Raw genomic sequence first — 66,659 nt, 5'->3', positions numbered from 1 at the left:
AAAGTTGGAAAGAATGAAATAAAATAGATGTATGCAGAAAGAATAGGAGTATCTATGTAGAAAGGTAAAAAATACAGTTATATAATTGAATTAGTAAATAAGGTTATTTAGCAAAGGTTCTGCTCCATGGTCAACACACAAAAACTGATTGTATTTCTATGTACAAGCAAGCAGAAAATGAAATTTTAAAAGATCCCATTTGTAAGTCATTAAAAAAAAAAAACCAGTAAATGCCAAGGAATAAATCTAACAAAAGATGTGCAGAACTCTGTACATAAATCTATAAAATATTACTGACAGGAATTAAAGAAATGGAGCATGTAGGCCACAGAACTGGAAGACTCACCATTATAATTTGCCCCAAAATGATCCAGCATAAGAAAATCCCAGGGATGGGGCGCCTGGGTGGCTCAGTGGTTTAAGCCTCTGCCTTCAGCTCAGGTCATGATCTCAGGATCCTGGGATCGAGCCCTGCATTGGGCTCTCTGCTCAGCAGGGAGCCTGCTTCCCCCTCTCTCTGCCTGCCTTTGTGCCTACTTGTGATCTCTCTCTCTCTGTCAAATAAATAAATAAAATCTTAAAAAAAAAAAAAAAGAAAAGAAAATCCCAGGGTGTTTGGGGAGCTCAACAATCATGAAAATACAGAGGGCTAACAGTAGTCCTTTTGGAAAAGAAATATTGTGTGGGATATGCTTACCACATATGAAAACTTATTAGAAAGCTACTACAATGAAAACAGTGAGGTACTGGTGCCAAGATAGACATAAAGACCTAGGAATGGATTAGGACCAGAAACAGGCTCACACATATAGAGAAAAATATGGAAAGGAGGCAATGCATAGAAATGAGAAAAAGTTTTTTCAGTGAATATTTTTGGGTTAGGTATCTAGATGGAAATAAAATTAAACTCAGGTTCCTCTTCAAACCACACATAAAAATCAGTTGGACATGGGTTGTAGGCAAAATACAAATACTTCCAAAAGATAATTTAGTAGAGTATCTTCATCATTAGGGGCGTAGGAATGACTCCTTAAATAGGTACATACAGTATTAATCATAAGGGAATGATGAACTAGACTATATTAAAATTAAGACTTCTATTCATCAATAAACACCCATGAAGAGTGATAAGGCAAACTGCAGAATGGGACAGGATAACTGTAGTAACACATATAACTTAAAAAGGATTATATCCAGTATATATCCAAAGAACTCCAAAATTAGTAAGAAAAAGATAATCCAATAGTAAAAATGGGCAGGAGACTTGAATAGGCACTTTATAGAAGAGTATTTTCAAATAGCCAGTAGAATCATGAAAAGGTCAGTCCCATTAGTGATTTAGTGATTAGGGAAATGCAAAGTAAAACCAATGACTTAACATTACACATACAGTTGGGGGGAAATGCCACAAGACAGCAGAGAGATGAAATAAAGTGAATTCTCACATGGATTAAGTAAACTGATATTCTTGGTGAAGGGAGTATCAACCGAAAAAATTGGAAGCAGTCTGGTATTATCTGCTAAAGGTTATGGATATACATACTTTACAATCAAACAGTTCTACTTATGTTTCCAACCTAAATCTGCACACAAGCATAAGAGGCATTTGCAAGATTATTCATAGCATTATTTGCAGGACTCAGGCACTGGTTATTAGGTGGTTCACAAACCTTGTCTGTCTTTTCTTCCCACCACGGGTACAGGGTGGAAGTGTACGTTCTTACCAACTATGAAGTTATACATGGCAAGGAGACTTGTTCTGATTAATTACATAGGGACAAAAAAGACGTGTGTTACTTTTGGGCTGAAACTTTTGGTTCTAGGGAGTGATCTGCCCTGTTCCCTTTTCCTTCCTTTTGGAAGCATGTACTGCGTTAGCTAAGAAAGCATGTACTATATTAGCTAGAGTGAAGATTAGTAGTCCCTGCCTCTAGCAATAGTAAGAAATTATCTTCTGGGCTGCTTGGGTGGCTTAGTGGGTTAAGACTCTGCCTTTGGCTCAGGTCATGATCTCAGGGTCCTGGGATTAAGCCCTACATCATGCTCTCTGCTCAGCAGAGAGTCTGCTTCCCCCTCTCTGCCAAATAAATAAAATCTTAAAAAAAAACAAAAAAACAGGATACTTCTACAGTAATAACAGTGAAAGAAATTCATTTGTACTCAACACTATGGATGAATCCCATAAACTTAATGTTGAGTAAAAGAAGCCAGACACATGGAAATATATACTACTTAGGTGTAGATACTTAAAAAGGAGGTCTGAGCACCCAGTTCTACTATGCGGGTGGGGGGGGGTCCCCATACCAGTAAGTAATGCTGAGATACCAGCAGAGTGTCCTACAACTCACCTTAATTCTGACACTATCTGCCTAGAGACAGCATCAGATTCCACAGATTAAGGGCTCAGTCCTACAAGATTGCCCTGCTCCCTCACTTCAGATGCTAGTTGCAAAGCCAGGTTGCCAACTGGTGCTCCTGACTGGCTACATACTGGATGTCCCAATGACCGCCCCACTCCTGGGGTTCAATTAATTTCTTAGAATGGCTCACAGAACTCAGAAGTTTACTTACATTTACTGGTTTATTATAAAAGAATAAAGAATGCAGATGAATAACCAGGTGGAAAAGATGCTGAAGACAAAGCATGTGGGAAGGCAAGCGCTCCATCCATGGTGTCATGGGGCATTACAAAAGTCATCTCATTAACATAATAGAAGTCAGTTTCCCAGCTCACATCTCGTAGGGAATTCCAATGATTTTAGAAGCTCTGTGTTAGGAATGGGAAGAAGACCAAATACGTATTTTTTAAATTACAAATCACAGTATCACAATGTTTAATTAGTAAGACTATAAAGAAAAGCAGGAAAATTAACGCCATGAGAGTCAGTATGGTGGTTAACTTTATATGGTTGAGATAAGAAAGTGGTTGATGTTTGGGAGGTAGGATAAAAGGCTTTCGGGTGCTGAGGCTTTCTCAATTTGGATGGTAGTTACAATGGGTGCTGGCCTATGATAAATCATGGGCCAAACATTTTTGTTGCATTTACTTTTTTTTTTTTTTTTTAAAGATTATTTATTTATTTGACAGACAGAGATCACAAGCAGGCAGAGGCAGGCAGAGAGGAGGAATCAGGCTCCCTGCTGAGCAGAGAGCCTGATGTGGGGCTCTATCCTAGGACCCCAGGATCATGACCCGAGCTGAAGGCAGAGGCTTTAATCCACTGAGCCACCCAGGTGCCCCTGCATTTACTTTTCTAAATGGATGTGTGTTTTATTTACTTTTCTGATGTGTTCAACTAAAAGGGATTTGAAAAAATCAGCAACAATAGTTGCTGTAACAATAAATCTTGAAGTATGTAATGGTTCAACCATAAAGAAAATGGTTTCTCACTAATGTGAAGTCCAAAACAGTTGTTCCTAATGATGCGAGAAAAAAAGGCAGAAGAAAAATTAAATTTCCTTACTACCTAACAGTCCACTGACAAAATCTGGAAACAGGCAGAGTGACATTCCTCTAGGAATGTCCTCAGCTGCCTTAATGTTAATAGTCTGCTAAGGGCAAAAGTCAATCTTAGCCTGACCCTGAGGATCCTGTAAGTCAACTTTAACATTTAAAAACTACTTTGGAAACTTCCTTTATCTCTAAATTCCCCCAAGCTATATGTTAGCAATCATCCTCCAAGCACATGGCCCACTGATATACATCTGAAGGGTCTCATGACTGAGTTTTTACTAAACAGTAATAAATGACTTTTTCCTAACAATAGGTAGCCTCCTGAAAGCCCTAGAAACATTGTTTCCAAAATACCTCAAAGCCCATACTAGCCCTAACTGCTCCCAACTGGAAAGTATATAATCTGGCCACTCCTTAGGATCCCAGTGCAGTTCTTTCTGTCCACAGGTCCTGTCCCTGTGCATTAAGAAAACCATCTTTTTGCACCAAAGACAAGAATTCTTTATTGGCTGTCAGCTCTGAACCCCAACCATTTCCTACATCACTAGTTGGTGGGTGGCTCTTCTCTAAGTGATGTTTCAGGAATCTAGGCTCCCTCCATCTTTTGGTTCCATCATCTTACAAGGTCACATGTGCAAATGCATGAAACTGGCCACAGTGGATAATAGGGGACTATGCATAGGAAAATTTAAGGACCCAAATCTGCAAGTAGCACACACTAGTTCCATTACCATCCAATTGGTTAGACTCAATCCTGTGGCCACACTTAAGTATAAGGGAAGCTGGGAAACAGGGTCCAGCTGATTTCCCAGGAAGAAGAAAATGGGTATGAGGAACAGCTGGCAAGTCTCTACCACATTACACACACACACACACACACACGCACGCACACACACACACACACACACACACACACGCACACCCCCCCACCAAAACCATACATTTGGACAAAGATACATATGTATCTAGAGACATACAACAAACACATTTTGGGGGTGAGGAAGAGAAGAGCAAGAATAAAGGAAACAACCAGAGAGGGGGCTTTTATGGGCCAATCCTAAAATAGGCCCATAAATTTTGGAGACTTACCTCAATTCTTAGCATCAATCTGTGTAGCAATTAGAGAGACAAGTCCAGGAGCCACGGTGCCAGCAGTGTCATCCTAACTGGACTGACTCTGAAGTGTGACCTTAAGTCTTTCACAGTTGCCATCCCCTCCTGGTCCAGGTCTGTTTTCTGAGCCTCACGCCTTGGACTTCTCATGAGTTCTGTGAATTACTTATTGAGATCTTCCCAGTACGTTCTCTTCTTAACCATACTTTGTTATTGCCAAACTCGAAGTGTCACAAAGTAGATGGGATTTCACCTACTGAACCTCTGTCCCACATGGAAGTTCAGCCGTACAGTAAGTATCCCTACTTCTTCCTTGGTGTCAGTGGGAATATGGCTGCAAAGAGCCACACATCTAGATAAACTTTCTTTCCAGCAGCAACAACAAAGCAGCAGGAAGATGACCCTTGCCTCCCACATCTTGTGAGTGCATCTAATTGGTAGAACATAATTTTTTAAAAAAGATTTTATTTATTTATTTGTCAGAGAGAGAGAGAGAGAGAGAGAGAGAGCGCGAGCGAGCACGCAGACAAGCAGGCAGAGCGGCAGGCAGAGGCAGAGAGAGAAGCAGGCTCCCTGCTGAGCAAGGAGCCCAATTCGGGACTCAATCCCAGGACCCTGGGATCATGACCTGAGCCAATGGCAGCGGCTTACCCAACTGAGTCGCCCAGGCGTCCCTAGAACATAATTTTTGTTAAGAACCTAGCTCCAAGGATTTTAATTTCTCCAGGTGGCAAAGAATTTGAAGCAACCAGGTGAATGGATACATTTACTATGGTGGATGCATACCCGGGAACACTGCAGCTGACAGAAGCAATAAAGTTACAAGAAACTACATGGATTACATCCCTTACCTACATATTTTACTTACCTACCCAGGGCTCTTAGCCACCACATTATCTCTCTCCACAAGACAACCCCTCACTCCACCCCTACCACCACCCCCTTACACATACTCTGGTTGTGTTGCAGCAGCTGAGATTCTGCAAACTCTAATTTCCCAGAATCTAGTGCCAGCTGGTTCCATGAGGTCCTATCAGTGGGACATCCCAAAGGGAAACTGGAAGTGAAAGACAGGAGGAAGGCCGTCCATCCCTGTTTTCCAGCTGCTGTCACCCTGCTTCAGCGGAAGGCAGCTGTCTCCAGCTACTAGCTGCTTCTGCATTTAGCAGCAGCTCTGCCACACTTGTTAGAGATTTTAGCAACAGACGGGCAGTCATGCCCTTCCTCAGAGGTCCAAGACTAGGTACGCAGGAGCTTCTCCCACAAAGTTCCGAGTCTCATCAAAAGGGCCCCTTCTCTGAGCTAAGTTTCCTGTGATTATGCCATTTCTTCCTGTTTTCCCAGCACCTGGGATGTTCTCTGATATCTCCAGTTACTAATTTCTGAATTACATCAGCAGCTTCTTCCTACTCCTTCAGCCTTCCAACACTCACAATCAGTTCTCTGTATTAAATGCCGTTACTTGAAATACTTACCACTTAGTGTGGCTTGCATTTTCCTGACAGGGCCCTGGGTGATAGCTAAGTGGATAGTAAAACACAGCTGAATGAAGGAGGGGGAGGGAAAGTGAGAATACACTGTGTTACTCTATAAATAGAGCTTACGAACCCAAACAATTCACGCTTTCTAGGAATATGTACATAAGAGGATGTTAAATGAGTTTTTCAGTTGTCTAAGATCTTTAGATAATGCATCAAAACCGAATACAACTGGTAACAGGTACTGAAACATCTAAATGAAGCTGCTGGATATATCCACATAGGATTTATTCTAAGGTTAAATAAAGCTGATCCAGAGCCTCCCAAATTTCTACTGTATAAGAAGTGAGAATGAAAGATGCATTGATGGGAATTTTTAGGAATAGAAAACTTTTTCTCCTTGAAAGGCAAAGGAGCAGTGCTGTTCCCTCAATCCTAAATCAAGCAAGAAGAGCTCCAAGAGAACCATTTATAGTCACTTTGTGTTCCCACACGGGGCAGGCTTTATAGTCATTCAGATTACAGTCTCTAGCTAGAGATCTGTCACACTCACGAACTTAACAGAGCCATCTCCTTATGACCACTTAAGTGGAGCCTGGGCAGAACCTGAATCACTTACGAGGGTATGGAATCCTACAAACATAGAGATTGGTGCTTATTTCTCACATGGAGAAATCAGTTGGCCTGGCAAGGGCAAGCAGAGGGACAGGAATCAGGGGCTGGCTGGGGTGCACTTTTAGTGTCTGGTGGGACAAATATGCATTAGTTTCTGGTGGACTTCTTGAAAGGGAACCAGTCTTGAGGTATTTGTTGGGACCTCTCCCAAGAGGGCTGCCTGGGGGAGGGATGTTAGCATTAGGAGGCTGTGGATTCATGGACAGGGGCAGGAGATGAAGGGGAGCACGGATTGTTTATCATAAGGAAGGAAGCAAAGCCAGTCAGTGCACAAGTCCCCAGGGGGCCTCCAGAGAGAACCCCAATACCTCACACGAGAGCCAGCATTTAAATGCCTGCCTTAGAGGAGTACACTGATAGTTTAGGTTTTTCTCCTCCAATGTGCCTTCCCCATCCCAAATCCAAGTAATAGAGAAGGTAAAGAATGAGTGAAAGAAACAGACCATGCTTCCCCACCCCCACTGAACTGGAGGAAGAACAACTCTGAATTGTTTAAGTTGCCCAGAGGTCACTGAGGTGTGGGAAGGAGTGAGGGAGACAAATATATTTAAAATGCTAATATTTTAGATTGGCCTCAGTTATGCTGTACAGAATAATGAAACATATTTACACCACAGTATTAACAATAATGAAAGACTCTTGAAGTCAGGTCAAATAGGTAGGGGCTGTAGCAATCAGCAAGACTCCTAAGAAGTAAAACAGTAAGGTGTCCTTGCCTAATCAAGAACGTATCACCTTGTGATCATCAGAACCAAGAGACCAAGAGTGACCATGACCTAACGGTTAACACCCTTGAGTTCCCAAACCAATGCCAACAGCCACCTACCTTCAGGTCTCTAGTAATATTAGAATAAAAATACAATTTATTTAGGACATTCTCCATTGGGATATTTTCTTCTGGTCACAATCAAAATGCAACTGATAAAATGACTATCTCAACTTGCTCATGTGAGTATTTTTTCTCTTAAGAATCAAAGTTATGGGACAGGTAGGAGTGTTGACTGGCACCTGGTAAAATGGTATGTTTGAAGCACCCTGAAGAAAGAAAAAGGCTTTTGTGATCTAGAGTAAGGTGGAAAAGATATGCTAGCCAAGGTATATAATGCTAACTTCTACAACCTTCCCAAAGCTCCGTAACTTAAAGTAATAAAGATTTCTTTTTGTTTAAAAGCCCAATGTGGATGCTCTTGGTCAAACAGCTTTCCTCCAAGCAGTGACTCTGACTCTACATTCTGACTCCACTGTCTTCACAACAGTCAAAATCTCAATGTGCTTGAGATTACTGAAGCAGGCGGGAGGGGGTGGGGGAGTGTGGAGAACACTCGTCCACTCTGTAGTTGCCTTGGTCTGGTAGCAAAACATCACTTCTACTTACTTTCCATTAGTGAGGACTATTCACAGAGCCCTACCTTGATGCAAGGGGATAGGAAATGGAGTGTAACTGTGTGTCCATGAAAAGGACATTTTGGTGAGCATCTAGCCAGTTTTTTCTACAGAAGAAACGGAGATACTGGTGTGAAGATCTGGAAGATGATCACGCAAAGCTCATCAAGCAAAGTATTGAAGAAAGACAGAGCAGTATGTATAAAGAGCCAGCAGGAGCAGCTTGGAATGCTTAAAGAAAGAAAAGAAAGCCCATGTGGCTGCAGCCTCAGGAGGAAGGAGTGGTTAAGATGCAGCTGAAGAGCAAGGCCTGGGCAGGATCACACAGGGCCTGGGAATGAGTCTATGTCTTTTGTTCTCAGAGCACTGAGAACCCATTGAAGGATTTTAAAAAGAGAAATGACATATCTGATTTACATTTTAAAAACATCACTTGGCTATGTGGAGAAATGAATGGCTTTGGGGGCAGGAATGGAAGCAATTAGACTGGTAAGACAGTGGTTAACGTCCTAGAACCAGGTGGCCAATCTGAGAAGTCACCTGGGAAGAGGTCGACCTGTGCATAGAAGGCTCTAACTGCAGGTCTGTGTCTGTGAAAAGCTGTGAAGGGCTTTGTGCAATGATGTAAATGGCTGAGTGTTTAGAGCTGGACTGTGTCTCTGCCAAGATCATGCTGTTTCCTTTGGAACTGTGTTCCTGCGGGACTGTGTTACAGAAACAAAAGCTGGAGCCCACCAAAAGCTGCAGCGGCAAGAAACCTCTCAAAGCATGCTGAACAAGCACAAGGCACAGGCTGCCATCCAAACCCAACTACATATTCTTGACTCTTACCACCCTTCCTTTTTCATTTGGGGGCACTGTTCCCTGATGTGGAGAGAAACTGCAGCAAGCCTGTGACTTTTCAGCTCATTCTTAATTAACAGTCTTATGATTTCAAGCAATCAGAATGTCTAAACCTACATAATAACAATAAATAATCTGTACCTACTGTAGCTTTAACTACTTTGCCCCTCCCAGCCCTGGCCCACTTACGTCTAGTCTCAAGGAGCCTCAGCTGGGGAGGGGGAAGAATAGTCTGTATGCTCTCTGCTCTTCTTACCTCCAATCTACCTAACAGATGCTGACTGCTCTGGGCCCAGCGGCACAGAAATAAAGGGATAAGAAAGGAAAGAAGGTTCTTGCTGGACTGGGCAGTTCTGTGCCCTATGGGGCTGGCAGATATTTAAAGGGGACATCCCAACTGTGCCCTTGACCCTGGCAGATGCAACTTTAGTGGGTGGTCTCCTGCAACTCCCTCCTCAGTCCACATGGCACACTCCTAGCTGCTTTGTGCTGAGGTCTCCTTGCTTCCTCAAATGGTCCTACTGGAAAGGAACCAAGAGCACCGCATGCTTCCCTCTCTCCTGCAAGATGACAGGATACACACATGCCTCACTTGCCACGGCAAATTCGGGGAACGCAGGCCAATGCAAAAGCAGTGGCACTCGCCCAGCTCCACCACTGAAAGTTAGTGAGCCTCTGCTTGCCCTCTACATTCCCAAGGCAGGAGTCAGACTCCAGGCTCATCATTCCTCGGCCGTAGGAATATAAATACCTCAAGCTTCCTGAATGGTCCCAGTGGAGTCCGCAGTTAAGAGTTGAGGTCAGGGGGGTGGGCCCTCACAGACCAGCTGTGCTGTCTCAAAACAGCAAGCTCTCTACAGAGATCCTACACGATCTCTTCCCATGCATCCTCTTTCTGACCTTCAACCTCAAGCACGTTATTAATACCACCAGCAATCCATTTCCTTCATTTGTTCATTACACTCTCCTTGCCTCAAAACTCCAACCCCTTCCCTGCTACTCTCTCAACCCTGCTTCCTGCTTCACTGTGAAAAACCAAAGCAACCAGAACAGAACTTCTCAAACCCTATCCTGATCTCCTCAATCAGAAACTGGGGGAGGGCTTGGTAACCACTAGGTGATTGTCATGCACTGCCTTGCACAGTACAGCGGCCCCCTTCCACTTACCTCTTACTACTCTTGCCCTTCCTTCAATCTCTTCTCAAACTGTTCCTTAAATTGTTGGTTCTTTGAATAGCTGCCATGCTGTTATTTCTTAAAGAAATACACTGTTCCCTCTCCAGCCTCGGCTCTCAGCCTTAAACACTGATTCCAGGGACTTGGGCTTGCCTAAGAGTTTGTCCTGAAGCTGAAGATGGAGCCAAGAGGCCCCCGATCAAGATCAGGGGAGTCCTGATTTCAGAATCAGAGCAACTGATGGAGACATTACTGGGGCTGGACTGAGTTACAGGGAATCCAAGGCCTGAGTCAAACCCAGAGATACTTACTTGGGTGGAGAGAGCCAGAATAGGCAAAGGAAGAATCTAAATTATAAGTAAGGAGGACAAGAAAAGGAAAAAAGCAGACCCCAGCTGTTCTGCTGAGAAAAACAAAACAAAACAAAACAAAAAACAGGGAAAATTAACCAAGACCTAGGAATATAAACATTTGCAAAAGAACGCAGACGGGGGTGGCGCCTGGGTGGCTCAGTGGGTTAAAGCCTCTGCTTTCGGCTCGGGTCATAGTCTCAGGGTCCTGGGATCGAGCCCCACCTCGGGCTCTCTGCTCAGCAGGGAGCCTGCTTCCTTCTCTATCTCTCTCTCTGCCTGCTAGTGATCGGTCAAATAAATAAATAAATAAATCTTTAAAAAAAAAAAAAAAGAACGCAGACAGGGAATTGTCAAAGGTAATGTGTGTCCCACAGCTAATCTAACACTTTCCTTGGACTTTGTGGCCTGCCTCCCCTTCTCCCCGGAGGCTCCTGTCCCATGCAGCTGCCATAATAATAATTCCCCTAGTAATACCCAGTAATTCCTGACACGCTGGAAAGGACTGCCGAGAGGCAGTTATCTCAGCTGCCTGGCAGCCAGCTCCACTCACCAGCCTCACATCACTCCCACAATGGAAGTCTCTCTAGTAGGCAGTCCAACCCCCCTGCACTTCTGAAATTCAACCATCTAGCTTCCCCATCCTTTTGTCTGCAGACCTCCTGGATGTGCCCCCTCCCCTGAGAGGCTGGCCTCTCTTCCATGCTAACTTCTACCACCACCCTGGAGAACCTCAAAGTCCATTCAGACAAGATCTCCCCGTAATACCCGAGCCCTCAGTCCATTACCCAACATACAGGTAACCTCTCTCACTTGCCTCTCAGGCACTTACCCCTGTGGCTTCATTCTAGACATGGCCATCGCCGGGAGCTGCTGTGCTTCCAACACTAATAATTCAAGCACTCCAATTCCTGACCACCACCTCACACCTGCCCAGGTCACTTGTTTAATGATTCCCAGAGCAACAACCCATTCCTCTGTTTTCACTCTCCTACCTCTTCTACAATAGTACACGATCCAGAGAGAGATCAGTTACTTCTGAATGGTGTGAAATGCCTTTGCTTGCTTTCAATTCCATTGCACGGTGAGATTCCAACTCTGGATGATCCCTTAGTACTCAATCTCCCCACAGCTACACCTAGATTCCTGAGAAGGCAAAGATAACCATACTACTGGGCTGGCTGGTATAACTAAAAAGACATGAATACCACTATAAATTTAAACAGGCCCTCGACAGTATTCAGCAACTTTACTCACTGGTCTGACTTCACTGTAAATTTTAACAGACTCCACAACAGCGTCTGACAGCTGACAACCTCTCCAACCCTTCCCTCCATATTGAAAGCATTTCCATGTTTTATTGGCCCGACCTTCTCATCCTGTCACCTTGACTAGTCCACTTGCCCTTGCCCATCCAACAGATGCCCCTCAGAGTTTTATTTGGAGCATTTTCTCTTTTCACTACCTTACTCTGATTTTATCTATTCCCATGACTTTAACGACCACTTTTAGACTGCTGATTCCCAAATCCTAGAACAGGTCTCTCCCGGCACTATTACATCCCTTTTCCAAGTGAGTATCGAACAGGTACCTACAACCCAACATTCTGAACAGCAGCACCAGCCCTACCTGTTGCTCAAGCGAGAATCCAGACTCAGTGCAGATTCCTCTCTCTCACCAGCCCTCATTATCCCACCTGTTCTGTCTGTTCAAGTTCTCCCATCTGCTTACTTCTTCCATCATCCCTAGTCCTCAGTGCCCACATCTTGTACCCTGAGCCTGCGTTCCTGCAATACCCTGTTCTCGTCAGTCCTACTCAACTAAACCCTGTTACTCTACCATGTCACCAACAAGCTCTGGGAATACAAAGATAAATATCATTTGAAAGGACCGCTGCCTAATGTGCAAAGCAATCACAATGCAATTTGAAGAATGTAGATGAAGAAATTAATTCTGCTTTAGGAGCGGTAGAGTAGGAAAAACTAAGCTAGGATGAGTAAGACTTCATCAGTCAGGTGAGTATTCAGCAGACAGAAGAGCACATGCGAAGACACTGTGGCACACTGCCTAGCCTCCAAACATGCCTTCCAGTCCACAGCCTACCTCGAAGCTGGATCCCCTCACCAGAGGCATCTGACTGGCTCAGAGCCCTGGAAGCTGTGTCCCAGTGAGCACTCTGTTTTTGCCCTTCCAAATAGGTAAGATGCTACATCTTTATATCGGGACATGGCAGATACTTTCCAGGAGAGGCCAAGGGTCTATCATCCCAGTGCATTTTCCTAACACCAGCATTCCTTGCCCATAGCTTTTCCAGGACATGGTGATCTGGGCCCACTACAAGCTGGACACAACAAACAGACCCTCGTACTAATGGACAGCCCAATCCCCCAGCCTACCATGATGTCAACCAGTTGTTATTTATGAAGAGACCCAGCTCTCTTACTACCACCCTCCAGAACAATTCAAAGTCTTATCAATATTCTCTAAATACCCTGTGAAATGAAGGCCATTGAAAGGTCCATCTTGAGCTCTCCCAGAGTATTCCTCAGTCAAGAAATCCATTCTTCAGTCTTTGACCTCCAACCCTACCTAGGGAAGGACTTAAGAAAATAGTAAGGCTTACAACACATCATAGCCATAGCTATGGTTTATTGAGCACCTCTTACACACCCAGCCCTGGCTGTAGATTTTCTCAGCAGATGGAGATGAGAAGCGAGTAGAGATGCCAGGGCAGAAAGTCCACGTGGCTCCTGAGAGATGGAAAGAGGAGCAAACCCAGAGACGCCCTGAATTTCAAACCAGCTAGTTCCCACATTTGGAGGAACCCTAATTCCCAGATACCCTTGAATTTTCACAGTAAACTCCTTACTCTTTAGCTAGCCCAAGTGATTTTATGCTTCTCACAACCAAGAAGCCTTCATTAGAGCGGGGCTGAACCAGGGGGTTTAATCACACATTAGTCTTAGGACGGCAAAAGGGATATACCAGTCCCTGGGTCAGTGACTTGCTGGATATAGTCTTCAGTTATGAGCCTGGAGTTCAAGACTTGCCTCCTCTTTCAAGGCGGGCCCAGAGGTCACCTGCGCTTGTAGAGACATGGCTGAAGCTTCAGGCCTGTGAGCTGAGCCTTGGGCCCTACCTGAGGAGGCCCAGTCTTTTCAAAGTCAAACAAGAAGAAGTGGCTGTTGGTAAGATCCTAGGGGTGGAAAAGACCTAGTGAGCGCCAAATCCTCCCCCCAGCTCCTCAAAACACCTCTGTCCATGCCCCGCCCTTGCTCAGAAAGGTTCCCAGGACTCTCCCGTACGTCATGCCTTCAAAGAGCAAACATCTGTGTCTGCGTGTATGGCCTCTTTCCTTAACATCATTACCCTAAAATAGACCAAACGAGACAAAAATAGATAGACTTCTTAGGGCCCTCACCTTGGAGATGACCTTGAAGCCCAGTTTGGTCACAGCCCCCAGAAAGGTCCGAACATCTTCAAACCGGCTACTGACTTCAGCCACTTTCAAGAGACCCCTGAGAAGAGTGAGAAGTTCTGTGTAAATGCAGACATATACCTGTGCACATATACACACATCTGTGTGCTGGGAGCACCTACCCTTGTTTCAGCACTCGATTTGCCTCCTCTAGGAAGTCCCTGATGTTGGTTCCCATCAGGGAAAGGCAGAACACAGCCACATCCACAGATTCATCCTCCAGAGGCACCTGTAGAGAATGGGAATACTGTACAAAGCATACAACATGGGTAGCAGAAATCCAGCACTGAGGGATGCCTGGGTGGCTCAGTCAGTTAAGCGTCTGCCTTTGGCTTGGGTCATGATCCCAGGGTTCTGGGACTAAGCCCCACATTGGGCTCCCTGCTCAAGGGGAAGCCTGCTTCTCCCTCTCCCTCTGCTACTCCCCCTGCTTATGCTCTCTTTCAAATAAATAAAATCTTAAAAAAAAAACAAATATTTTTAAGAAATTAATTAATTAATTAATTAATTCCACACTGACTGCTAGCACCAGACACTAGAATGGGGGGCGTAAAGGGAGGGAGCATTAGAGATTAGCACATAGAGGCTGGGTCTAGAGCACAGGCCAGATACAGAGAGAGAGAGAGATAGAAGGGTTTACCTGGGCCATGTCACACACAGTGACCCTGGGGTCCAGAGAGGCCAAGTCAAAGCAGTGCACAGGGTTCCGGATACTTGAGGCCAGGCGGCAGTCCCCGCAGCCGAAGTCAGCTACCACCAGGGACGCGGGCCTGGGAGTGGAGGGGAGGGATCACTCACTGGTCTAGTCTGAGCTATGACTGACCCACATTGCTTCTCAGAGTGCCCAACCCCCATTCACCGCTGGCGAAGATCCTTGGCGATGCGGTCCACTGGCTGCAGTGGCCACTTCTTGACTTGGCTCTGGAAGCCACGGTGATAGAGGAGAAAGGCCTCAGGGTCTTCCTGGAAGAGACGCTGTGCAGCACTGCTAGGCCCTGAGTATAGCTGTTCATTGAGGTAGCGAAATCGGGCACCGTCCAGCCGCTGTGCCATGCGGGCTCGCAGAGCCCCTGCCCGATCCTCATGATTATCTGGGCTGGGGGCAGGAGGCATCTCTGTCTCCTCTGTGGGCACTGCGGCTGGAGCCTGGTCAGGTGGCCGAAACTTGTTCTTATGTCTACGTTTGTTCTTCTGCCGGTTCCGCCACTGCTTGCGACTCAAGGGCTGGGGGGGGTTGGCAGAAGTAGAGCCAGGACTCAGTTTGGATTGATTATTTGTAGCAGTACTCTTCCAAGCTTTGGAACCTGAAGAGAGGGAGATGAGAGAACATATTCGGGGCAATAGCCCCTGAATTCTGAGGTTTGGCAATCATCCTGGCCATACCCTGTCCTTGAGAAAGAGACTATGGCCTGGATGAAAACATTTCTTACTGACTAACCCCAAACCTAATGGTGGCAGGTAACCTGTGCCATGTATCGGATCAGCTGATGCCCCTCCCTGTCCCACACACATATACAAATCCACTAGTACCTGTTTTGTTATCCTTGTCTAGATGCTGGGCAGGGTTTGAGGGGGCCTGTTTCTGGCACTTCCTCTTTCTCTTCTGTTCTTCAGCAGGGTCACTGGCATTGAGAATCCCTCTGAGGCAGTTTTTCTTCCTTTTTACTTCCTTTTCTTCATAGTCACTGCCATGTGGACCCTGTTTTTGACATTTCTTCTTCCTCTTCTTCTCTACGTCAATAGAAGCACTAGCAGATGAGGACTTTTTCAGGTGTTTTTTCTTCCTTTCCACCACATCCTCCTCAGAGTCACTGTCAGGCAGGCTGGGGGATTGCTGGGGAAGAGATGCTGCCTCCAGGGCCCGTAAAGTAGCCAAGAGCTGACGGTGCTTAGAGCCCTGAGGGAAAACAAGGGAAGAGAGAAGGGGTGAGGTAAATAGATGGGGTCTGGAGAATAAGAAGGCAGAGATGGAGACCTGATTCAGATGCTGGCGGAAGCATCTAGATTATCCTTAGTTAACTTCTCTAGCTTGTCATGAAGCCTGCCAGACCCTGAACAACTTTTAAGTCACCATCTCAACTTCTGGGAGGCTGGAGAGCAGAGAAACCACCCACCTCTTCAATTTGCAGATGAGAAAGCGGAGTATCCCAGGGGAATGTGGTAAGGCCACAAGGCAGCAGGAGTTCCAACACTCAATCTCAGGCTTTCGCCTGCAACTTTCTATATCTTTCTATAAAAGCTACAGAGGTTTCTGAAAACAAGAGTGACAGGATCACAGGTGTGTACTTAAGATGAGTCTAGCTGTAGTATAGAGACTAAGTGGAAAGGGACAAGCTGCAGATGGAAAGACCAGTGGCATAGATTATAGCAGTGGGTTGAGGGGATGAAGAGGATGGGAAAAAGCAGGCGGATTCCTTGTTGGATGCTGACTGAAAGGTAGAAGAGCCTGAGAAGTACAGCAGCCTTCACATCTGCAAAGGCTTAAAGGAGAAGGACTGAAGTCCTGTTGGGAGGTCCCAGGCCAGGCACTTAACCTGGACTTTATCAGTACCCACTCTGCACTACTGCTTTAGAATGGTAGTGCTGATAAAACCCTTCACTGTCATTCACTTTTATTCTCTCCAATCCAATCTCCACACTGAAACCAAGGACTTTTCTAAAATGCAAATCTTAAGAAATCATTCCCCTGCTAAAACCATTTTATTGGCTTCTATTGTTAAAATATGCAAAACTTCAACCTCTCCAAATTCAATGGCATACCCTCTGTGCTCCAACCACACGGATAATTGTGTGGGTGACCTTAACAACAGGACATGCTTACTTCCCCCCAGGGCCTCTGCACGTGCTTTTCACGTCCAATAATTCATCTTCACTTCACTGACTTCTACTCAACAGCTTTCACTTAGTCGGGGTCTTCTGTTGGCCGCAGGCGCCCCCCAGCTCCAACGCGCGCGCGAACACACACACACACACACACACACACAGAGCGAGCCCCAGGTCTTCTGTTGGCCGCAGGCGCCCCCCAGCTCCAACGCGCGCGCGAACACACACACACACACACACAGCGAGCCCCAGTGCCCGGATCCACCAGGGTAAGCTTCTCAGTTGGAAGAGCTCCGCGCAGGGCTGCTCACCTTGATTTGCGAGGCTGAGGCGGGCGGAGGCCGTGAGGCTTCAGGCCGGAGGTCCGTGGCTACTGGGGCCTCCTCGGCCCACTCGGGCTCCTCAAACATGCTGGTGCGGTGGGCGAAATCCCCGCGTCCACACGCCTCTCCACATGCACAGCGCGTCTCTACTAAACCTGGCGATCAGAGCAGCCGGAACTGAGCCGGAAACCAAAGAGTGAAAATCTGTGTGGCTAGAGTGGCCAGCGCGGCGCCGGAAACCATCGAGTTTAGGTACCGCTGGCTAGACGGGCAAGGAAGGCGAGAGGGAGGGAGCAATGGGGACCCGCGCTGGCCAGAGAGGGCCAGGGGCGGGGCCGGGCGGCGGGCGCGGCCGGACGGGAGTTCCCCGAAGAAGGCTCCTCCAGCCCGAGTCCCGGTGAGTGCGGGAGCACCCATGCCCTCCCCTAAAGCTCGACCCCTGCCAACCGTCAGCCTTCACTCGGCCCGAATACCGAGTAGGGAACGAGGGCCACCCCCAGGAAGGACCCCCGATCGCCTTTCTCAGGGTATAGAGCGCCTGAACTCCCCCTCCCCCCAGGTCTGTTCTCGGGTAGGGTCCCCGAGCTTGTTCGCCGACACCCCTTCAGGAGACTCTACTTCCTAATCACCTTCTATTCTACTTCGCGCGGACCCGCCTTACCCTCGCGCCCAGGGGACACAGGGATCATCCCGCCTAGCCGAACTCCTTCCCAGACGTCCACTAGCCGGGGAGGCAGCGGGAGACCCCCACCCCCTTATCTCCGGTAAGGGACAAAGCTTTCGGGGTTCACTCCCCCCTTCCGTGGATACCTTCACAGTCCGCAGGCTTCCCCAATCTAGGGGACTCAGCGCCGGGACGCTGCTATGGACGACATTTTCACTCAGTGCCGGGAGGGCAACGCGGTGGCCGTTCGCCTGTGGCTGGACAACACGGAGAACGACCTCAACCAGGGGTGAGCTGAAGTGGCTGGTGGGTGAGAAGGGCAAATGCTGCTCCTCTCCGCGATGTGGGGTGTTCACGTTGGCTGGGGCGGCTGACTTTCCTACCCAGTACTACGGGTGCAAAGCACAGCCTGTGGGGGGCAGAGGGTCTCCACAGAGGAAGCTGAATCTTGATTGCTCAATAAGAGTTTCACAGGCACGGGCTGCAGAGAGCTTTCCAGTCTCAGTGAACTGCACGGGCGAAAGCTAGGAGGCAAGACAGAGAATGGAGTGTTTGGGAATTGTCTACAGGTCCATATGGCTGGAGGATAGAAGACTTCTATGGGCTTCTGTGGGCTGAAGCATTGGGTACAAGTGGTAAACCACGGGAGATAAGACTGGAGAGGTCTGCTGCAAGAGCCCACCAGATCATGCAAGAATATTTATACTATAATAAGGTTATTATTCTAAGAACAAGAGTTTAAAGCCCTGCTATGATATGATGAGATTGTCCATTTAAGTGTCATCTTGGATACCTTCTCAAGAGCAGGCGGCCATTTGGAGAAGCAGTTGCTTGGTCTGTGCCAGAGGTGGTGATGCCTTAGACTAGAATGGAGGCTGATATAAAAAGAAAGAAGTGATTGCATTCCTGAAATCTTCAGGATAAAGAATTGATGAGACTTGGTGTGGGAAGTGTGGAAGCAAAGATGATGACCAGGGTTCTGGCTCAGACTCTTAGGTAGATAGTGGTTGCTTTTACTGAGTTGGACATGGCTGAAGGATGATGACTGCTGCTGTGACATGTTAAAGTGACTGTACAGTAGAGTGGAAACGTTGAGTAGGTTGTTGATTATGCAGATTCGGATTTCAGGAGAGAGACCTGACTTGGAGACCCAGATTTGGGAGATGTTAGCATATAGATGATACCTGAAGACATGGGTGTGACAGAGAGGGGATGAGAAGCCTGCAAGACTGAAAAGGTGCAACTGGGGGGTGCAGGAAAAACAGGAAAAGATGTTAGTAAAGCTCAGAGAAGTGAATGTTTCAACGAAGGGGGAGTGGTCAACAGTAGGATAGGCTGTTGACGAGTTAAAGAACTTTAGCACTTTAAAGTAACTTCTGAATTTACAATTAATAATGTATTTGATGATCTTTGTGAAGGCTGCTGTAGAGGAAAACAGATGAAGAAACCAGACAACACTGGTTCCTTCATTTAAAGTATTGTGGACACTTCCTATGCCAGAAGCCCATGCCAGCCCTCAAGGCAACAGCGTGGTGGTGGGTTGAATGGGAGATGTGGAAATAGTGAATGTAGGCAAGTTCTTCAAGATTAGCTGAGACAAGCAAGAAAAGCAGTAGTGATAACTGATGATTCAGGATGGTGGTTTTTAAAATTTTATTTCTTCAGTTTTTAGGTTTGAGGGGGTAAGGATCACCTGTCATCTTCATCTAGACTTCACAGGTTCTCATTAGCCTTTATGCTATTCCTCTGTAATTCCTGGTCACTTTTTCCCATTTTTCATATATTTATAATTTCTGTAATTCTTTCATAATTCTTCAAAGGGTGCTCAGATAAAGATAGCACTCTTACTTTGTTGGTAGGGTTATAAAGGCTTAGGTGAAGTTGCCAGGGGAACTTGCATTTTATAAAACTCTTTAGTGCCAAAAGGTGAAGGGGTGGCATTAAACTGGAAGCCTTTGGGGCTGGTTTGAGGGGAAAGGCTTTGGGGGCCCAAGCAGGTATATGCTGGATATGAGGTGGGGTAAACTCCCTCCAGGACTCTTTGGGAATATAGTCTGTGGCCCTGAGGTGACAGGCAGTCTGACAGTGAGTGGAACCCTGTGCTCTTATTTTTGCCCTCAGGCACTGGCCTGCTTATGCCACAGACTGCAGGAAACTGATAAACCAGGGCACAAATTAAAGATCTAGGGCAAAACTCACTGATAAGTAGGGGATGGTTGCTTCAGAGAGGGGGAGGTGGGGCTAACCTTCCAGGAAAGCTTTCAGCTATCTCTAAGTGAGCAGATGAGGGCAGCTGTGGAGGGAAGTCATTAAAGGTCATGCACACACTTCAATCCCCTGTGGGAGGAGGACATCTGGATGGCCTGCAGCAGTCAGACCCCTAATCTGTTTCAGGCCATAACTAGAGCCCCCACAAGGGAAGTGACCGCAACACTAAGGCATCCGGAGGCTGCGGTCTCAGACCACAGACCGCCCCCCTGTCCCGCCCCTTGGATCCTCACACACACCAGACTGGAGGGAATTTCCTTTTATGGCCCCAGGCTGTCAGGCAGGCCCAACTCCCACCAAGTGTTTTTTTCTTCTTTTTTCTTTGTACAGCTCTTTTACTTTAGAATATACAGGTCCTTGGCAGGGGAAAAGTCAGTTTTCTTTCTAAAGAAGCCACTCTTATATTCCTGTTTTCTGGGACTCAGACTGCTTGAGTAGAGGAATCCTGTTTTACCAAATCAAATCCTCATTTGATATCTGCCTCATTAGTAATGACTTATCAAAAGTATTTCTTTTTCATTATAAACTCTTCCAAAACATTATTTTAATGCCAGTCCATTTTTAGATCTTAGGTTTCAGTATAGAGCCAATCAGTAAGCTTGCTTCTTCTCCCATGAGTTGTGGCTTTCCTTCTCCAAAACACCCCTCCCTTGTATTAACATGTATAAACAACTTCTGTCAATCCATTCTCTCAAGAATTCAGTCTAGCAGACAAGACAGCTCATTAAGATGTTTACAATCCAGTGCCACAAGTAGTATATTAGGGGCATATGAAATGCATTGGAAACAAAAAGGACCAACAGATGTTGCAAAAGGAATGCAGAGGAAACCAGATAAAATGCTACCATTTAATGAGATGGGGCATGCCAAGGAAAAAAGGCTAGTGGGAGATGTTGATGAAGACAGTGAATCATATGTATTTGTTGAGATTTCAGGTGGTAGTTGGTTAGGTTTAAAGCTCAGGGGTCTGAAGACCTTTGAAGGTCTTAATCGGATGGCTTTGGGAGTTGCTGGCATGAATGAGAATCAGAATCCTGGACAGGCAAGGTTTCTAGGGAGATTTTTCAGAATGACTATCAGTTTTTTCCATATCAAAGCCTTTGCCCCACCTCCAGATCAATGACCATTGTCTCTTCCTCAAAGGGATGATCATGGCTTCTCCCCCTTGCACTGGGCCTGCCGAGAGGGCCGTTCTGCTGTGGTTGAGATGCTGATCATGCGGGGGGCACGAATCAATGTGATGAACCGTGGGGATGACACCCCCCTGCACCTGGCAGCCAGTCATGGACACCGTGATATTGTGCAGAAGGTATGCATGAATGTTCTGTCACATACATTACATACATGTCTGGAAGTCAGTCACAAGCATTATGTGTACTCTTCTCCCTCCTTACACCAACTCCCATCTCCCCTCTGACTGTCTTCTGCCTCTTCTTCTTGGCCATGGGGACCAGCTCTTGCAGTATAAAGCTGACATTAATGCAGTGAATGAGCATGGAAACGTGCCCCTGCACTATGCCTGTTTTTGGGGCCAAGATCAGGTTGCAGAGGTGAGTACCAAAGCCCTGAGCCCTGGGATGGGTGGGTTGCAACCTCTGAGCCTGAATGGGAGATTCTAGAACCTTCAATCCGTTCTGTAAGTATTGCTGAATATATGACACTCAGATCTGGTACTATATCTGTATTGATGGTTGATTTTGATTGCCAGGGAGGTAGCAGAGCCCATCATCACAACCACCTTTTCATTCCAGGACCTGGTAGCTAATGGGGCTCTTGTCAGCATTTGTAACAAGTATGGAGAGATGCCTGTGGACAAAGCCAAGGCACCCCTGAGAGAGCTCCTCCGAGGTCTGTCCCCCAACTCCAGTTTGTATCCTGTCTTGTCCCTACCTATCTCCTCGCTCCATACTACAGCTGGGGCCAAAGCTGTTTTTCTTTCCCAGAGCGGGCAGAGAAGATGGGCCAGAACCTTAACCGTATTCCATACAAGGACACTTTCTGGAAGGGAACCACCCGCACTCGGCCCCGTGAGTCAGGTGTAAGGGGAGGGATGGTCGAGGGAATAACCCTGAGCTGTTGGAGCTGGGTTAGGGTGAAGCTTGGGTACCTGACCTGCCCACATTCTCAGGAAATGGGACTCTGAACAAACACTCCGGCATTGACTACAAACAGCTCAACTTTTTGGCAAAGCTCAACGAGAATCACTCTGGAGAGGTGACCCTGCCTTTCTTGGCCCTCCCTCCCCAATCTCCTACAAATTACCTGCCCTGCATCTGTTTTAAGTTTTTCTTACAGTTAGCGGACAAGAAAGCAGTAGCCTTAGTTAAAGCTTCCTAACCCTTACCTATCTCTCAGCTATGGAAGGGCCGTTGGCAGGGCAATGACATCGTTGTGAAGGTGCTAAAGGTTCGAGACTGGAGTACAAGGAAGAGCAGGGACTTCAACGAGGAGTGTCCCCGTCTCAGGTGGGGCAAGGCCTAAACGGGAAGCTGCTGGTTCCAAGGAACCCTGACTAGCACCCAAAGGGAGATCTCTTATGCTGATCTCAGCTAGGGATACTCTCCCTCTTCCAGGATTTTCTCGCATCCAAATGTGCTCCCAGTGCTAGGTGCCTGTCAGTCTCCGCCTGCTCCTCACCCCACCCTCATCACACACTGGATGCCATATGGATCCCTGTACAATGTATTACATGAAGGCACCAGTGAGTAGGGGATACCAAATCTCATGGGATGGGCGCAGGGTGTGTGAGCCTCCCCAAACTCTTTTGACTCTTGCCTCCTTAGATTTTGTTGTGGACCAGAGCCAGGCTGTGAAGTTTGCGTTGGACATGGCAAGGGGCATGGCCTTCCTACACACATTAGAGCCCCTCATCCCACGACATGCACTCAATAGCCGTAGTGTAATGGTGAGGTCACACTTCATTCCTGGCCCAGGCCCCCAGACCCCTTTCCCTGTCTAGAATAGGACTTACCTCCTTCCACATTATCTATCTTCTCTTCCTCAGATTGATGAGGATATGACTGCCCGAATCAGCATGGCCGACGTCAAGTTCTCCTTCCAATGCCCTGGGCGCATGTATGCACCTGCCTGGGTGGCCCCTGAAGGTGAGGGAGGGCATCATGTTGGGAGGTGGAGAAGGGCCAGCTCAGTAGTAATGGAAGGGGGCAGAGACAGGACAAGCAGCTGGAACAGTTAAGTCCTGTTCCTCCAGCACTGCAGAAGAAGCCTGAAGATACAAACAGACGCTCAGCAGACATGTGGAGTTTTGCAGTGCTTCTGTGGGAACTGGTGACACGGGAGGTACCCTTTGCTGACCTCTCCAACATGGAGATTGGAATGAAGGTGAGAGCACAACTGTATGCACTTGTGTTGGGGGAATGGTGGTGGTGACAACAATAACTATAGCAGGGCTGGGCTCTTCCCATATTTGTTCAAATATGCAGTAATCCTGTCCTGAGGACTAGAGGCCTCTCCCCACAGGATATTCAAGTTCTGAAACCCATTTTGTTTTTTCCTGTATTTGCAGGTGGCACTGGAAGGCCTTCGGCCTACTATCCCACCAGGCATTTCCCCCCATGTGTGTAAGCTCATGAAGATCTGCATGAATGAAGACCCTGCTAAGCGGCCTAAATTTGACATGATTGTGCCTATCCTGGAGAAGATGCAGGACAAGTAGAGCTGGAAAGCCCTTGCCTAAACTCCAGAGGTGTCAGGACACGGTTAGGGGAGTATGTCTCCCCAAAGCAGCAGGCTTCTGGTTGCCTCCCCTGCCTCCAGTCATGGTACTACCCCAGCCATGGGGCCCATCCCCTGCCCCCATCCCTACCACTGCAGCCCCCAAAGGGGCTAGGCTCAGAGCTTTGTCACTTGCCACACGGTATCTCCCAGCATGGGAGGGACCAGCCCTGCCTGTCACAATAAAGTTTATTATGAAAACAGGCTGGTGTGGGGACAAGGGGACAGACAAGTACATTTAGGTTGGGTGGCTCAGGTGAAGTAGTGCGGCTTCTTCACATTGATGCCATACTCGCTGAGGGCAGGGGTCAAGTCCTCCATGGTTAGAGTGTACTTGCGGTCCTGAGGGAAGAGGGAAGAGTACCAGCTGAGCACAGGAATCCCAGATTTCAATCCCAGATGGGTGACCCTGAGTAGGTCTTTCACCTCCCCTAGGACTTAGTTTCCCCAAAGGGATTTCAGGACAATTAAGCCTCCGACACTGTGGGAGGTAATTACTGATTCAATGAGCCTCCCCTCACACCTTGCTCTTGCTTCGGGAGCTGCCAGAAGCTGTGCCCTTCATTTTGCAGTGCTGTAGGGCATCGTTGGCAATATCTGAGATGAATTTCTGGGCAGCTAGGGAGATGAGCCGAATTCTAAAGAGAAAAAAGTGGTGTGAGAAGATGGAACAATTAAACCGTATTAGCACTCAAGTTTCTAATCTACCCACCCAGACTGTACTCACATGCGTGGGTCCGAAGCCTCAAAGCCAGCACGGTTCAGGTAGTAACCAGTCACTGCGTCTGGGATCTGAGAGATCAATGAGACGACTGTCAGTATTTGCCCTGGGCTGAGATGGGGAGGGAAATGGAGGGCAAGCCTGGCTTTCAGGAAGCTCAGTTTGGGTGGGCAGAGCTAGTAGGGGAGCAAGTGCAAAAGGAGGCTGGAAATCCAGGCGGTGTAGCAGAAAAGTTGGCCTGACAGTGCGCCAATAGCCTTGTTCAGGCAGGAAGCCCACCGTAGGCGTATAATCCTCCAGCTGCATCAGGAAATCCACCAGAGGCGTGCTGGACACCACCGGCTTCACGTCTCCGTTGGCCGCGCTCGGCAGTACATAAACCCCGTTAGACATGGCCCCCTCCGGGGGCGCCGCTCCACCAGCCGACACCGGAGCTGGAGGAGAACCAGCAGACAGACATGGAGGTGGGAGATGCGGGGCCCCGGCTAGGTCAAATCCTCTGCCCTCACCCACCACTGGACCCAGCCCTGGGCGCTGCCCTCACCCTCACCCGTCCCGGCCCTCACCCGCCCCGCGCCGTTCGGCCGGCTCCCCGGCCCGCGCCGCCACGGGTCCCGTGCCCCCTGCCGCAGCTCCAGCCCCAGGTCCCCCTGCAGTCCCCGCGGGGCTGGCCTTATTCTCCGCAGCGGTGCCAGCGGGCAACGCTGCGGGGGCCGAGACCGCGGGCGCCGGGCCCGGGGCCGAGGCAGCGGAGCCCGGCGCCGCCTCGGGGTCCGCGCCGGAGCCGCTGCAGCTCATCGGGCCGGTGGGAGAGGCGGCGAACAGAGCCGCTTCCGCTTCCGCTCACGTTACGCACACACCACGGGTGACGTCACACGCTCCGCGCTTCGCCCCTCCCTCGCCGTGTTTGCAGTCGTTCTCGCGTCTCCCGCCTCCTGGTTGTTTACCATCCTGTGAGATGTCTCCGACAGGCGGTCTCCCACGTGGCCATACTGCTAAGCCTTTTCGCCGGGATGGGAACCGTCAAGGTCTAAGACGCTTTTCCGCAGGTCTGGGACTCCTCTTCCAACTTGGCGCTTAAAGACCTTGTTTTGGGACACCCCTTAACTACAGGTTGTCTGCCAGTCTGCATCCTTTCTAGTTCCCTTATTCAGCCTTTTAAGGGTTCGAAAGCCCCACTCCCCTCCAGCTGCCGGGAGAAGAGACACAGGGAAGCGAACAGAGCTGCTGTAGACAGGAAGAGAGGTATTTCAGTTTGAGTAAACAACATGCAAAATCACCAGGGAGGGTGGGGTTTTCAACGCAACAAACATTTATTTAATTCCTATTTGCCAATCCTGAGCTAGGGCCTGGGAGTACAAAGTTAAGTAGGACAAGATTCTAGTCCTCTAGGCACCAACAGTCTTGGAAAGGGAGGCAAAGAGGTAAACTGGCATTTTCAATACTAGGTTGGAGTTACAATACTAGAGGTAGACACACAGTACGCAGTGCAAAGGAGGAAGGGACCTAACATCTGCTGCCTACTTCTTTGTGTCAGGCACTCTATCAACTTCATTCCATTTAATTATTATTAATTATTGTTAGAGGCAGGTATTGATATTCCCACTTAACAGAGGAGGTAAAAGACTCGGAGATGGACTTCTCCAAGTCTCTTTCCTAGTCTACATCAGAACCAAGAATCAAACAGGCTTGGTTTGAAAAAATCTGGGATTTTTCTGCTATACCAAGTCATTTTCTACTATACAAAAATCAGCTAGCTGCAGAGAGCCAAAGGTTCACAGAAGGCGGCTTCTGAGTGGGGTGTTCAAAGAATCCTGGAAACCAAACAGGCAAAGGGAGTCATGTTAAGGGCACAGAATATCTTAAGCAAAAGCGAAAGTAGGAAGTGGAGGAAGGGTGAGGGAGAATAAGCAATTTGTTACTCAGGAACAAATAGCAAGGAAAGGATCAGGTTTGTGAGTCATAGCAAAAACCCGAACTTTATCAGTAATCTTTGAAGGGTTTTAAGTAAATGACCTGATGGGATTTGCATTTTACTCTGGAAAAATGGTTTTGTGAGCATGCAGGAAGTGAGGACATCTTTTCAAGGGCCTCCTACAATTCAGAGAAGAGAAAATAATGGTTCTAAGCTAATTTAGTAGCAGTAGAGATGGAGAAAAGTAAATGAGTTCTAGGTATACTTAGGAAATGTAATTGGCAGGACTTGTGGATTGATAAAGATATATTTAAGAAGTGAAATCAGTAGGACTTATTGATTGACAGTGGTAGTGGGAAGGGGAAGGTAAGGAATAGGGAGTCTAGGATAACACTTAGGCTTCTGGCTTGACTGGAAGCAGCATAGTCTCATTTACCAAGAAGGAACACCAGAGAATGGTCTGGAATTGGGAAGGAGGAAGATGAAGTATTGAGTATCATACACCTTGCATTTGAGGAATCATTGTCCAACAGTCTGATTTAGTGAGACGGTGATAGCTGTGGATACAGGTGACTGATTTGTTCCAGGAAACTTTGGGTAGATTGAAAAGAGCAGAAGGGTAAAGATGAAGCAGTGACGTATATCAACATTCAGTGAGAAAGAAGAGAAAGTGAAAGGGGAAGAGGGAATGAAGGAGGAAGTGGGAATGGTGGGAAAAGAAGTTAAGCCCTGAAAGCTGAAGAAGGTGCAATGAACTGAGGAGACAGCATGAAGAGAAACAGCATAGACAACTCTTAGAAAAAGCCTGGATGAAAAGAGAAAGAAAAGGTTGGTGGGGGGGGGGGGGGGTCTTCTGTTGGCCGCAGGCGCCCCCCAGCTCCAACGCGCGCGCGAACACACACACACACACACACACACACACACACACAGAGCGAGCCCCAGGTCTTCTGTTGGCCGCAGGCGCCCCCCAGCTCCAACGCGCGCGCGAACACACACACACACACACACAGCGAGCCCCAGTGCCCGGATCCACCAGGGTAAGCTTCTCAGTTGGAAGAGCTCCGCGCAGGGCTGCTCACCTTGATTTGCGAGGCTGAGGCAGGCGGAGGCCGTGAGGCTTCAGGCCGGAGGTCCGTGGCTACTGGGGCCTCCTCGGCCCACTCGGGCTCCTCAAACATGCTGGTGCGGTGGGCGAAATCCCCGCGTCCACACGCCTCTCCACATGCACAGCGCGTCTCTACTAAACCTGGCGATCAGAGCAGCCGGAACTGAGCCGGAAACCAAAGAGTGAAAATCTGTGTGGCTAGAGTGGCCAGCGCGGCGCCGGAAACCATCGAGTTTAGGTACCGCTGGCTAGACGGGCAAGGAAGGCGAGAGGGAGGGAGCAATGGGGACCCGCGCTGGCCAGAGAGGGCCAGGGGCGGGGCCGGGCGGCGGGCGCGGCCGGACGGGAGTTCCCCGAAGAAGGCTCCTCCAGCCCGAGTCCCGGTGAGTGCGGGAGCACCCATGCCCTCCCCTAAAGCTCGACCCCTGCCAACCGTCAGCCTTCACTCGGCCCGAATACCGAGTAGGGAACGAGGGCCACCCCCAGGAAGGACCCCCGATCGCCTTTCTCAGGGTATAGAGCGCCTGAACTCCCCCTCCCCCCAGGTCTGTTCTCGGGTAGGGTCCCCGAGCTTGTTCGCCGACACCCCTTCAGGAGACTCTACTTCCTAATCACCTTCTATTCTACTTCGCGCGGACCCGCCTTACCCTCGCGCCCAGGGGACACAGGGATCATCCCGCCTAGCCGAACTCCTTCCCAGACGTCCACTAGCCGGGGAGGCAGCGGGAGACCCCCACCCCCTTATCTCCGGTAAGGGACAAAGCTTTCGGGGTTCACTCCCCCCTTCCGTGGATACCTTCACAGTCCGCAGGCTTCCCCAATCTAGGGGACTCAGCGCCGGGACGCTGCTATGGACGACATTTTCACTCAGTGCCGGGAGGGCAACGCGGTGGCCGTTCGCCTGTGGCTGGACAACACGGAGAACGACCTCAACCAGGGGTGAGCTGAAGTGGCTGGTGGGTGAGAAGGGCAAATGCTGCTCCTCTCCGCGATGTGGGGTGTTCACGTTGGCTGGGGCGGCTGACTTTCCTACCCAGTACTACGGGTGCAAAGCACAGCCTGTGGGGGGCAGAGGGTCTCCACAGAGGAAGCTGAATCTTGATTGCTCAATAAGAGTTTCACAGGCACGGGCTGCAGAGAGCTTTCCAGTCTCAGTGAACTGCACGGGCGAAAGCTAGGAGGCAAGACAGAGAATGGAGTGTTTGGGAATTGTCTACAGGTCCATATGGCTGGAGGATAGAAGACTTCTATGGGCTTCTGTGGGCTGAAGCATTGGGTACAAGTGGTAAACCACGGGAGATAAGACTGGAGAGGTCTGCTGCAAGAGCCCACCAGATCATGCAAGAATATTTATACTATAATAAGGTTATTATTCTAAGAACAAGAGTTTAAAGCCCTGCTATGATATGATGAGATTGTCCATTTAAGTGTCATCTTGGATACCTTCTCAAGAGCAGGCGGCCATTTGGAGAAGCAGTTGCTTGGTCTGTGCCAGAGGTGGTGATGCCTTAGACTAGAATGGAGGCTGATATAAAAAGAAAGAAGTGATTGCATTCCTGAAATCTTCAGGATAAAGAATTGATGAGACTTGGTGTGGGAAGTGTGGAAGCAAAGATGATGACCAGGGTTCTGGCTCAGACTCTTAGGTAGATAGTGGTTGCTTTTACTGAGTTGGACATGGCTGAAGGATGATGACTGCTGCTGTGACATGTTAAAGTGACTGTACAGTAGAGTGGAAACGTTGAGTAGGTTGTTGATTATGCAGATTCGGATTTCAGGAGAGAGACCTGACTTGGAGACCCAGATTTGGGAGATGTTAGCATATAGATGATACCTGAAGACATGGGTGTGACAGAGAGGGGATGAGAAGCCTGCAAGACTGAAAAGGTGCAACTGGGGGTGCAGGAAAAACAGGAAAAGATGTTAGTAAAGCTCAGAGAAGTGAATGTTTCAACGAAGGGGGAGTGGTCAACAGTAGGATAGGCTGTTGACGAGTTAAAGAACTTTAGCACTTTAAAGTAACTTCTGAATTTACAATTAATAATGTATTTGATGATCTTTGTGAAGGCTGCTGTAGAGGAAAACAGATGAAGAAACCAGACAACACTGGTTCCTTCATTTAAAGTATTGTGGACACTTCCTATGCCAGAAGCCCATGCCAGCCCTCAAGGCAACAGCGTGGTGGTGGGTTGAATGGGAGATGTGGAAATAGTGAATGTAGGCAAGTTCTTCAAGATTAGCTGAGACAAGCAAGAAAAGCAGTAGTGATAACTGATGATTCAGGATGGTGGTTTTTAAAATTTTATTTCTTCAGTTTTTAGGTTTGAGGGGGTAAGGATCACCTGTCATCTTCATCTAGACTTCACAGGTTCTCATTAGCCTTTATGCTATTCCTCTGTAATTCCTGGTCACTTTTTCCCATTTTTCATATATTTATAATTTCTGTAATTCTTTCATAATTCTTCAAAGGGTGCTCAGATAAAGATAGCACTCTTACTTTGTTGGTAGGGTTATAAAGGCTTAGGTGAAGTTGCCAGGGGAACTTGCATTTTATAAAACTCTTTAGTGCCAAAAGGTGAAGGGGTGGCATTAAACTGGAAGCCTTTGGGGCTGGTTTGAGGGGAAAGGCTTTGGGGGCCCAAGCAGGTATATGCTGGATATGAGGTGGGGTAAACTCCCTCCAGGACTCTTTGGGAATATAGTCTGTGGCCCTGAGGTGACAGGCAGTCTGACAGTGAGTGGAACCCTGTGCTCTTATTTTTGCCCTCAGGCACTGGCCTGCTTATGCCACAGACTGCAGGAAACTGATAAACCAGGGCACAAATTAAAGATCTAGGGCAAAACTCACTGATAAGTAGGGGATGGTTGCTTCAGAGAGGGGGAGGTGGGGCTAACCTTCCAGGAAAGCTTTCAGCTATCTCTAAGTGAGCAGATGAGGGCAGCTGTGGAGGGAAGTCATTAAAGGTCATGCACACACTTCAATCCCCTGTGGGAGGAGGACATCTGGATGGCCTGCAGCAGTCAGACCCCTAATCTGTTTCAGGCCATAACTAGAGCCCCCACAAGGGAAGTGACCGCAACACTAAGGCATCCGGAGGCTGCGGTCTCAGACCACAGACCGCCCCCCTGTCCCGCCCCTTGGATCCTCACACACACCAGACTGGAGGGAATTTCCTTTTATGGCCCCAGGCTGTCAGGCAGGCCCAACTCCCACCAAGTGTTTTTTTCTTCTTTTTTCTTTGTACAGCTCTTTTACTTTAGAATATACAGGTCCTTGGCAGGGGAAAAGTCAGTTTTCTTTCTAAAGAAGCCACTCTTATATTCCTGTTTTCTGGGACTCAGACTGCTTGAGTAGAGGAATCCTGTTTTACCAAATCAAATCCTCATTTGATATCTGCCTCATTAGTAATGACTTATCAAAAGTATTTCTTTTTCATTATAAACTCTTCCAAAACATTATTTTAATGCCAGTCCATTTTTAGATCTTAGGTTTCAGTATAGAGCCAATCAGTAAGCTTGCTTCTTCTCCCATGAGTTGTGGCTTTCCTTCTCCAAAACACCCCTCCCTTGTATTAACATGTATAAACAACTTCTGTCAATCCATTCTCTCAAGAATTCAGTCTAGCAGACAAGACAGCTCATTAAGATGTTTACAATCCAGTGCCACAAGTAGTATATTAGGGGCATATGAAATGCATTGGAAACAAAAAGGACCAACAGATGTTGCAAAAGGAATGCAGAGGAAACCAGATAAAATGCTACCATTTAATGAGATGGGGCATGCCAAGGAAAAAAGGCTAGTGGGAGATGTTGATGAAGACAGTGAATCATATGTATTTGTTGAGATTTCAGGTGGTAGTTGGTTAGGTTTAAAGCTCAGGGGTCTGAAGACCTTTGAAGGTCTTAATCGGATGGCTTTGGGAGTTGCTGGCATGAATGAGAATCAGAATCCTGGACAGGCAAGGTTTCTAGGGAGATTTTTCAGAATGACTATCAGTTTTTTCCATATCAAAGCCTTTGCCCCACCTCCAGATCAATGACCATTGTCTCTTCCTCAAAGGGATGATCATGGCTTCTCCCCCTTGCACTGGGCCTGCCGAGAGGGCCGTTCTGCTGTGGTTGAGATGCTGATCATGCGGGGGGCACGAATCAATGTGATGAACCGTGGGGATGACACCCCCCTGCACCTGGCAGCCAGTCATGGACACCGTGATATTGTGCAGAAGGTATGCATGAATGTTCTGTCACATACATTACATACATGTCTGGAAGTCAGTCACAAGCATTATGTGTACTCTTCTCCCTCCTTACACCAACTCCCATCTCCCCTCTGACTGTCTTCTGCCTCTTCTTCTTGGCCATGGGGACCAGCTCTTGCAGTATAAAGCTGACATTAATGCAGTGAATGAGCATGGAAACGTGCCCCTGCACTATGCCTGTTTTTGGGGCCAAGATCAGGTTGCAGAGGTGAGTACCAAAGCCCTGAGCCCTGGGATGGGTGGGTTGCAACCTCTGAGCCTGAATGGGAGATTCTAGAACCTTCAATCCGTTCTGTAAGTATTGCTGAATATATGACACTCAGATCTGGTACTATATCTGTATTGATGGTTGATTTTGATTGCCAGGGAGGTAGCAGAGCCCATCATCACAACCACCTTTTCATTCCAGGACCTGGTAGCTAATGGGGCTCTTGTCAGCATTTGTAACAAGTATGGAGAGATGCCTGTGGACAAAGCCAAGGCACCCCTGAGAGAGCTCCTCCGAGGTCTGTCCCCCAACTCCAGTTTGTATCCTGTCTTGTCCCTACCTATCTCCTCGCTCCATACTACAGCTGGGGCCAAAGCTGTTTTTCTTTCCCAGAGCGGGCAGAGAAGATGGGCCAGAACCTTAACCGTATTCCATACAAGGACACTTTCTGGAAGGGAACCACCCGCACTCGGCCCCGTGAGTCAGGTGTAAGGGGAGGGATGGTCGAGGGAATAACCCTGAGCTGTTGGAGCTGGGTTAGGGTGAAGCTTGGGTACCTGACCTGCCCACATTCTCAGGAAATGGGACTCTGAACAAACACTCCGGCATTGACTACAAACAGCTCAACTTTTTGGCAAAGCTCAACGAGAATCACTCTGGAGAGGTGACCCTGCCTTTCTTGGCCCTCCCTCCCCAATCTCCTACAAATTACCTGCCCTGCATCTGTTTTAAGTTTTTCTTACAGTTAGCGGACAAGAAAGCAGTAGCCTTAGTTAAAGCTTCCTAACCCTTACCTATCTCTCAGCTATGGAAGGGCCGTTGGCAGGGCAATGACATCGTTGTGAAGGTGCTAAAGGTTCGAGACTGGAGTACAAGGAAGAGCAGGGACTTCAACGAGGAGTGTCCCCGTCTCAGGTGGGGCAAGGCCTAAACGGGAAGCTGCTGGTTCCAAGGAACCCTGACTAGCACCCAAAGGGAGATCTCTTATGCTGATCTCAGCTAGGGATACTCTCCCTCTTCCAGGATTTTCTCGCATCCAAATGTGCTCCCAGTGCTAGGTGCCTGTCAGTCTCCGCCTGCTCCTCACCCCACCCTCATCACACACTGGATGCCATATGGATCCCTGTACAATGTATTACATGAAGGCACCAGTGAGTAGGGGATACCAAATCTCATGGGATGGGCGCAGGGTGTGTGAGCCTCCCCAAACTCTTTTGACTCTTGCCTCCTTAGATTTTGTTGTGGACCAGAGCCAGGCTGTGAAGTTTGCGTTGGACATGGCAAGGGGCATGGCCTTCCTACACACATTAGAGCCCCTCATCCCACGACATGCACTCAATAGCCGTAGTGTAATGGTGAGGTCACACTTCATTCCTGGCCCAGGCCCCCAGACCCCTTTCCCTGTCTAGAATAGGACTTACCTCCTTCCACATTATCTATCTTCTCTTCCTCAGATTGATGAGGATATGACTGCCCGAATCAGCATGGCCGACGTCAAGTTCTCCTTCCAATGCCCTGGGCGCATGTATGCACCTGCCTGGGTGGCCCCTGAAGGTGAGGGAGGGCATCATGTTGGGAGGTGGAGAAGGGCCAGCTCAGTAGTAATGGAAGGGGGCAGAGACAGGACAAGCAGCTGGAACAGTTAAGTCCTGTTCCTCCAGCACTGCAGAAGAAGCCTGAAGATACAAACAGACGCTCAGCAGACATGTGGAGTTTTGCAGTGCTTCTGTGGGAACTGGTGACACGGGAGGTACCCTTTGCTGACCTCTCCAACATGGAGATTGGAATGAAGGTGAGAGCACAACTGTATGCACTTGTGTTGGGGGAATGGTGGTGGTGACAACAATAACTATAGCAGGGCTGGGCTCTTCCCATATTTGTTCAAATATGCAGTAATCCTGTCCTGAGGACTAGAGGCCTCTCCCCACAGGATATTCAAGTTCTGAAACCCATTTTGTTTTTTCCTGTATTTGCAGGTGGCACTGGAAGGCCTTCGGCCTACTATCCCACCAGGCATTTCCCCCCATGTGTGTAAGCTCATGAAGATCTGCATGAATGAAGACCCTGCTAAGCGGCCTAAATTTGACATGATTGTGCCTATCCTGGAGAAGATGCAGGACAAGTAGAGCTGGAAAGCCCTTGCCTAAACTCCAGAGGTGTCAGGACACGGTTAGGGGAGTATGTCTCCCCAAAGCAGCAGGCTTCTGGTTGCCTCCCCTGCCTCCAGTCATGGTACTACCCCAGCCATGGGGCCCATCCCCTGCCCCCATCCCTACCACTGCAGCCCCCAAAGGGGCTAGGCTCAGAGCTTTGTCACTTGCCACACGGTATCTCCCAGCATGGGAGGGACCAGCCCTGCCTGTCACAATAAAGTTTATTATGAAAACAGGCTGGTGTGGGGACAAGGGGACAGACAAGTACATTTAGGTTGGGTGGCTCAGGTGAAGTAGTGCGGCTTCTTCACATTGATGCCATACTCGCTGAGGGCAGGGGTCAAGTCCTCCATGGTTAGAGTGTACTTGCGGTCCTGAGGGAAGAGGGAAGAGTACCAGCTGAGCACAGGAATCCCAGATTTCAATCCCAGATGGGTGACCCTGAGTAGGTCTTTCACCTCCCCTAGGACTTAGTTTCCCCAAAGGGATTTCAGGACAATTAAGCCTCCGACACTGTGGGAGGTAATTACTGATTCAATGAGCCTCCCCTCACACCTTGCTCTTGCTTCGGGAGCTGCCAGAAGCTGTGCCCTTCATTTTGCAGTGCTGTAGGGCATCGTTGGCAATATCTGAGATGAATTTCTGGGCAGCTAGGGAGATGAGCCGAATTCTAAAGAGAAAAAAGTGGTGTGAGAAGATGGAACAATTAAACCATATTAGCACTCAAGTTTCTAATCTACCCACCCAGACTGTACTCACATGCGTGGGTCCGAAGCCTCAAAGCCAGCACGGTTCAGGTAGTAACCAGTCACTGCGTCTGGGATCTGAGAGATCAATGAGACGACTGTCAGTATTTGCCCTGGGCTGAGATGGGGAGGGAAATGGAGGGCAAGCCTGGCTTTCAGGAAGCTCAGTTTGGGTGGGCAGAGCTAGTAGGGGAGCAAGTGCAAAAGGAGGCTGGAAATCCAGGCGGTGTAGCAGAAAAGTTGGCCTGACAGTGCGCCAATAGCCTTGTTCAGGCAGGAAGCCCACCGTAGGCGTATAATCCTCCAGCTGCATCAGGAAATCCACCAGAGGCGTGCTGGACACCACCGGCTTCACGTCTCCGTTGGCCGCGCTCGGCAGTACATAAACCCCGTTAGACATGGCCCCCTCCGGGGGCGCCGCTCCACCAGCCGACACCGGAGCTGGAGGAGAACCAGCAGACAGACATGGAGGTGGGAGATGCGGGGCCCCGGCTAGGTCAAATCCTCTGCCCTCACCCACCACTGGACCCAGCCCTGGGCGCTGCCCTCACCCTCACCCGTCCCGGCCCTCACCCGCCCCGCGCCGTTCGGCCGGCTCCCCGGCCCGCGCCGCCACGGGTCCCGTGCCCCCTGCCGCAGCTCCAGCCCCAGGTCCCCCTGCAGTCCCCGCGGGGCTGGCCTTATTCTCCGCAGCGGTGCCAGCGGGCAACGCTGCGGGGGCCGAGACCGCGGGCGCCGGGCCCGGGGCCGAGGCAGCGGAGCCCGGCGCCGCCTCGGGGTCCGCGCCGGAGCCGCTGCAGCTCATCGGGCCGGTGGGAGAGGCGGCGAACAGAGCCGCTTCCGCTTCCGCTCACGTTACGCACACACCACGGGTGACGTCACACGCTCCGCGCTTCGCCCCTCCCTCGCCGTGTTTGCAGTCGTTCTCGCGTCTCCCGCCTCCTGGTTGTTTACCATCCTGTGAGATGTCTCCGACAGGCGGTCTCCCACGTGGCCATACTGCTAAGCCTTTTCGCCGGGATGGGAACCGTCAAGGTCTAAGACGCTTTTCCGCAGGTCTGGGACTCCTCTTCCAACTTGGCGCTTAAAGACCTTGTTTTGGGACACCCCTTAACTACAGGTTGTCTGCCAGTCTGCATCCTTTCTAGTTCCCTTATTCAGCCTTTTAAGGGTTCGAAAGCCCCACTCCCCTCCAGCTGCCGGGAGAAGAGACACAGGGAAGCGAACAGAGCTGCTGTAGACAGGAAGAGAGGTATTTCAGTTTGAGTAAACAACATGCAAAATCACCAGGGAGGGTGGGGTTTTCAACGCAACAAACATTTATTTAATTCCTATTTGCCAATCCTGAGCTAGGGCCTGGGAGTACAAAGTTAAGTAGGACAAGATTCTAGTCCTCTAGGCACCAACAGTCTTGGAAAGGGAGGCAAAGAGGTAAACTGGCATTTTCAATACTAGGTTGGAGTTACAATACTAGAGGTAGACACACAGTACGCAGTGCAAAGGAGGAAGGGACCTAACATCTGCTGCCTACTTCTTTGTGTCAGGCACTCTATCAACTTCATTCCATTTAATTATTATTAATTATTGTTAGAGGCAGGTATTGATATTCCCACTTAACAGAGGAGGTAAAAGACTCGGAGATGGACTTCTCCAAGTCTCTTTCCTAGTCTACATCAGAACCAAGAATCAAACAGGCTTGGTTTGAAAAAATCTGGGATTTTTCTGCTATACCAAGTCATTTTCTACTATACAAAAATCAGCTAGCTGCAGAGAGCCAAAGGTTCACAGAAGGCGGCTTCTGAGTGGGGTGTTCAAAGAATCCTGGAAACCAAACAGGCAAAGGGAGTCATGTTAAGGGCACAGAATATCTTAAGCAAAAGCGAAAGTAGGAAGTGGAGGAAGGGTGAGGGAGAATAAGCAATTTGTTACTCAGGAACAAATAGCAAGGAAAGGATCAGGTTTGTGAGTCATAGCAAAAACCCGAACTTTATCAGTAATCTTTGAAGGGTTTTAAGTAAATGACCTGATGGGATTTGCATTTTACTCTGGAAAAATGGTTTTGTGAGCATGCAGGAAGTGAGGACATCTTTTCAAGGGCCTCCTACAATTCAGAGAAGAGAAAATAATGGTTCTAAGCTAATTTAGTAGCAGTAGAGATGGAGAAAAGTAAATGAGTTCTAGGTATACTTAGGAAATGTAATTGGCAGGACTTGTGGATTGATAAAGATATATTTAAGAAGTGAAATCAGTAGGACTTATTGATTGACAGTGGTAGTGGGAAGGGGAAGGTAAGGAATAGGGAGTCTAGGATAACACTTAGGCTTCTGGCTTGACTGGAAGCAGCATAGTCTCATTTACCAAGAAGGAACACCAGAGAATGGTCTGGAATTGGGAAGGAGGAAGATGAAGTATTGAGTATCATACACCTTGCATTTGAGGAATCATTGTCCAACAGTCTGATTTAGTGAGACGGTGATAGCTGTGGATACAGGTGACTGATTTGTTCCAGGAAACTTTGGGTAGATTGAAAAGAGCAGAAGGGTAAAGATGAAGCAGTGACGTATATCAACATTCAGTGAGAAAGAAGAGAAAGTGAAAGGGGAAGAGGGAATGAAGGAGGAAGTGGGAATGGTGGGAAAAGAAGTTAAGCCCTGAAAGCTGAAGAAGGTGCAATGAACTGAGGAGACAGCATGAAGAGAAACAGCATAGACAACTCTTAGAAAAAGCCTGGATGAAAAGAGAAAGAAAAGGTTGGTGGGGGGGGGGGGTGTTGGGAGTGGGGAGGCTCCCAAACAATACTAGTTACAGCATCTTTAGAGAAACATGAAGCAGGAGTAGGGAGACCTGAGCATGATGGAGCAGGGTAGAGTTGAGAGTCAAGTCAAGCTCACAGCATTTTAGGGTTAGGGGGATAAGCTGTCTGCAGCAGTCTATGGTTGAAGGTTCAGCAGGGCTTCCAACAGTGTAGAATAAGTGACCAAGCCACTAGCTATGGGGCAGGGGACAGGTTCACTCTCCCGGCAAGAAAGAGTCAAGGATTGATTAATGTCTTCAACAGAGCTGGGAAGTTAGGTGTTCCCCAGCCTGTCACAGGATCCCAGCCAGGGCCAGAGCAGAAACCCTGTCCCTGCACCTCTTCATTCAGACAGGACGCATGGCAGCCATGGGTTACCTAGGGAGAAGGCAGGCATCAGACCTAGGCCTGTCCGTACCAGCACTAACAGACTAAGCTCCCTTACCTTGTATTTACATTTCAGTACCCCATCAGAACTGCCCTCAAGTTCATCTTTGAACTCCCCATATTCATAAAAATGTCCACACCCTTCCTTCCGTACTCACATCGAAGAGTCCTGCTCCACGCTGCTGGTAGAGCCTTGGGTTGAGAAAGCCAAGAGGGGGACGGCCGTTGAGGATTCTGTGTTCATTTATCAGGGATAGGACCCCACCAAATACTGGAGTAGAGGCCTGGAAGAATGAAGGAATAAATGGAGGTTAGGGGTTCAGAGTGATTGGATTTGAGGGAGGGATGTTTGAAAGGATCAGAGGTCTCTGAGGAGTCAGGGATTCTGGGTAAAAGGTCTTATAGAGGGTGAGGATAGTTTCTGAGTAGGGGGTTTGGACCCAGGCTGATTTCTTACCGAAGTGCCAGATACCCATGGAATGGGCACGCTGTTGCTGACCACCCAGTAGCCATCAGAGAGTGCAGCCACATCTGGATAGGCACGGCCACTGGCATTGAAATAACTGGATGGTGGTAAGTGGGGACTGGAGCTGAGGAACTGGGCTACAGCTTCCTCCTGAAAGATGTTGTTGAGTGAGTATTGTTTGCTGACAGAGGATCCCTCCCACCCATCCATCCACACTATCACATACACATACCTGGTATGAAGGCTGTGGGAACACATTGCTGAAGCCACCACCACTGATATAGTCAACGATCTCACTTGTGACTCGGAATGGATTCTGGAAGGATGTGCCTCCCACCGTGGTGACATAGGGGCTGAGAGCAGAAAACAGCACAGATTGTATGGGTCCCAAGAGGACCTCCAAAATGTATGGAGATGGGTAAGTATGAGCTAGCTCTTGATAGAGGGGCTAGACTCTGTGGGGGAGCAGGTACATGGGGAAGACTAAAAGATTCTGAGCCCTCAAGGCATGGCCTGAGGTAACAGTGTATCCTTTTGTCTACAGAACATTCACCAAATCTTCTACTAAAATGCCTGGAACTGAGAAGAGGAATACTGGGAAATGCATTCCACTCAGAAGCCATGAGGCCTAGACCTATAGGAAGAAGGGAATGCAGCAATCAGAGCTGGTTAAATTGAGGTCTTAGCTACAGAAGCACCTGGTGGCTTCAAGGCAAAAGTTCCAGATCATGGACCCATAGACGGAAGACTGGTGGTCACAGGTAAGTGGTGGGTTGGGGTGCTTACCTGGATGCAGGGAAGCTGGGACGAAATTGGTGTCGTCCAGACACAGACCAACACCCAGCCCCACTGTCACCTGGGAGAAAGACCAAGTTTAGCACTCAGATTAATTGGTCAGAGCTTGATATATGGGTTCAGATGTCAAAGATGGAAGTCAAGAGTTAGTCATTACTGTAAGAGGTTAGAGTTTAGAGGTCAGATGAGTGGTCCCTATTGAGTTCAGATTGTAAGTCAGAGATCACAGGGCTCCCTGTGGGGTCAAAACTCCTGGTGAGTTAAGGTCTAAGTTTAGCGTAGGAGGTCACCTGAAGCAAAGAGCAGGGTAAGACCCCGAGCGGCCGCCTTCATGAGCTCAGCGTTGACCCGATGGATGTAGACGCTGCTGAGGGAGTCCTCATCATCTCCATAGCTCACAGTGTGTACATGTGGCAGGGCTGACTCATTACTGAGCAGCAGGAGCCACTGCAGGAAGGGCTCCTGTGACTCATGCCGGCCTGGATTTGGGGTGAGGGGAGGAGCACAAGGGCGGTCCTTTGGAAGGTTGCCAGGGTCTCCCTCTAGCTTACGGGATTCCCTTGAGGGAGCAGTGATCACCACTCACCACCACCAGTCTCCCCACCCACCAATTCCCTTGGCAGTACCTGGGCTACTGTAGACCCAGGTGGAGATGTTGGCACCGGCACTCATCAGGTACTCCACATCTAAACTGGCCTCAATCCCGGCCCGGCCCCGTCCCTGTTTTCCGACCACACGGGCTACTGATGCCTGGTGCGCAAAGTTCCCACCAAAGAGGCGCATGAACTCGGCCAGGTCCGAGTCATGGAAATACTGCTCCAGGAACTACAGAAGGAATCAGAGCAGGTATCATGGGTCAGAGGATGCAGCTGCAAGGTCAGGGCAGGGGACACTATTCCAGATAGGAGGTGAGGACCCAGGGGAGGAGTCAGAGAACAAGGCCCAGCCTGGAGAGGCATCTTGGATAGGGTGTCAGGACCCTGGAGGTGTCTGCCCAGCTCACCTGGGCACAGGCTTGGCTGTTGTTGGTTGTGCCGGAGCCCACGTCTTGTGCTGTCAAGTTGTATCGCTGACGGATCACGGATGGGGTCACCCCCAGGTGCAGGCCAACTGTCCCTGACACCTGTGGCTCAGGGCGTTGCCTCAGGGATGATGTGGGGGGAAAGCGGTGCAGCCCGCCCACTGTGAGGAGGGGTCAGGCTTAAGGAGGAGATCTTTTAGACTCCAACCCCGACTTTACCACTGACCCCACCCCAAGCCCCCCATGGCACCTAAACTTTTCCAGCCCCTGGTTCTGCCTGCTTCAAACCCACCAACCCCGCTGGGTGTTACCAAAGTCCACATGAGGGGCCAAGGCCTTCGGGAGCTGGTATGGACGTGGGGACCTTATAACATGGATCTCTGCTGGTCCCCCCACATAGCGATGAAACTCAGCCCCAGAGAGCAGCAGTTCTGCCTGTCTGGAGGTCAGAGATCAGAGAACAGAGATCAGAAACCACAGACCAGAGCAGAGGAAGCTACCTGAGCATCACTGCTCATCCTTATCTCCCTGTTAGCTCTCACCCACAAGCACCCACCAGCTCTCAGCTCTCTCCCATTGGGGTGACTCGTTTCCCTGATGGCATGACTGGTACCCTCCATGGGGCAATCTTTCAGTCTCACCGGACACTCAGCCAGCAGGTCAGAAAGTCCTGTGTGGTCACTGAGTGGCAGTTCCGGGCTCCAGCTGCCAAGAGCCATTTTTGGACTGTGCGGAGGGTCAGTGGTGATGGCCGGACCAGTTCAGCCACATCCTCTAGGGTCAGGTATTTTCCTGCAGGAATTCAATAGAGGATCTTGCCTTCATTCATTGCTTTTCCAAGTTGCTCATTTTGGACCTCAACCAGGAGACATTGGAATTTCCCAGGGGCCCTGGAACAGGGTCTTCAGGGATAAGTGGAAACTTTCTAGCACAAAGGCAGGCTGTGCAGGTGAAAGCTATATTTGGGGGCCAGGGGAAGAAAAGGCTGGGGAGGAGACTTGGAATGCCATGGCCAGAAATATGGATTTTCCCTAAAGGCCAGAAGGTTGCAAATGCTGCATCAGAGCATGTATTGCCATAATTACAAACAACAAATGAGGTTAAAAATTAAAATTTTCCATATTAAGTTTATTTCCAGGAAAAGTTTTCCAAACTTTTAGAACCAATTATAAGGTAACATCTAATTCAGTTCCAGTCTTCATACTTGTTGATTTTAAGCTTAACATGATGGTGAGTCACTGTTTTCCTGCACAGTGCCATGTACACAGCTCCAGGGTGAATCTGAGACTGCCCTCTCACACACATACCAGTGCCTCCCCAACCATGAAGGGCTTCATGCAAGGGAGGGACGCCATCCAGCATGACCACTGGAACAGAGCACTGTTTTAGAGCAGAGTAGGGAGCAGAGTGGGGAGTGGGGTGGACCACTGGGGACTGGGCAGCAGTCTGGGTGCAAGAATAAACAAATGAGTGGGCAGTTACAAGCAATGGTAAAAAGCAGATGACTCCAAAGGCTCTTTGAGAGCCAGAACTGGAAATGAGAGTTCTGGAGCCTGACTGGAGGAGGAAACGGGTGTGGTTTTGAGGGTGGGGAATGAGCACCTATCTGTACTGGGTACTACTTCCCATGTGTCTGCTAAGTAGTAGAGTCAGCATTTGAATCCAGATTTGCTCTCACAGCCTGTGCTCTTAACTTTCAGGTTTCAAGCCTGATAAACATAGTTGAAAAGTTTTGGGGGCAAGAATTTGAGTGAGTTTTAGACAGTTTACTTCCAGATCCCTTTTATTAAATTCAGAAACTGCTCGAGAGCCACAGCCATTCAACTGCCCTGTATCACCACCTTCCTAGGCACCAAGAGCCTGACTTTGACGTTATGTGTGCCATCCCACAGTCAGCCCAGCCTGGGGTCCTTTCACAACATCCCACTTCCCAGTCCCAATCCCTATTCCCATAGGCACCATAATGAGGAGAGCCAGGATCCGACACAGCCTGCACCAGCTCGGACAATCTTTTCACGTTCTGCTGTCTCAGGGCAAAGGTGAGACTCAGCTCTTCCTCGGAGTCTACACGGCCCAGGGACACCCAGCCTGGGGGCAACCTGCAGGGTCAGAGGTCAGGAACATGGGCTTTGTTAGTGTGGGGATGGGAAACATTAGTCATGGAAGGTTCAGGATTAAGGGCTGAGACCTGGGGCAGGATTCCAGAGGCAGATATGGCTCACAGGAGGTGAATGATTGGGGACTGAGCCTGGGAACCTGGGGATAAGACTATGGAGTGGATACCAGGAGCTGGTAAGGGGTGAGGGAGTCTGGGCCAAGACAGTGGGCACAGGACAGGGCCTAGGGAAGGGGGCAGTGTGTGCTAAGTCAACTCACGTCCGCTGCTGGTCCGGCTCCGGGCTGTAACTGCATTTGCTGGAGACGAAGAGGGCAAGGAGCCCTAGGAAACTGCAGAGGCGGCAGGCGGGTTTCAGCGGGAGCTGGACTGCCACTGTATTCCCACCCTCCTCCTGGGGTCCCCTAATTTCTCACCAGGTTCGGAGTCTCATGCTGCCTTTCTGGAGATCCGCTGTCATGTGACAGATCACATGAGCCTTATATTCCACCACCACCACCACCACCACCACGTGGCTGCCTAGAAACTGGTGCCCTGCTGGCTCCTCCTCCAAATGGGTGGGGCTGCGACTGGATCCTTCTTCTGTGGCTCCCAGACCACTGGGTTCATACAGGGCTCCCCCTAGCTGCTAGAGGCCAGCTGGCACTCACCAAGGGGTATAGGGGAGCACTTAAGAAAGGGGCTCTGGTGGGGCACCTGGGTGGCTTGTGGATTAAGCAGGGAGCCTGCTTCCCCAACTCTCTCTGCCTGCCTCTCTACCTACTTGTTATCTCTGTCAAATAAATACATAAAATCTTAAAAAAAAAAAAAAAAAAAAAGAAGTGATCTGGGGCACACAGACCTACAGACCGGGGTTCCTCCTTAGTTGTACAGTATCAAGAAAGCCACCCAACTTCTCCGAGCGTAGGTTTCGTTTAGAATATGGTAGTGGTTAGATCTAAAGTGCTCTGCCTTGTGGGATTGCAGTGAACATTTACAGAGATAAAACAGGAACACTGCTCAGCAGAGAGCCTGGTGTGGCAAAGGCTTAAAAGACGTGAGCTTTTCTTACACATGGATCCTCAGGCCTAGCTGGTTATCCCCAAGATCCTTCCTCACCCAGCCAATTCCTCTCTAGGTCACTGCCTCAAGGAAGCTCCTGCTGTCTGCCTTCCAACCCTTGTGAATGGGAAAGGCCAACTGCAGAGATGTGACCATCAGCCTCAGGCTTGGGTTCCCAGTGCTGTCCCCACCCTAGATGCCCCTGTGTCCACCACCCCTCCGTGCCTCCTGAGGTGTCCACAGTGTATCAGTTGTCTTGCAATTATCCCCCATCCCTATGGCCCCCACAGAATACAGCCGGACACTGGATACAAACTGCAGTTTATTAAGGCTCCAGAGTGAGAATTGGCACTTGGTTCTGTGCAGGGGCAGGGGTGTCAGTAGAACCCAAGAGAGCTGGGCCCAAACAAGTTGGATGGACCTCCCCCATCCCCCTGCCCCCCAATAAATAAAGTCTCAGCTCCACCTCAGGGTGCTGGTGCAGGGCAGGAAGCCCTCACTGAGGAGAACCCAGGGCTGCTGCCTCCTTATTTCTCCCCACATTGGACCTGTCCCCAGGTCAGTACCCCCACAGAGCCTCTGTGGCACTGTGCTCTGACAGAGCTGGGTGAGACGTGGGACCTGCCCCTACTGGAGGGGTTTAGGATGGGAAGCTGGCCTCCCCCGTGGTCAGTCATGGTCCGAGGCTGCCGAGGGCAGGCTCAGATGGGGCCTGCATTGGGGACACTGTGCGCATCCCAGGTCGGGGCCCAGCCTGGGCCACAGCTAGATGTGCAGCTCTGTGTCATCAGGTGGCTCCAGGCCGGACTCTGCACTGAGAGCTGAGGCTGAGGGACCCTGGGCTACCCCAAATGGTGAGACAACGGGTGACCTAGCAGCCAGAGGAGAGAGTGAGGGTGAGAAGCTGGGAGACATGGCAGCTGAGGATAGGGAGCCTTCATGGCTGATAGGGGAGCGGTGAGAGGCTGGTGGGAAGATAGCCCGGGTTGCTGCCGTGCTGGCTGGCTTCGGGGGCACAGACTTGGCTCCTGGGTGGGCCACAGCAGTGATGAGGGGCGGCGGGTCAATACGGGGAGCCGGGGGACATGGCCGAGCTTCGTCCTTGAGCCGGGCAATCTCTGTGAAGACACTGGCCAGTGGCTGGAACTGAGGGCACCAGCTCAGCAGGTAGTCCCAGTTATAGCTGCCACGGAGCTCCTCCTCACCAGCCACAATGGCTGTCAGTGCACCTGCCACACATGGCTTGCCATCTGCTGGGAAGCCATAGTCCCCGGTGGGTGCAGGGCTCAGGCCACAGCCCCCGAGGAAGGCTGTGGCAGTGGCTGGTGGGCCCTCTTCTCGGTACAGAGTGGCTCCTGTACCTGGCAGCAGCAGCCCTGCCTTGCGGCCCTTATACCAGGTGTCGGGGGCAGGTGGCTCGCAGGATGTATCGCTCAGTCCATCTGCATCTTGCTGGATGCCAGAGTCAGGGCCACGGGCAGCCAAGGAAGAAGCCACACTGGCCACACGTGGAAATTCATTGATCATGCGGATCTCGTCATCCTCTGCAGCCTCTGCTGAGCCTCGGCCACTGGAGTGTGAAGGGTCCAAGGAGCCACCTCGGGGGTAGGGTCCTCCAGCTCCTGGCCCACCATAGCTGGGGAGTGTCTGGTGATAAAGGTGCTCTGAGGGCGGTGGGCTGGGTGGCTCTCGGCCTAGCTTCTGCAGAGAGCCACTGGCCAGGGGTGCTGCCTGTGACATTGGACCAGGTGCTGCCTCAGCCTTGCGGCTACGGGCCCGCACCAGCCCCAGGACCAGGGCTGCAAGTGCAAGCACCACCACAACTCCTAGGGAGGCCGCCACAGCCCCCACCAACAGCAGGTTGAGGTCGGGTGCCAGGCCTAGTGCAGTGTGGGTGATATCCACAGTCACGGGCACTGTGGCACTCCGGGAACCGGGTAGAGGACCCCGTGCCACCACCTCCAGCCTCAGCTCCCGTGGTGCCTCACGCCGTGTCCGGCCTCCATTCCCAGAAGTGCCTGTTGCACTGCCTGGTGCCCGGCTATCCACTCGAAGGTACAGGGCGCCTGTAGTCTGGTTGATAGCAAAATAGGGGGAAGAAGTGGCAAGGGAGTAGAGCACCAGGCCATCAGCACCTCCATCCTCATCTGTGGCCTGCACATGACCCAGGCTATAGCCACGCCGGGCACCTTCTGGCACTTGGAAGTGGAAAGCTGGAGCCAGGAATACTGGGTCATACTCATCCTCCCCTGTCACCAGCACTGACACAGTGACAGAGGCTGAGAGATTCCCAGCGTCAGCAGCACCCACCAGCAGCTGGAAGCTTCCAGTGTGCTCATAGTCAAAGACCACTCGTGCCCGCAACTCCCCTGTTGAGCTGTTCAGCGCAAATGCCTCGCGGCCCTCAGGTCCTGGCCCGGCCTCCAGCAGGCTGTAGTGGAGCCTCCCGAAAGCCCCAGCATCCCCATCAATCGCATGCAGAGTGGTCACAAGAGTGCCTGGAGGCTGATTCTCTGCCAGGCTGGTGCTGAGCAAGCTCAGCGGGAAGATGGGGCCATGGTCATTCACATCCTGGACCTCGATGGTCACTGGTGCCAGAGCAAAGTGTACCCCAGCAGGGTCAGCAGCCTGCACTACAAGTTGATGTCGAACCTGGGTCTCACAGTCCAAGGGGCGGGCGAGTCGCAAGGCACCTGAGCTCTCATCCAGTTCGAAGAGGCCAGAAGGGTCGCCTGAGCTAACGGTGAAACGCACAAGGCCATGAGGACCTGGGTCAGCGTCAGAGGCCTCCACATGCAGCAGCTCAGCTCCAACGGGTGTGTCCTCGGGAACTGCCATGCGGTATGACGCATGAGTGAAGACAGGGGGGTTATCATTGACATCCAGCACAGTGACAGTGACAGGCACGGCTGAACTCCGCGGGGGCTGCCCCCGGTCAGCTGCAGCCACAGTCAAGTTGTACTGGGTTAAACTTTCAAAGTCTAGAGGCTCAAGCAACACTAGGCAGCCCAGTGCCCGGGGGCCTAGTCCACTACCTTCCTCAGTCTCAGCCAGCCGGGGTTCTAGCTGGAAGACTCGGCCCCGGTTGCCACTGACGATGCTATAGTCCATGGTGACATGGGTGCGGCTTCCATCGGCGTCTGTGGCCTCCAGGGTGAGCAGGGTGGAACCAGGGGGCAGATCTTCAGTCACAGCCACACGGTAGTGTGGCAATGTGAAGCTAGGGGTATGGTCATTCTGGTCCTGCAGCTGCACATGCACTGTGGCTCGTGCTGCCCGGCTTGGCAACCCATGATCTCGTGCTTCCAGCACCACGTCCACCACTCCTGGCCCCTCCTGGCCCAAGGCCACTGTTCCCACTGTTGTGAACAAGGTCCCTGAGATGAGAAGGGAGTGGAGAGAAATATGCATTCAGCACAGCCTGTAAGTGAGCAGAGGGTGATCCTTTGGGGGCCTAGGAAATGGCTTTGGAAGTCAGACTCCATGGAATGGCCTGTGTGCTGGGAGTTTATGGAATGATCTCCAGGATTTATGAAATGGCTTTTGACATGCAGTCAGGACAAAGCTTAAAATAGAGACAGGGAGGTGGGGGGGGGATCTTCTCACTGGGTCAGAGATCCAGGAGTTAAGAATTCAGACAAATTCTAGGAATGGAGTAAAAATATGGCCGGTCATGGTCAAAGATAAGGGGGTCAGATCCTGGGAAGGACGTACCATTGTTGGGGTCAACACTGAAGCCCTCAGCAGGGGAAGCCAGGTGGTAGGAAATGTGACCATTGGCTCCTGAATCCTGGTCAGTGGCAGAGACGGAGAGAATGGCACTGCCTGGAGGTGTGTGTTCAAGCAGTGTCACCTGGGGAGTGAGGAAAAGTGTTTATGGCCAAGTTTCCCAGCTGCCCTATTGTCCACTCAGCCTATGTTCTGGGGCTTGGTCCCATGAAGCCTGCTTGGCATCCATCATCCATGCCATCTTGAAGCCCATGCTCAATGTCTAAACTGCCCACCTTCCTCCATTTCTAAGCACAGGATGAAGAACCTGGACAAAGTTCTAGGACTTGGAAGGCTAGTTTGAGATGGGACCCTCCCATCCTCAGGGCTCCATCCTCAGGTCAGTTCCAACACCCAGCCCACCTCAGACACTTCTAGCCTGGCCACTTCCAACGTGAACAACCCTGGGCCCAGGTGTGGGGTCAGCTCGGGGCATCAGTACCTGGTAGAGGCTCTGGGAGAAGGCAGGTGCGTTGTCATTGACATCCTCCACAAACACTGTGAGGTTAGCATGGCCCTCATGAGGCCCATCATGTGCCAGCAGCTGCAAGTGGTAGCGGTCACATTGCTCAAAGTCCAGGGGGCCCGTGAGGGAGAGGCGGCCTCCATAGCGACCTATGCTGAAGGGATCCTGGGGTCCAGATGGGCTCAGCACATACCACAGCACCGGTCCTGAGTCCACATCATTCCCTGTTACCTGTGCAATCTCTGAGCCCAACAGTGCATCTGCAATACATGGGACAAGTATGTTTGGCATGGTCCAAGACACCCCTGGAGCCCAGGGTGGGGTAAAGTGCTACCCTACCACCCTCTGTACCTCTCACTTTACTGAGGCCTCACCTTCTGACACTTGGAGCTCCCAGGGCTGGGGGATGGTGGGGCGATTATCATTGGTGTCGATGACCATCACCGTCAGGGTAGCTGAGCCCACTAGGGCTGGGCTTCCTCTGTCTGTGGCCATCAGTACCAGCCTGGACACAGAGCACAATCAGGGATGGGGCCAGGGGATAAGGGAGAACCCTGGGCAGGGCTAGGAGGACTCCTGAGAGTCTGGGAATCTGGGGGACTCAGGATGTGGCCTAGAGATTGAGAGGGATTCAGGGCAGGACTTGAAACTGGATGGAGCCAGGATGGGGTCTTGGAATCTAAAGGGCCAGGCCTTACTGTGTTTCAGCCCAGATCTCACGGTCCAGGATGGCTGTAGTAGTAATAGTGCCTGTGGCTGGGTCTACGTGGAACAATCCCCGTGCTGGCTGGGATGCGGCCAGGCTGTAGGAGATCTGTCCGCTGGGGCCTTGGTCTAGGTCATCTGCCTCCACCTGGTGGGAGGAGGAGGCTGCTGGCACTGGGCTGGCCATAGACAAGTCTGGCCAGCCCTGTCCCCCATCTTCTCATCATATCCCACACCTGCAGCAGGGGTCCCTCTAGGGGCCTGGACTCAGGCAGGAAGGCCACGTAGTGGGGACGCAGGAAGCGGGGAGCATTGTCATTGGCATCTTGCAGGGTTAGGGTCAGCACGGAGAAAGCAAAGGCTCCCCCACTCTCTGCTTGCAGCACCAGTCGCAGTCGTGGGTTGGCTTCGAAGTCCAGGCCCTCTGCTGATCGAACAGTGATGGCTCCTGGGGGGAGGCAGAAAGCATCACAGATAGCCCTTGCTTGCCCTGGGGCCTCCCTCTCTGTTGCCCCTTCCTCAAGGGCAGACCCTCCCCATCTAGGGCCTTTTCAGACCCAAAGAGGATCTCCCCAAGGAGCCTGTCGTCTCACAGAGCCCCTGCTCCTGCCCTTTACCTGTACTCGGCTGGATGGAAAATGTCCCTTTCTCATTCCCACTGAGAATGCTGTAAGTGATTGGTCCACTTGAGCCCCCCCGCATGGATAGCCTTAGGGGAGACAATGGGAGTCCCTGCAGAGAGGATGACATTGGTTGGAATGGGAGCACTGAAGGAGATTACAAGACATTTTTAGTGAGTAACCCCAGCCCATCCAGGGATACAAAGCTGGGAGACATGGTTGAGGACCCACCTGGGGGAGCATTCTCACGGAGCATGGTTTCACTACTAGCCCGAGGAAAGCGAGGTCCACGCTCAGACTCCCCCTGCAACCCAACAATGACCACACCAGTGGCAGAGCGAGCTGGACGGCCAAGGTCAGTGGCCACGACGAAGAGGACACGATCCCGGGGGCCCAGGGCTACAGGTGAGCGGGCCACACGTATTTCACCAGTGTAGGAGTCCACAGTGGTGCCAGGAGGTGGCGTGCCTGCCAGCCGGTATAGGATGGAGGCATTAGCACCAGCATCACGGTCTTCAGCTCGCAGAGTGGCCAGAGCCAGGGTCGGGGTGCTAAGGCTGGGGCCTGGGCGGGGCAGGCGCAGCCTCAGGGGACTGGTGGGGAAGATGGGTGCATGGTCATTGACGTCACGCACAGTGATGGTGACAGGTACCGTGGTGCTCAGGGGCCCAGCAGCTGCACCATCCACCGCACTCACAGAAAAGGCATAGCTGGGACATTGCTCTCTGTCTAGGGCTGTGGCTGTGCGTAATTCCCCGGAGCTGGGCTCTAGCAGGAAGGCTCCTGCTGCACCTGTACCCAGGTAGTAGGTCACACGGCCATTGGCCCCAGTGTCAGGGTCCTGAGCCTGTAGCTGCAGCAACAAGGACCCTGCAGGTGCATCTTCAGGCACCTCCACAGAGTAGGCAGGCACAGGGAAGGCTGGGGCATGGTCATTGGCATCCAGCACTTTCACTGTCACAAGCAGAGTGGTACTGAGAGCCGGCTGGCCTCCATCCCGGGCCTCTATCCGCAGCTGGAGTGCTGGCTCCGCCTCTCGGTCTAATGGCCTCACGGTGCCAAGCTCCCCGGAAGCTAGGTCTAGGACAAAGGCTCCTGATGGGTCCCCATCTGCAGGGAAGTACATGTGCACACAGACAAAGATGTGTCAGTCCATGGGAGTGAGGGTGATTTATAGGCAACAATAAATGGGAAGGCGTAGAGAGGAGAGAAACTGGGAGAAAGGCAGAAAAGAACCACAGATGGGTAAAGGAGAATACTATAAAGCAGCTGTTCTCAGAGTGTGGTCTGGGGACTCCTTCCAGGGAGTATATAATCAAAACTAGTTTCTAGAAATATTAAAACATTATATGTCTTTGTTAATTCTTAGTATCTCACAAATGTACAGTAGAGTCTGAATGCTGCATGACAAGTGATGACATCACTTGGGTAGTAATGCAACGTGTGCTTACAATTTCTTATGTCTTCTAGAATATAGAAAGTTTAGAGCATAAACGTATTTTCAGAGATTCATTCAGTTTTTTGTTGTTGCTGTTGTTTTAAAGATTTTATTTATTTGACAGAGAGAGAGAGAGAGAGGGAAAGAGAGAGAGAGAGAGAGCACGAGTGTGCACAAGCACAGGAGCAGCAGGTAGAGGGAGAAGCTGTTCCCCGCTGAGCCCGACATGGGGCTCAATCCCAGAACCCCGGGATTATGACCTGAGCTGAAGGCAGATGCTTAACCGACTGACCCACCCAGGCATCTGACTCATTCAATTTTTACTTGCTTACTTTTAGTTACGCCTGCTATAATCTTTGCTGTCCAACAAATTATTTGAACCTCTAATATTTCTTTGTGCCTATAAAGTAATACAGTAAGCAGGATATTCACTAGCTTTTTACAATGGCATTTTAAGATTTTTTTCAGCTTTAATATCTAATATAGCAAATACTGATGTCATGTGTTATTACATACATAAATACACATGTATTTATATTATATGTTTGTTATATTTGTACATCAACAAATATTGATATCATGTACAAAACTCTTCAAGGTTCTCAAAAATTAAAAATATCGGGGTGCCTGGGTGGCTCAGCGGGTTAAAGCCTCTGCCTTCGGCTCAGGTCATGGTCTCAGGGTCCTGGGATCGAGTCCCACAACAGGCTCTCTGCTCAGCGGGGAGCCTGCTTCCTCCTCTCTCTCTCTGCCTGCCTCTCTGACTACTTGTGATCTCTGTCTATCAAATAAATAAATAAAATCTTTAAAAAAAAAATAAAGCCTCTGCCTTCGGCTCAGGTCATGATCTCAGGGTCCTGGGATCGAGTCCCACATCGGACTCTCTGCTCAGCGGAGAGCCTGTTTCCTCTCTCTCTCTCTCTCTGCCTGCCTCTCTGCCTACTTGTGATCTCTGTCTGTCAAATAAATAAATAAAATCTTAAAAAAAATTAAAAATATCAAGGGTTACTCAGACCAAAAAGTTTGAGAATAAGTGCTCCACAGGGAGAAACAAGAAAGAAAAAGGAAAGAAACAGGAAAATAGAGACACAGAGGGATATAAAGAGCTGAAAAGGCATAGAAAGAGATACTCAAACACATATATGCATGATTGAAAAGGTAGAAGACCAAGAAAAGAGAAAGGAAACCCAGACACATTGAGACTGACATAAGCACACAAGGAGTAGAACTGGGCAAGTGGGCGCTAGGTTGGCAGGTATGGGACAGTTCTCACCCAGGATGCGGTACTGCAGCTGCCCATTGGCTCCCACGTCTGGGTCAGAGGCCCGCAGCACCGTAAGGGTCTGGGGGTCCTGGCCCTCAGGCACCTCCAGGGAGAGGTGGGCACTCCCAAAGGTTGGGGCATGGTCATTCTCATCCTCCACAGTCACTCGCACTCTGACATGGGTCAGCAGTGGGGGTGAGCCCCTGTCCCGGGCATACACTGTGGGGAAGCAAAATCAGTAAGATGTAGCCTGCTCCCATCCATGGAGAAACCCACACAACACAGCATTCACACATGCTCGCTCACCACGTGCACATATGAACCAGAAAATGTCCGTCTCTCCACACTCTGCAAGTACATGGGTGCCTACATGTGTACATGCACACGTAAATATACATGTCAGAAGACCTTTTTTTCTTCCCACTTCTCATATCTTACTGCATGCAAGATGGATCTTGGATTAGTCGTAGTGTGACAGAAAAGGCACTCAACAAGGTATCAAAAGATGTGGGTTCAAGTTCCAGCTCTACCACCTCCAAGCTGTGTGTTAGCTTGCACAAGTCACTTAACCTCTATGGTACTCACTACCAATATGTTTTTCTGTTAGATGGCCACAGTATAATCTGAGGGAATCCTAAAGGACAGAGCTGTGGCATCATGTATTTGAGAGTTTGTGTGATCACAATGGCAACAGCCTAGAAGTCAGGTTACCTTGCCATCTGACCAACACTTGCCTCCCCAAAGGGATAGGAAAATATAACACGCTGTGCTATAATAGGTGGAAGCTACTAGAAGGTAGTTTGGGGGTTCTGCCCAAGTAATACTGGTGCTTACAACACCCCAGGCTTTTCAGATCCAGTCAATGTGTACCTGTCAGGTTGATCTCCTCCTGCTCCTCCCGGTCCAGGGCCCGAAGAGTTGTGAGGACTCCAGTGTCTGGATCCAGGGAGAAGCTTTCGCCAGAGATGCCTCCATAAGTCACCTGCCCGTTGGCCCCTGAGAAGGGGCAACATGGAGGGAGATCAGAGGGTAAATATACCCCTTCTTTCCCAGTTACCCTCTCCACTCATCCGCTCAGGTTTTACCTAGGTCTGGGTCGGTTGCCCGCAGAGTGAGAAGAGAAGTACCAGGCGGGCTGTTCTCACGCAAGAAGACACTGTACTCCTGCTGCTGGAAAGCGGGTGCCTCGTCGTTGACGTCAGCGACACTGACCGTCAGGAGCTGCGTGGCTGAGCGCGGCGGGGAGCCGTGGTCGGAGGCCACCACGGTCAGTACGTGCTCAGCTCGCTGTTCCCGGTCCAGGGACCGCACCACCGACAGCGCTCCTAGGTGAGCAGTAGGGCAGGTTGGAAAGAAACCTCAACACTCACTTCCCATCAGCACCCTCCCTCGCCCCAACCTCCTCCCTGTCCAACTCACCTGTGCTGGAGTGTAGCCGGAAGTAGCCGTCCCCGCCAGCTGCCAGGCGATAGGACACGCGTGCGGCTTCGCCCAAGTCCGGGTCCCGCGCTACCACGTGCAGCGCCACGGGTCCGGGAGGCTGATCCTCGGGGATGCGCACACGTGAGGGCGAGGCGAAGACGGGCGCATTGTCATTCTCATCTGTGACAAAGACCCGCGCGGAGACTCGCGCTGCACGGCGGCGACTGGCGTTGGCGGGCCGGTCGGTGGCTTCCACGAGCAGCAGCAGGGCGGGTGTGGTCTCCCGGTCCAGGCCTCGGGGCGCGCTGAGGGCGCCAGTGCGCGCGTCTAGGCGCAGCGCAGGCACTGGCGGCTCCTGGCGCAGCAGGCGGTAGCGCACGTCGCTGTTGGGACCGGGGCCGTCGGCGTCCGACGCACGGAAGGTGTACAGCGCTGCGCCAGGGTCCGGGTTCTCCCGCAGCGCCAACGCCAGTGGATCGCGCGCGAAGGCCGGCGCGTGCTCGTTCTCGTCCTGCACGCGCACCTGCACGCGCACCAGCCGCGCACCCGCGCCTCCCGGTCCCTCAGCGCGCACAGTGAGAGCACGCCACGCTGGGCCCGCCTCGAAGTCCAGGGGCCGCGCCAGGTACAAGCGCCCCGAGGCCGCGTCCAGCGCGAAGGTACCCTCCGGGTCGGCGCCGCCCACCAACGTGTAGGTAAGTGCGCCCACCCCTGCCGGCTCCGGCGATGCCACAGAGCCCAACAGGGAGCCTGGCTGCAGCCCTTCCGCCGCTGTCACTGTCAACACGACGGGCACTGGAGCCGCTGGGTCTGGCTCTGAGGAATCCGGTGGGGGCTCAGCGGAGCGAACTGAGGGAAGCACCTGTTGTGAACCGAGGAGGAAGGACAGAATCAGGGGGACCAGTGTAAAAGGGGTCTGGGCTGGCCGGCTGGGTAGCTGGAAGGGTAGTCAGAGTAGCCTGACTAGAGGGCATAAGAACTCTGCGAACGCATAGTTCTTGGAGGAGCCCATAGCTGTGGCTGACAAGAAGTGGACAGATTTAAGGAAAGTCAGTGGTACCTGCACCAGCAGCTGGAGGCTGGAGCTCCGAGGGGGGCTTCCTTGGTCGTGAGCACTCAAAGTCAGTACGTAGTGTGGCCGCTCTGCTCTGATCAGGGGTGCCGCAGTGAGCAGCTCCCCGGAATGAGGGTGAAGAGAGAAGAGCTCTGAGCCAGGACCTGGGAACAGGCAGAGGAAGAAGAGTGAAGGCCTGTTTCCCAGAGCTGGGCAGGTCATGCCATCCCCACCAACTTCCTTCTCTCCACACCACTCCCCATACCAGTTAGTGTGTACAAGATGGTGCCATTCTCCCCCTCATCTGGATCCTTGGCCTGCAGAGTTGTCACCAGTGTTCCTGGAGGCACTCGATCTGGTACCTGTGGGGACACACAACTCACGAATAGCTGTGTCCTTCCTGTTTTTGAGATATCTCAGGGTTAATCAAGTTCCCCTCACTTGAATGCAGGCAGAGCCCCTTTCTTGCTCTCACACCTGTTTCAAGAGCCAGTCTCTCTTACCTACACCTACAGCTCTGTGGGGAGACCCCCCATGACCTCTCACATTTTTTCAGGGCAGGGTTCTGCCACTTCACATACCTGTATAGGGAGGCCCCCGCCAGCAGCCCCAGAAGCTTGCAGGAAGCTGGGGCTGTTGTCATTGAGGTCGAGAACTGCAATGTGCACGGTGCCTGTGGTACTACGGGGTGGGCTCCCCCCATCCTGCACCTGCACCAGGAGCTGGTAGCTGCTCTGCCGCTCTCGATCCAGGGTTTGGAGTGTGGTCATTTCTCCTGGAAGTGCAGGATAGGGATCATGTATGGGGTAGCTAGGGATGTACAGCCTGAGGCCTGCAGCTGAGAAGCTGGGGTTTAGGGAATGGGAGGGAATGCCAGGGTGAAAGTCCAGGCTCAGTCCTGGTCCTAAAGGCAGGGGTCTGGGGATTCTGTCTGGGTATTCACCAGGCTGAGGATGAGGCTATGAGGTCTCAGAATTTGGGCCCCAGTGCTCACCAGTCTGGGGGTGGATGCGGAAGGCCTTGCTGTCTTCTGACAGCGGTCGCAGGCTGTAGGTCAGACGTCCATTAGGTCCTGAGTCTCGGTCAGTGGCAAAGACCCGGCCCACGCTGGTCCCTGGGGGCTGGTTCTCAGCCACAGCCAGGAAGGTGGGCTCCTCAGACAAGCGGGGACTGTGGTCATTCTGGTTGAGGATGCTGACCCTCACGGTGGTTGTGCCTGTCTGCTGCCCCAACTCAGCTTTGGATCCAGACACTGCCATTACCTTCAGTGTGTACAACTCCTGGGCCTCACGGTCCAGTGCTGCTCGTACCCATAGCCAACCACTCTGTGGTTCCAGGCCAAAGGGGCTACTTGGCCCATCTGCTGCAAGATGGTAGGTAATGGGGCCCCTATCTGGTGCTTGAGCTTGCACTTTCAGGACCCGAGTTCCAGGGGTGGTGCCTGAGGGCAGGTCCACACGGTAGGTAGGGCTGTCAAAATGAGGAGCCAGCCCACGGTTCCCCAAGTCCTGTACCACCACCCGTAGTCGAAAGTGGCTGGTGCGGGGTGGGGAGCCTCCATCCCGGGCCTCCAGCTCCAGCTCATGGGCTGGCCCCCCTGGGGGCCCCAGAGGTCCCATAAGCCGTACATGGCCTGTAGTGGGGTCCACAGTGAAGGCCCCACCACCCCCAGCAAGCAGGGTAAAGGTGACTCGACTGTTAACGCCTGCATCAGGGTCCAGAGCCCGAAGTGTATAAATGGGAGTCCCTGGGGCAGTGTTTGGTGGCAGCAACACTGTGTCTTCAGGTGCAGGGAAGGCAGGGGAGTTGTCATTCACATCATCCAGCAGCACACGCACCCGAGCTACAGCAAAAGCTGGGGGCACTCCACTGCCTGCCCGCACCTCCAGCTCCAGCACTGGTCCCAGCAGCTCCCGGTCCAGAGGGCGAAGTGTTTGTAATAGCCCTGAGGCCCCATCTAAGGAGAAGAGTCCTCGGGGATCCCCGCCTGATAGGGCAAGAGTCACAGACCCCAAGCGACCTAGGGGAAGGAAAGAGGAGTCAAGAAAGCAATGGAGACATCTACTGAGTTGGGACCTAGACTCTGATCTCAAGGAGGGCTAAGGACTATCCATACTGTGTCTTTCAAACTATTAGGGGGAGGGGCAGGTGGTGGCAGAGATGCTGGGTGGCACTAAGGTGATACTTCATGTGTCTGTGGATGAAGGCGAGTGCCTGCACTGTGCCAGGGATGTGCTGGGGATTTGAACCTGCATGTTTTATACTGCGGCTATCTATGGTGTGATACTCTAGGGTACTTTGAGATGGGTTATGTTAGAGTGGCTGGGTAGAGCACCAGAAGGGTATAATGATAACTGATACCTGGTGGATTGTGCGCCCGGACTATGCCCACACTGGTGCCTGGTGCCACATCCTCTGGTACAGAAAAGACATACTGTAGTTGCTCAAATACTGGTGGCACAGGGGTTCCAGGCACAATGCTGACGTTGACTCGGGCACTGGGCTCTGCCTGCAGGCCACCTCCATCCTGAGCCCCAATCTCCAGCTGCACCACAGAGTTGGCCCGTCTGGCCAAGGGCCAGGCTACTGTCAACAGCCCTGGGAGAAGGGACAGAAGCAGAGTGCATAAGGAAACAGCATAGAGGTAGAAAGGTTATGGGAAAGGGGGGCAGTACTTCATTTAAGTAGGTGGGAAGAGGGGTCCGGGGACAAGCCCTGGGAATGGGAGGATCCTCACCTGAGTGCTCATCCAAGGCAAAGAGTGGGGGGTTATTGCCAGCCAGGATGTGGTAGGAGAGTCGCCCGTGGGGCCCCTGATCAGGGTCATGGGCACGCACCCTCAGTACAGCTGTGCCTGGTGTACTCTGCGCACTCAGACTGGCAGCATACTCCCGTGGATAAAACTGCGGGGGGTTGTCGTTCTCGTCTGACACAAACACTTTCACGTATACCATGGACTTGAGGCCTCCCTAGGGAGACAGGCAGCAGTAAGTCAGATGGGCCCTGTCTGGCTCTGATAAATGCCCTATCCCAACATTGCAACCTGTCCACAGTCTGCCAACTCACCCCGTCCACAGCCGTCACTGTGAAGTCGAAGCTTGAGGGCCCTTGATCTCGGTCCAGGGTCCGGGTTGTGCACACATCACCACTGTGGGCATCGATGCGGAACGGGGGAGACCCTGAGGCACCAAGTCCGGCACCCAAGGAATAGGAGAGGAGGCCAAATGGACCACTGTCCGCATCTGTGGCTGTCACCTAGGGAGAGGCTGGGGTGAGTGGTGCCCTTCTTTTTGACCAGAAGATCGAGAGCTAAGTGGCAATTAGAAGGAGCAGGCCCTGGGCCAGCTGGGTGCCAGGGTCTCTGGAGAGAGGATACAGAGAGGGGACAAGTAGGACGTGGGCCAAAACCCAACCTCACCGCCTCAGACCTCACTACCTGGTTGAGGTTCCTGTGAGCTTCTAGTCACAACATTTTTGTCAGCTGGTCAATATATAACTTTGTTTTAAGTGTGTTTCTGTTTGAAGACACCTAATGTAATATATATTGTTGATTCATTAACATTGAATCCACAGCCGATGACACTGTAAGTCACATCTGAATGAAACTTATCTAACACATGTGTTATCTTCATAAGGCACATCACAGCCCTCCTGTGCTTAGGAACACGAGACAGCACTTGAGCACTACACTTGGGGATCATTTTAAAGAGCAAATCACCAAACAAAAGGGACAAAAATGTGAAAAATGTGGCACTAAATAGACCGCGGGAGGGACCGTTGTTTACAGTATGAGCTGAAACATGAAGGCAGAGCATTGCCTGGAATGTGCCCACCAGTCCACTTGAATTTCTCATCGTTCTGCACATATCGGGAAACGACTGCAAAAGCTCCATGAGTATCGACTTGGGGGTTACAATAAAATTTTAGAGAGTTCACAAATTTAGAAATACAGAATCTGCCCATGATGAGAACCTCCCTGGAAGTGAGAGAGGAGAATGGCTAGTCTATGGGAAGTCAAGGTCTTATGTCCAGGGGGCTCCTCAAAACTAAGAAGTAGGGGAAGGCTCTCCTGCTTAATTCTTGGGTATCCCCCAGACTGGCTCAGGAAAAGTTGAACTATTGGACATTAATGTCAGGAGCCTCTAAACATTTCAGAGCCAGGGCAGCAGGAGACACCATTCTGAAAGCTTCTGAGCCCAGGACAGGGCCAGGCACACAGGAGTTTTCTGCATATATTTGTTGAATGAGTAGATGGACATTCTGATTACCCTGACAACAAAACCTTCTTTCAAACTAAGTTTTATACATTGGGTGCACATTAGACCTCTGACAGTGTGTTAGCTGGTGCTGACTGCTGTAGACTGTGACAAAGTACTCTCTGTGGATACAGGGGTCCTAGGGTCATGTCATGCTGTAAGAGGAGGCTGGAGAGTTCCTTCTTCTTAGCCAGAAAATGTTCCTCAGAGAGAAGGCTAGCCAAGGACTTCTGATTGTTGCCCAGGCCCTTGATGGAAGTGATTTGTGGCACTGTTTACTCTCCAGAGAGACTCTAAAACCCTGCCATGGCTGACCCTGGAAACAGCTCCTGCTCCAACTCTTTACTATGGCTGTGGGCCCAGATATCCCAGGAGACAAACATCCCCCCGCATCAATCCAGGCAGGCTGCAGCCCAGCTGTGGCACCATCTCCAGAAGCTGTTAAAGACCTTTGCCCTCTGACTCGCTGCAGGAAGAAAGCAATAAATAGTGGTCAGGGGAAGTTGTCAGGAAGTGACCCCAAAAGGCGTAGGGGCCACTGACTGGAAATGACCAAGGCAGAAGTGAACTTCCCGCCCTGTGCAGCTCCTGCTTAGAGGTTCCACTGCAAATGCACTGTCTCCCTTCCCAGCAGGCTCTCAGCCCTGCCTCCCAGTCCAACCTTGGTCAGCTCCTTCTCTTGCTCATCTCTCTCCTTTTGTCCCCACCCACTCCCTAGCTCTCATCGAATGCAGTATTTCAGGGAGGAAATAAAGACCCTTATCTGTGAATTTTCTGAAGTTCCTTCCAGACCACAAACTTACAGCATCTACCCCATCCTGACCTCCTTTCCAGGTGTCGCCTGCTTCTCCTCCCACTACCGTCCCCTCCACATTCCTCTGCCTCCCTTTCCCCTGCCTATTCTCACACACTGTTGCTCCCTGGAATCTCTCCTTGGCCTCTTTTCACTCCACATGCTCCCTCAGGACCTTCTCTTCCACTTCCGTGGCTTTGACCATTGTCTGCACTTTGACCTAGACCAGTCCTCTGAGCTCCAGAACTGTACATCCAGATGCCTGCTCAACATCTCCACTTGGATGTCCCACAGGCACCTTAAATCCAGCCTGTCCAAAGCTAAATTCATGATCATTCCAACCCCCTCTAATGATTCTTCCATCCACGTAGTTGCTCAAGCCAGAAATCTGTTCTTCCCTTTTCCTCTCCTGGTATATCAATCAACTAGGGACTAAGTAAATCCTCATTATCTCTCCTATTTGTCTATTCCTCTCCATCACCATTATCACTGTCCTGATTTAGGCCTGAGTCATCTCTCCCCTGGACTATTGTGATTCCCTTCTCATAGGTTTCTGGCCCTCTAATCTGTCCTCTACTCCAGGATTTCTGGTCCTTAGCATGTCTGACAGTTTGGACCAGATAATTCTTTGTCGTGGTGCTGTCATATGCACTATAAGATATCTGACAGTATCCCTGGCCCCTATGTGCTAGGTGCCAGTAGCATCCCACCAGTTGTGACCTTCAGAAGTCTCTAGACATTGCCTAATGTCCCCTCCAGAGGGAAAAATCACTCCCAGTCATGAACCACTACTTTATACTAACTACCAAAAGCATCTTTTGAGAAAGCAAATATGGTCATATTAAACTTCTCCTCGAAAATTTTCAATGTTCTCTAAAGAAAAGTCCTCAAACCCTTGGCTTGGCTCCTCACTGGGTGGCCTACTTGCACTCCCACCTTCCACTCACCCACTGCACACCTTGAACTCCAGAGACACTGAGCTACTTGTAGCTTCTGAGCAAGTCAGGCTCTCCCTCCGCTCTGGGCATGTCACCTGTGCCTGGACCCCTTCTCCCGCACCATCCAGCCCCCTCACAAACTCCTGCTCAGCCTGTGAGTCTCAGCTTAAGTGTCACCTCTTTGGAGATGCATTCAAATTGCCTATCTGTACCTCACATAAGTCCCCGTTATGGAAGTTTTTTTTTTTTTAATTTTTATTGAAGTGCAACTATTTCTTTGCACAATAATCTCCCCTCTAGACTATAAACACCATGAAGTAGGGGGTAATGACTCATTCATTACTGTATTCTTTGTCCCTAAGACAATGACTAGCACATGGTAGATACTTGATAAATGTATACTTAATGCATCCAATATTAAGACTTCTTCTAACACATACAAACACTGTAGTCATTTTTACTCTCATTGCCTATAGTTACTAAGAGTGAAAACTCGAGGAAACCCTCTGGAGAGTTGCTCTCTTACTTCAAGCACTAGTGAAGAAGAAATTTAGAAGCTGTCACCCATTGGTCCTGTGCCAAGAGGGAGAGTAAACACATGGGAAAGTGGATGGGAGCTGGACAGCACCAGGCAGGCAAATACCCAGAGTCTAGCCAGAGGGCAAGGCATCAGCTGGGTCCAGGCACTGCCTGAAGTCTAGGCCAATAGGCAGCCCCTGAGAAGATGCTCAGGGATATGGTGGACTTCTGAGATGTAAAGACTTCAAGCACTAGTCTCCTAAGAGGTCTTCCTACATCCTGTTTTCAGTCCTTCGTCCATTCTCCAAGATGCAGCCAAAGCAGTCCTCCCAAAAGACATATCAGATTTGACTAGAACCCCTCATTGGCCCCCTGTGGGTTTTTAAATGATCTCTTTAAAAAAAAAAAAAGATTTATTTGACAGAGAAGAGAACAAGCAGGGGAGTGGGAGAGGGAGAAGCAGGCTCCCTGCTGAGGATACCAGGACCCTGGATGACGAACTGAGTGGAAGGTAGATGCTTCACTGACTGAGCCACCCAAGCACCCCAGCCCCCTGTGATTTTTAAGATAAAGCAGTGGTTCACAACTGGGAGTGATTTTTGCCCCCTGGAGGGGACATTAGACAATATCTGGACCTGCTTGTAATCTGGTCCTTGTCTACTATTTTGTCTCAGCAATCTGCAGTTCTTAGCGGAACAGCTGAGGCCAACCTGAACAATGCAGTCTCCTGAGCACATCCTGGGGTTCTGCAGCTCTGTCTGTAGGCCTGGAATCCCCATCCCTATATCTATATAATCCATTTGGCAAAGTCTCATTGATTCTTCAAACGTCCCCTCCTCTGGACTTCTACAGCACCTCATATGTCATGTGATGCAGCACTAGTTACTGGTGTGTCTCCCTGTCTAGCTGGGACCTGCCTGGGAACAAGACTGTGTCCTTTCTTTGTTCCCTGGGACCAGTACAGCACCAAGCTTATGGTGGGTAAGTTAATTCTTGAATATATCACTTACCCACTGATCTAACCCATCCTTCACCCTTAAAGCAAGTTAGCTTCCTAAAAAAACAATCTGTAGGAAGGAGGGAGGGATGAATAGGTAGGGCACAGAGGATTTTTAGGATGGTGAAACTACTCTGTATAATACTGTAATGCATGTCATATACATCCATTATACATATGTTATATATTTTGTCCAAACCTATACAATGTACATCAGGAGTGAACCCTAGGGTAAACTATTTTTTTGGGATTTGGGGTGATTATGTGTCAATGTAGGTTCATCAGTTGGAACAAATGAACCACTCTGGTGGGGATGCAGATAACAGGGGGGCTGGGGGGGTGTTACATGAATAGGGATGGGGGTATATGGGAAATCTTTGTCCTCAACTCAATTTTGTTGTGAATCTAAAACTGTTCCAAAAACATAGTGTTTAAGAAAAACAAAAACAAAATCTAATCATGCCCTTTTTGACTCAAAGAAGTTCAGCGACCTCCTTTGCCTTCGAAGTAAAGTCCTAACCTCCTTAAAGCTTGGTGTCCAAGGACTTCTGTAATCTGGTCTTAGCCTGCCTTTTCAGTTTCATGCCCCCTCTGTCTCCTCCAGGCCTGACCTGCAGGCACTCTGTGGCTCCCAGAGTCTGTCTGGTCCTCCCATCTCCTCCTCAGAGAGGTCTTCCTATCCCACCTCCTCCTCAGAGAGGTCTTCCTGATCTGGGATCTCACAAATAGTTCTTGTTATCTCTCATCCTTGTGCCTGAGCACAAACGTCTCATCAAGGCTCAGCTCCACGGAGAGGGATGGGGGTTTCTTCCAGCAGAGCCCAGCACTGGATGAGGGCTCCATAAATGCTGGCAGCTCTCTTGGGGAGCAGGAGCCACATGGGTGCACAGAATCACCATCTCTGCCTTTCAGAACAACTTTGAGATTTTATAGATTCTCTCTCAGTTCTTTTTTTTTTTAATCATTTTTTCAAAATTTATTTTCAGCATAACAGTATTCATTGTTTTTGTACCACACCCTCTCTCTCACTTCTTGACACCACAGGATACTTCTTCCTCTAGATTCAATCTTAACTCCCTCAGCTGCCTTACCTGGCCCAGCTCTTGCACCCTGTTTTCTCCTCTTGTCATGAGCCTTCACCTTCTGCACAGATTGTAGAGCTCACAGGATAGGATCAAACCCTCTGACGTGAGTTACCATAAACAGATACACCTGTAAAGCTTGGTTTCTGTTCTGAGGTCCTCTGTGACCCTTTAATTCACTCCTGCCCACAGCAGCATCCCACTGTGTGCAGGACTTACCCACCTGCAGGAAGCAGGTTCCAGGCTGGGTGCCCTCAGGCAGAGAGGCATTGTAGAAAGTCCTCTGGAACTGGGGCTCATTATCATTCACATCTTGCAGGGCCACACTGACTGTGGCAGACGAGGCAAGGGGAGGCAAGCCCCCATCTGTGGCCACCACAATCAGCTGTGGCTGAGGTTCCAACTCATAGTCCAGCGAGGCAGCCGTGGTAATGATGCCTGAAGTGGGGTCGATGGAAAACCAGCGGGTGTTGGCACCAGGGGCCAGGCTGTAGGTGACCTGACCATTACTGCCCTGGTCAGGATCCCGGGCCATCACTCGCACCACGAAGCTGCCAGGCAGTGCAACTTCAGGGAGGGGCTCAGGTCGGTAGAGCTGACGGTCAAAGGTAGGCGCATTGTCATTGACATCGGTGACATGCAGCACAAAGGTAGCCTCTGCCCGCAGTGGGGGTGAGCCTGAGTCTGTGGCGGTAACCCGCAAGTTATAGGCATCCCTCTCCTCCCGATCCAGCTTCCGAGCCACGCACACCAGGTAGATGACACTGTCCTGAGTGCTGAGGGCAAAATGGCCCTCTCCACCCTCCAGGGAAACATTGACATGAGCAAAGTCACCATCATCTGGGTCTGACACAGAGATGCGAGCAACAAGCTGGCCGGGTGGGGCAGCCTCAGACACTCGTGGGGAGCCATCAGCGCTCAAGAAGATGACAGTCATGGAGGGCTGATTGTCGTTGGCATCTCGCACGTTCACAGTCACAAAGGCTGAGCCCAGCTCAGGGTGCGCCCCACCATCCCGTGCCTGCACCACCAGTTCATGGACCCGCCGTTGCTCAAAGTCCAGTGGCCGCTCCAGCCGCAGCAGTCCTGTGTGTGCGTCAATGGAGAAGGGCCCATCACCCTCACTCTGCCTCCGGTTGATCTCATAAGTCACAGCCCCATTGGCACCAGCATCGGCATCAGATGCATACACCTGCAAGACAGGACTGCCAGGGGCCAGGCTCTCAGACACCACAGCGTGATAGCGGCTCTGATTAAAAGCTGGGGCATGGTCATTGATGTCCAGCAGTGTCACATCCAGCAGGGCCTGGGCCCTCCGGGGGGGTGAACCACCGTCATAGGCCTCCAGTTGCAGCATGTAGTGTGAGCGGTTCTCTCGGTCCAGCTCCCCAGTAACTACCAGTTCTGGCACGGGGGCCCCATCTGGACCAGGACGTGTCTCCAGCTGGAAGGTCTCTCCAGCTCCATCACCGGACAGTGCATAACCCTGGGTTCCTAGGCGGCCAGCATCTGCATCACGAGCAGGCTCCAGCGGGTATCGGGTGCCACGAGCTGTATGTTCAGGTATCTGCAGGGCAGCCCGAGCCTGTGGGAAGGCTGGAGCGTGGTCATTGATGTCAGCCACTCGCACAGTCACTTCTACGGTGGCACCGTCAGGAGTGACTGCAGTGAATCGGTAGCGATCTCGCCGCTCACGGTCCAAGACGCGGGCTGTACGGACCACTCCGCTGTGTTCATCAATGGCCAGGTCTGTGCCCACCCCGCTGCCCTCTTGGGCGGAGATGAAGTACATGGGAGGTGCTGCTGTGCCTGGTGGAAGCCCTGCACTGATGTCCCCAATCAGTGTGCCTGCCGGCTGCTCCTCATCAATCTGTAGGTCCAAGCTCCCGGCCTGACCCCAGGCACCTGACACCCTGGCCCCCAGTAGCAGCAGCAGCAGCAGCAGTGGTACCAGGGGGGGCCTGGAGCTCTGCATGCCAGTGCAGGAAGGTGCAATGCCCGCCTCCTTCTGCATGACAGGGACGGTCCAGTTATGACTTGGGCTCCAGCTCCAGACCCGGCGCCAGGCCTGGCTTGATCTCAGGCTTTGAATCAGGTCCAGCTTGGGCCCTGGCTCCAGCTCAGGCTCCCTGACCTGGGAGAAAAGCAGAAGGGAAAAGGTCATGGTTGGATGGGGGGGCGTGGAATCAATGGTCCAGGGAGACTGGGGATCTATGCCACAGTGAAACTCTGGCATGTTCAGCCCCTCCGTGGAGCATTTGTGCTGCCGCACATCCATCTCAGACCCAAGAAACTCCTGCTTCAGAATTCCTTAGCACCTATTCCAGTCTTACCCTGGCAGGTCCCCATCCCACCCTAACCTCCCCCTATCTCCAGCAGGTTGTTTTGTTCTTATTGTTCAGGTCTCAACGTCCTTGGACTCCCTTCTTTTCATGTCTGGACTTAAAAATATGGCCAATCCTTTCTCATTTTTCTTCTTATTCAGGACTAAAGGTAACTATGTGCTTTTGGTAACCTTACCTGAATCATCAACCTTCACCTTCAACCATTATATTCTTGTAAAACATATAATGCATATATGTAAAACATTACATGTGTAAAACATGTAATATAAAAATGTCTTATATATTACATGTGTGTTTTATATATAAAATACATATATGTTATATGTTTTACATATATGTAATAGAAGTATATAGGAATTCCAGTATAGAGGAATATGTATATATTCCCTCAGCATCACTTCCCTCTCCATTCAACAAGGGATTGGGCACACATGAGTGACTAAAGGAAACAGTCCCTGATTTCAGGGATGTCACAGTCCAGGGACTGGACAAGTAATTACAAGTGTGATAAGGGCTGTAAGAAGTACAGGTAGCTCTGAAGGCATATATAGAAGAGGGGCTTGCCATAGTCAGGGAGTCAGGGAGAACTTCTCTGAGTACGTGACCTCCAAGTCAGGATCTACCTAAAGAGTAGGTGTTGGCTAGGCAGTGGTGGGCAGCAAAAGGGGGTTACAGAAAGGAGAGAGTATTCAGAAGAGGGAACAGACAGACAGTGGGAAGGCCTACAGTCTATAGTGAAGAAAGGGCTGAGAGTGTTTGGGGGTGAAAAGGGACAATGTGTGTAAGGTGTAGAGGGGTGGAGTGCTGGGGGGAGGGAGTATGAAATGGGGCAGGGACTCAGAAGTCATAAGGATGATTTGGATTTATTTCTAGGGGCAAATGGAAGCCACAAAAGCATTTGAAGAAGAGGTGCTGTGATATGAATACATTTTGTGACTATCTCTATAGATAGGTGCCCTTTGGAAAACGAAACCCATGCACATGGGACCACTATCTTAGGGCAGCCCCTATAACACACTTGTGGGAGTGTAGGAGATGGCGGTGTTTTGATGGTGACTTGGATGAATGTTAGCAATCAAAATGGTGAGAAGTGGATAGGTCTGCAGGAAGCTTAGGAGGTAGAACAGGCGGGTTTGATGACTGCTTAAAGGCAGGAGATGAGGGATTATGAGAAGTCAAGGATGATAGGCAAATTTCTGGCCTTAACCATCAACTAGAAAAAGGTATTCTTAACTGGCCAGAGAGGGAGACAAAAAGAAACCCAGAGAAGGCCAGTGCCTCTGAGGCTAAGGGGAGCCAGGGTTTCAAATACTGCATAAGTTCAAGAGGGAGGAGACCTCAAGCCCCATAATGAAGGCCTTGGTGACGGAGGGAGAGGAGCATCAGTGGAGAGGTTGCCCTTTCTGCAAGGTTGGTTCATTTCCTTGTTTCTCACTTCTCACATCCTCCTCCCTCCATGCCATGAGGCTTCCTCTCCTGTGACAAGGCTCTCACTAGGCTTC

General features: G+C 50.6%; 7 protein-coding genes and 1 long non-coding RNA gene across 16 annotated transcripts; 3 read left to right on the top strand and 5 right to left on the bottom strand.

The window, feature by feature from the left end:
- Window positions 1–13,086: 13,086 nt before the first annotated feature.
- LOC111159381 (ribosomal RNA processing 8) lies at window positions 13,087–17,289 on the bottom strand. Its single transcript, XM_022521796.1, has 7 exons — window positions 17,085–17,289; window positions 15,481–15,847; window positions 14,810–15,254; window positions 14,591–14,720; window positions 14,073–14,179; window positions 13,894–13,990; window positions 13,087–13,668 (listed from the first exon to the last, which is right to left on the bottom strand). Exons 1-7 carry the CDS (start codon window positions 17,181–17,183, stop codon window positions 13,549–13,551), a joined length of 1,365 nt encoding a protein of 454 aa, XP_022377504.1. The 5' UTR covers window positions 17,184–17,289; the 3' UTR covers window positions 13,087–13,548.
- On the top strand, window positions 17,064–23,967 carry LOC111159383 (integrin linked kinase). 5 transcript variants are annotated; one of them, XM_022521798.1, is made up of 13 exons: window positions 17,064–17,493; window positions 17,915–18,049; window positions 21,172–21,337; window positions 21,483–21,578; window positions 21,780–21,876; window positions 21,972–22,055; window positions 22,157–22,242; window positions 22,384–22,493; window positions 22,602–22,729; window positions 22,812–22,933; window positions 23,033–23,132; window positions 23,240–23,370; window positions 23,555–23,967. In XM_022521798.1, the coding sequence occupies exons 2-13, from the start codon at window positions 17,961–17,963 to the stop codon at window positions 23,702–23,704; spliced, it is 1,359 nt and encodes a 452-aa protein (XP_022377506.1). In that variant the 5' UTR covers window positions 17,064–17,493; window positions 17,915–17,960; the 3' UTR covers window positions 23,705–23,967. The 5 variants fall into 5 exon arrangements, with proteins under 5 accessions (XP_022377506.1, XP_022377508.1, XP_022377507.1 ...); XM_022521800.1 differs by having other exon boundaries at window positions 17,452–17,493; window positions 17,937–18,049; window positions 23,555–23,840; XM_022521799.1 differs by lacking the exon at window positions 17,064–17,493 and adding an exon at window positions 17,607–17,623 and having other exon boundaries at window positions 23,555–23,840.
- Window positions 23,935–25,404, bottom strand: LOC111159384 (transcription initiation factor TFIID subunit 10). Its single transcript, XM_022521802.1, has 5 exons — window positions 25,051–25,404; window positions 24,764–24,918; window positions 24,491–24,555; window positions 24,287–24,401; window positions 23,935–24,105 (listed from the first exon to the last, which is right to left on the bottom strand). Exons 1-5 carry the CDS (start codon window positions 25,280–25,282, stop codon window positions 24,016–24,018), a joined length of 657 nt encoding a protein of 218 aa, XP_022377510.1. The 5' UTR covers window positions 25,283–25,404; the 3' UTR covers window positions 23,935–24,015.
- Window positions 25,405–27,823: 2,419 nt separating this feature from the next.
- Window positions 27,824–34,359, top strand: LOC111159342 (integrin-linked protein kinase). Of its 5 annotated transcripts, none has more exons than XM_022521739.1 (13): window positions 27,824–27,887; window positions 28,309–28,443; window positions 31,565–31,730; window positions 31,876–31,971; window positions 32,173–32,269; window positions 32,365–32,448; window positions 32,550–32,635; window positions 32,777–32,886; window positions 32,995–33,122; window positions 33,205–33,326; window positions 33,426–33,525; window positions 33,633–33,763; window positions 33,948–34,233. In XM_022521739.1, exons 2-13 carry the CDS (start codon window positions 28,355–28,357, stop codon window positions 34,095–34,097), a joined length of 1,359 nt encoding a protein of 452 aa, XP_022377447.1. In that variant the 5' UTR covers window positions 27,824–27,887; window positions 28,309–28,354; the 3' UTR covers window positions 34,098–34,233. The 5 variants fall into 5 exon arrangements, with proteins under 5 accessions (XP_022377447.1, XP_022377449.1, XP_022377448.1 ...); XM_022521741.1 differs by having other exon boundaries at window positions 27,846–27,887; window positions 28,331–28,443; XM_022521740.1 differs by lacking the exon at window positions 27,824–27,887 and adding an exon at window positions 28,001–28,017.
- Window positions 34,328–35,797, bottom strand: LOC111159344 (transcription initiation factor TFIID subunit 10). Its single transcript, XM_022521744.1, has 5 exons — window positions 35,444–35,797; window positions 35,157–35,311; window positions 34,884–34,948; window positions 34,680–34,794; window positions 34,328–34,498 (listed from the first exon to the last, which is right to left on the bottom strand). The coding sequence occupies exons 1-5, from the start codon at window positions 35,673–35,675 to the stop codon at window positions 34,409–34,411; spliced, it is 657 nt and encodes a 218-aa protein (XP_022377452.1). The 5' UTR covers window positions 35,676–35,797; the 3' UTR covers window positions 34,328–34,408.
- Window positions 35,798–36,166: 369 nt separating this feature from the next.
- On the bottom strand, window positions 36,167–42,961 carry LOC111159341 (tripeptidyl peptidase 1). Its single transcript, XM_022521737.1, has 13 exons — window positions 42,866–42,961; window positions 42,710–42,781; window positions 42,293–42,432; window positions 40,975–41,125; window positions 40,645–40,772; window positions 40,316–40,494; window positions 39,939–40,137; window positions 39,603–39,791; window positions 39,304–39,373; window positions 38,750–38,870; window positions 38,509–38,667; window positions 38,210–38,335; window positions 36,167–38,042 (listed from the first exon to the last, which is right to left on the bottom strand). Exons 1-13 carry the CDS (start codon window positions 42,907–42,909, stop codon window positions 37,902–37,904), a joined length of 1,719 nt encoding a protein of 572 aa, XP_022377445.1. The 5' UTR covers window positions 42,910–42,961; the 3' UTR covers window positions 36,167–37,901.
- On the top strand, window positions 38,882–42,930 carry LOC111159345. Its single transcript, XR_002641411.1, has 4 exons — window positions 38,882–38,935; window positions 39,062–39,278; window positions 42,289–42,372; window positions 42,869–42,930. It is a non-coding gene; the product is annotated as an uncharacterized LOC111159345 (long non-coding RNA).
- Window positions 42,962–43,805: 844 nt separating the features above from the next.
- On the bottom strand, window positions 43,806–64,929 carry LOC111159528 (dachsous cadherin-related 1). Its single transcript, XM_022522052.1, is given in 21 exon segments — window positions 43,806–46,867; window positions 47,205–47,343; window positions 47,701–47,984; window positions 48,099–48,229; window positions 48,423–48,577; window positions 48,666–48,877; window positions 49,047–49,125; window positions 49,127–49,161; window positions 49,281–50,159; window positions 51,761–51,970; window positions 52,622–52,747; window positions 52,837–53,076; window positions 53,171–54,035; window positions 54,234–54,391; window positions 54,493–54,589; window positions 54,809–55,002; window positions 55,222–56,247; window positions 56,589–56,825; window positions 56,965–57,196; window positions 57,294–57,482; window positions 63,036–64,929. Coding segments are annotated over 21 exon segments (9,891 nt in total). The 5' UTR covers window positions 64,827–64,929; the 3' UTR covers window positions 43,806–44,255.
- Window positions 64,930–66,659: the final 1,730 nt, after the last annotated feature.

This window comes from Enhydra lutris, unplaced genomic scaffold (genome assembly GCF_002288905.1).
Source record: "Enhydra lutris kenyoni isolate GAN:26980312 unplaced genomic scaffold, ASM228890v2 scaffoldscaffold68, whole genome shotgun sequence".
In the NCBI taxonomy this organism is placed as follows: Eukaryota; Metazoa; Chordata; class Mammalia; order Carnivora; family Mustelidae; genus Enhydra; species Enhydra lutris.
This window is presented reverse-complemented; position numbering and strand designations above follow the sequence as displayed.

Coding starts and splice junctions, on each gene's coding strand:
- LOC111159342 (XM_022521738.1), top strand. CDS start 28,355: ATGGACGACATTTTCACTCAGTGCCGGGAGGGCAACGCGGTGGCCGTT. Junction 31,731..31,875: donor ACCGTGATATTGTGCAGAAG/GTATGCATGAAT, acceptor CATGGGGACCAG/CTCTTGCAGTATAAAGCTGA. Junction 32,449..32,549: donor AACCACCCGCACTCGGCCCC/GTGAGTCAGGTG, acceptor CCACATTCTCAG/GAAATGGGACTCTGAACAAA.
- LOC111159381 (XM_022521796.1), bottom strand. CDS start 17,183: ATGTTTGAGGAGCCCGAGTGGGCCGAGGAGGCCCCAGTAGCCACGGAC. Junction 13,991..14,072: donor AATCGAGTGCTGAAACAAGG/GTAGGTGCTCCC, acceptor CACTCTTCTCAG/GGGTCTCTTGAAAGTGGCTG. Junction 13,669..13,893: donor GCTTCAAGGTCATCTCCAAG/GTGAGGGCCCTA, acceptor TTCCACCCCTAG/GATCTTACCAACAGCCACTT.
- LOC111159341 (XM_022521737.1), bottom strand. CDS start 42,909: ATGACAGCGGATCTCCAGAAAGGCAGCATGAGACTCCGAACCTG. Junction 40,773..40,974: donor ACCTGCTGGCTGAGTGTCCG/GTGAGACTGAAA, acceptor TCTGACCTCCAG/ACAGGCAGAACTGCTGCTCT. Junction 39,374..39,602: donor TACCCTGCTCTTTGCTTCAG/GTGACCTCCTAC, acceptor TCTTTCTCCCAG/GTGACAGTGGGGCTGGGTGT.
- LOC111159344 (XM_022521744.1), bottom strand. CDS start 35,675: ATGAGCTGCAGCGGCTCCGGCGCGGACCCCGAGGCGGCGCCGGGCTCC. Junction 34,949..35,156: donor TGGAGGATTATACGCCTACG/GTGGGCTTCCTG, acceptor TTGATCTCTCAG/ATCCCAGACGCAGTGACTGG. Junction 34,795..34,883: donor GAGGCTTCGGACCCACGCAT/GTGAGTACAGTC, acceptor TTTTCTCTTTAG/AATTCGGCTCATCTCCCTAG.
- LOC111159383 (XM_022521798.1), top strand. CDS start 17,961: ATGGACGACATTTTCACTCAGTGCCGGGAGGGCAACGCGGTGGCCGTT. Junction 22,494..22,601: donor GAGGAGTGTCCCCGTCTCAG/GTGGGGCAAGGC, acceptor TCCCTCTTCCAG/GATTTTCTCGCATCCAAATG. Junction 22,730..22,811: donor TGTATTACATGAAGGCACCA/GTGAGTAGGGGA, acceptor TTGCCTCCTTAG/ATTTTGTTGTGGACCAGAGC.
- LOC111159384 (XM_022521802.1), bottom strand. CDS start 25,282: ATGAGCTGCAGCGGCTCCGGCGCGGACCCCGAGGCGGCGCCGGGCTCC. Junction 24,556..24,763: donor TGGAGGATTATACGCCTACG/GTGGGCTTCCTG, acceptor TTGATCTCTCAG/ATCCCAGACGCAGTGACTGG. Junction 24,402..24,490: donor GAGGCTTCGGACCCACGCAT/GTGAGTACAGTC, acceptor TTTTCTCTTTAG/AATTCGGCTCATCTCCCTAG.